This window comes from Trichechus manatus, unplaced genomic scaffold (assembly GCF_000243295.1).
Source record: "Trichechus manatus latirostris isolate Lorelei unplaced genomic scaffold, TriManLat1.0 scaffold00014, whole genome shotgun sequence".
Lineage (NCBI taxonomy): Eukaryota > Metazoa > Chordata > Mammalia > Sirenia > Trichechidae > Trichechus > Trichechus manatus.
The window spans coordinates 19,374,091-19,445,495 of record NW_004443950.1 but is presented as its reverse complement, the minus strand read 5'-3'; the positions used below and the strand labels follow the sequence as shown (position 1 = coordinate 19,445,495).

General features: G+C 50.6%; 1 protein-coding gene across 1 annotated transcript; it reads right to left on the bottom strand.

Moving 5' to 3' along the window:
- Nucleotides 1–37,045: 37,045 nt before the first annotated feature.
- CEBPA (CCAAT enhancer binding protein alpha) lies at nucleotides 37,046–39,614 on the bottom strand. Its single transcript, XM_004371610.2, has one exon. The coding sequence runs from the start codon at nucleotides 39,505–39,507 to the stop codon at nucleotides 38,449–38,451; it is 1,059 nt and encodes a 352-aa protein (XP_004371667.1). The 5' UTR covers nucleotides 39,508–39,614; the 3' UTR covers nucleotides 37,046–38,448.
- Between the last annotated feature and the right edge of the window lie 31,791 nt (nucleotides 39,615–71,405).

The window sequence follows — 71,405 nt, the reverse complement described above, 5'->3', positions numbered from 1 at the left end:
GGGCACTGAGAAGACACTTCTCAGGATGGGCATGGGGCAGTGGTAGGCATCCTGGCTCTCTGGATCCACTGCAGCCTTGCTCTGACCAGGGGCAGCCAGGGCATGGCTGAGCCTATGGACATCCTCTGACAAATGAGCAGTGCATACTTTTGGACCACATACCAGGGGAATGGAACCATCAAACACTCATGTGGGAGGTATAGGTAAGTTTCCACTGTTCCAGAGGTGAACTTCTCAAAGGGAGAGGGAAGGCAGGGGTCCAGATAAAAATAATCTAAGATAAGATATGTCAGTTCATAGAGGAGGGGAAGTCATATCTGACCGGGGTTCAGGGAAAAACACATGAAGGAGGTAGCATCTGAGTAGAGCATAAAGAATGGGTCAGATGGAGATGTAAGGAGGGTGTGGCTGTGCTTAGGAGCCAGAGTGGCACCAGGGTTAAAGAGGTCACTAGTGGCCTTTGAGGAGCCCTGGTGGTGCAATGGTTAAGGACTCGGCTGATAAGCAAAAGGTTGGTGGTTCGAACCCACCCTGTGGCTCAGTGGCGATCTGCTCCGCTAAGATTACAGCCTAGGAAACCCTGTGGGGCAGTTCTGCCCTCTCACATGGGGTCACTGTGAGTTGAGATAGACTTGACACCTAACAACAACAAGTGGGCTTTGACTCTGCCTTTGTGATCTTGTCAGAACCATAGAATTGGCCTACTGGAGTTCTCTTGCCATTTTAATTTGTCCTTCTTTGGACTATGCCTCTGTTTCTGACTTGGCTTTCATTGCTTTCCTGTCTAAAGTGTCCATCCAGAGTGAAGACACTCTCCAAAAGGCCAGACTGGCTGACCTTCCCACCCTGCCCCACCAGCCGCAACTTCCTTTGAAGACCTTCGATCCTACTCCTAACCTAGTGCGTGCTGTTTTCTCAACACAGACCATGACTTGAGCCCGTTTCTCTGCAACCCAATTCTTTATTTCACTGTAATTTAGTTGGATATAGGATTGTTGTTGAAAAATTATTTCCCTCAGTGCCTGGAGGATAATATTCTCTAGTCTTCTGGCATCTGTTGCTGATGATAAGAAGCCTGTTGTCATTCTTCGGTGGTAATCTCTCATTTCTTTCTGGTACTTTTATGATTGTCTTTTTGTCTTTAGTGTTCTGCACTTTTATTTTTGTGTGGGTTTGTTTTTATTTATCCTTCTTAGGATTCAGTATGCATTTTCAATATGAGAAGTAGACATTCTTTAGTTCTGGAAATTTCTCAACCATTAGGTATTGACTCTTTTCAATTTTCACCTCCTGAAATTCCTATTATATGAATGTTGGACCTTCCTGGATCTTCTCATTCCATCCTCCGAGAGCTTTATCCTCTCATATTTTCCTTGTTTTTATGCCTCTGTGTTGCATTTCATGACATTTCTTCAGATGTATTCTCATTTTCTAATTCTCACCTCAGCCATACTAATTTGCTTTATAACCCATCCACTAAGATTTTTAAAACACTGCTTTGAATATTTTTAAAGTACTGTTTGATTTCTTTTCAAATCTACCGTTTTCTGTAAATAATATTTTAAATTACTTCTTTCTCTTCCTCTTCTAAGTCCTTAATTTTAAATATGCTTATTGTGCAGTCTTTTAAAAAATTGTCCTATTATCTCTAGATTTAAGATCTCCTGCTGACATACTGGCTTGCTTCCTTTGGATCATTCAAAGCTTTCTTTTATTATGAGCTCATCTTCATCAGCGGTTGTTTTGTTTTGTTTTTTGGTAGTTGTCATCCTGAGCTGTGGAAGTGTCTCTACAGAGAGGTTGGAAGAAAGTTGCTTTCGTAGTCCTGTATCAACGTTTACGCTAATTTCTACATTTGGAGTTCTAGAATCCCTGGATTGTGTAAATTTGAACTCCACAACTATTTATTGTACAGACTAAGGTTTTGGCTTTTCAAAGGTGACTTCTTTTTCCCATCTATTGCCCCAGGAGGATGGAAAATTTGTTGCCACTTCTGTAGGTCACACTTACAAATATTGTTTGCACAGGCAGCCCTTCTAGCCTGTGCAAGCGGGCTATTTCTAGCTCACCACCTCATGGGAGTCCAGTCCGCATATCCTGCCTCTGGTCTTTCTGGCCTATGACCCTAACCGAGTGCCTTTGTGGTTCCTTCGCGACTGTATGCATGCGCCACAGTACATCTCATCGATCCTCCCTCAAATGAAACTTCCCAGCTTCACCATCCCTCTTCCAGTCACAGGGATCCTCCTTCTGGCTCCAGGCTCTGTGACACAGTTATGCCCAGAACTCCAGGTGGGACGCTACAGTACAGATCCCTCAAACAGGCACACCCTCCAACTCTCCAAAACCCCAGACTCTGTCCAGTTACAGCCCTTCAATCTGTGACCTTCTATAATAAAAACATGAAGCAGGCCAATTGAGACCTAGAACTTTCTAGCCACAGAAGTCGGGGACTTTTTGATGCACCTAGATCAGTGGTTCTCAACTGGTTGCCCCCCAGGGTACATTTGGCAATGTCTGGAGACTTTTGTGTGTGTGTGCGCTTTAAGTGGAAGTTTACAGTCCAAGTTAGTCTCTCATGCAAAAATTTATACACACATTGTTAATGTGACCTTAGTTGCTCTCCCTATAATGTGACAGCACACTCCTCCTTTCCATCCCGGATTTTCCATGTCCATTCAACCAGCTCCTGTCCCTTTCTGCCTTCTCATCTCATCTCGGGACAGGAGCTGCTCTGGAGACATTTTGACTGTCACAACTGGTATGTGTGTGGGAGGGGATGCCGCTGGCGTCTATGGATAGAGGCCAGGGATGCTGCTAAACATCCTACAATGCACAGAACAGCCCCCAGCAACTCAGAATTATCCGGCCCAAAATGTCAATAGTGTCACTGTTGAAAAGGGTTGCTGTCATTCCACAGAGGAGCCCTAGGACCTGCCACAGGCTAACAGTGGGTCTGGGGGAACGGTGACGTGTATTGGACTCAAAGGTCACCAGATGCATGTGACCTGCCACAGGGAGAAGCAGAGGGCTTGGAGAAGGGTGCCTCCTCTTTCAGGAAGCCTCTCTGACTACTTCCAGCTTGCACACAAAGCCTTATCGGGCCCATTTTCCAGAGCGCGTCCCCCATTCTGCCCTACCTGCCCACAAGGCCTCTGCTCTGCTCTCTCCCAGTGCAGCCCCACACGTGCCGGCCACACAGGCCCGTGTGATGTGGTGAACAGGCGTGTGGTCGTTGGAGTAGGCCAGGCCCTCCTGGGGGTGGGGAGGTGAGGACATATCTCTGGTGACATCTTTCCTGTTCTGATAAATAACTGATCTGTGGTTGGGGCAAGAAGGTCACCTCTGCCCAAGCAAACTCAGGAACAAACCATTTGTGACTGCTGGGCAGAGCCTGGGGTGGAGGCAGCGGGAAGTCTGCCTTCCCTGGCCACCAGGCTGCCGGGGGCAGATTTCAGAAAAGGGAAGTGCTGAGCTGGGGCAGCACTTCCTGTGGTCGCGCTGGCAGTCGGGGCACCAGGGCGGGCACCGCCAAATCAGAAGGGCGGCTGCCCTACCCCAGGAGGGGTGAGGTGCACCTTCCTTGGTCAGCAGGCCTGGGGCAGGGGGCCTGGTTAGACACAATGGGGCAGGCTCCTGTCACCCTTCATGGGTTGGGGCTGGGGCCCCAGGAGCTGGAGGGTCTTTATAAAACGTCAGTGGGATTGTGGGTCCTCTGCTCGGGAGCCTCCCAGGGCACCTGCCTGTCTTCAGAGTGAAGTCCATGAGGGCTTTGGGACTGGCTCCTTGGCCCCTGCCTCTCCTCACCCTCAGGAAATACCTTTCTGCACCTGTTCATGCAGTTTCCCCTGCAAAATATCTGCTACTCCTGTCCAGCTTTGAGGAACAGAAGGAGTGCCTCCCCAGAGGACCACTACCCCTGCCTCTCTGGAAAGCCCTGAGCTCCTGGCCTGGGATGCTCTGAGAAGCCCCCTTCTTTCCCAGAGGAAGCCTGAGCCCAGTAGCCTTGCAAGCCTGCCCAGCTCCTGATGCCCTGGCAGCTGTCTGCCTCTCTGCCCATTGTTAGAGAAAGGACAGGGGCCTAGGAGTGAGGGAGGTGGCCAAGGCTTACAACTCCTGGAGCCCCCCTTCCCTCATCCTCCAATGAACTCTGAGCATCACAGAGCAGACCCCGGACTCTACCCTGGTCTGGGAGAGGCACAGAGAGGAGACTACCCAGTCCTGGGGTTCTGGTTCAACTGGCAGCCAGTTAGGTTCCCTGCTCCTCTCCAGGAGCTCCCAGCTACCTCCCCGAGTACAGCACAGACCAGCTGGCACACAGAGCCTCGGGGTTCAGCCTGCCACCCAGCCCTGGCTGTCCAGCCTCCGTTTCCTCTGCAACCCTCCACCTTGGGCTGCAGCCCCACCAGGCCTCCTCCAGATACAAATACACTCTGAAGTGCTACTGCCCCTTTGCCTGAGCTCAGTCCATCCTGCTGAGTCTCCTCCAGCGTAGCTCAGTCAGCCAGAGCTGCTGCAGCTCAGCCTGTGCCTCCTGAGGGTCGGAGCGCCCTGGGCCACTGAGTGTGTGTGGGGCTGACACTGCGGCCCTTGCCTCCCCAGGCCCAGCCCTGACCCACCATTCTCATTCACGTGAACAGCGCCCGGGGTGGGGGTGGGGGGGCGGGGGCGTCTGCCAGCCAGGCCTGACCTTTCTCACATCCTCTGCATCTACCTGTGCCCCCTTCTTTTCACTCTGCCGTCGCTCGTGACTGTGAGTCACCCCTCTCTCTCTACCTGTCACTCAGTCTGTCTCCGTCTCTCTCTCTATACATATCTGTCACTCCATCTCTCTGTCACTCTCTGCTTTTTTTCTCTCTTCCCCTCGCCCTACCCTGACCCCAGCTCCGCTCTGTCCATGTGTCCGTGTGTGTCTCCCCGCCCCTCTCTGTTGGTTTGTATCTCTCTCGGTTTTTGGTTCTCCCTGTCCTTCTCTGTCTCTCTGTTTCTCTAGGTCTCACTGATGTCTCCATCCCTCGCTCCACGTCCACCCCAGTCCCTGGCCTCCCCTGGTCTCTGCCACCCGGGGCCCCTGCAGGCCACTCTCTGCAGCATGGGCCTACCTGCTGGAGATTTCTTGGTCTCCCCGGGCCCTCATCCCACTATCAGTTGGAAATGAATCAGAGATTAGGAAACGGGGGGTGGGGGTGTTATCACCGGTGCCATACGGGGCTCTCAGCTAATCTCTGGCAGCCCCGGGTGCGAGAGGAAATGCAGTTGCAACACCGAGCCCTTCTTACCGTCACTGTCACGTCCGCGGCGAGGCGGTGGGGAATGCCAGGCGAGAGGCTGGAGGCCGGGGGGGGGGGGGGGGGTGGGCAGAGGGCCACGGCTAAGCTTCTTTCAGGTGTGTGCACAGCCATGTGTGCACCCTCATCCTCATGCACACGTGTGCACATCTGCACGCACACATTCTCGCATACACACACACGCAGACACACACACAGGCTTCCCTGGGCCCCAGAGCCTCCTCAACTCTACGAAGACCTCATCCATCACCAAGCTTTGCCTCTCACCCTTCTCGTGCCTTCACATCCCTGTACCCGCCCCCGTCTCTCCATGCCCACCCGCATGCCCTCAGTGGCTTTGCTCCTTGCTGGTCTGCTGCTCTGGCCTCATCCAAGGCCCCCTGCAATCCACTGTCCTCTTAGCAGTGTAAACGGCTGCACGGTCAGACCGCTTTCCTGATAAAAACCTCCAGAGTTCTGGGGATCAGCCCGGCGTCGTCACTTCGGCTCCCGGCCTGCGTGTCCAGCCCCTGCCCTTGCCTCCCACCACCCCTCAGCTCTCTCTGCCCCTGCCACACTGGCCCCCCACCATTCCTCAGTGCCCCAGTTTCTGCCTGTAACTTTCCTCCACCGTCTGCCGGCCGGCCCCACCATCCCAGCTCACTGGGCCTTCATGTCCCTCCCCAGGGCACCCACGTTCCCCGAGTAGCGTCCACGTCAGTGGCTTGTCTCGGCCCTCACGGCGCGTGCTGCTGGTCGCCGTCAGAAGTACTGCTGTTTCGGGAATCATCTCTCTTGCTGTCCACCTCCCGCCAGACTGTGGGTGTGATGAGGGCAGGGACCGTGTCCTCCGCCATCTGTCCGGGACCTAACCCAGGGCCTCGCCCACATTAGACACTCAGTGGTTAAAATGAGCAGATGTATAAACACACACCCAGAGACAGGGATGCACCCAGGCGCCCACACACAAACACACAAACGCATCCACAGACTATGCACAACACTCCCACATAGACGGGCACTCAGAAAGACTCACAGACGTGAGCATGCAAGCCTAAATATGCACAGAGGCACAGAAAGACTGAGACACACACGTGTGCCACCGTCTCTGTGCATACGTGGGTTCGTTGCATCTCGTCTGCCGGTGTGTGCCCGTGTGGCGTGGCTGACGTGTGACGTGGCTGATGTGTGCCCCCAGCCCTGCCCTCGGGTGGGATCCTTCATCTGTGGTAGCCTCCTGGACCTTGGCTTTACGGTCTATTCCCAGCACACACGCACCCCCCCCACCCTGGCAGTATTCTCAGGGCCCTGGCAGTGATCTCACAGGATTACTACTTACAAGTGACTTTTCACATCAAAAGCATGATATTACAGCCATATTAACACGACCACGGTTAACATAAGGGCCGCAGTACTAATCAGCTCTTCCATGGCATTTTATAGAGAAATTACACTTCAGGAAAAGGCTTGGAAGGGCCAACAGGCTGTACTTGGAATTTTTCTCGTCAACATCTTGCTTTGGAATCACTGCTTAGCTTGTCCAAGTCAGGGGTTCTCTCTCAGGCTCGAGCAGGCAGCTGTGCTCACAGAGGGGTGAAAAGGCAGCCAGGTGGCGGGCGGCAGCCCTGGCGTGGGCAGGCCATTGAGGTACTGTGGGGGTGAGGCAGAATGCAGGGGGCAGCAGGCAGGGCCCAGGCTGAGTCTGAGAACTGGGCGCAGAGGTCCTCCCCTGGCTTCATGTAGGGCGTGGCTGGGCGGGGCATCTGGCCCGAGGAAGCAAGAAGGGTGGGGTGCAGAGACAGGCCCCATTAGCCGGGGTGGGGGCTTTGAGGCTTCGAGGCGCCCCTTATCCAAAGTCCCGATGGGGCAGCTGCTCCCTTTCGAGGATGGCTTTCTCCGTCACCCACAGCTCAGCCCCTCCGTGGGGCCCTCAGCCATCTCTCGGGGGTCCTCAGGTGAGTCTTGCTCAAGAGGAGCCTGCTTGTCTGCTATAGCCAGCCCTGGACGAGAGAACCAGAGAGCCCTGCCCGTCGAGCATGGAACGTGCCGGCAAGATGGAGGTGCCACCTCCACCACCTTCCTTTTTCTCAAATAGAAGGACACTTCCCTGGTAGCCTGCCTTCTGTCCCTGCATCAGCAGACACCGTGTACCCCAGGAAGGGTGCTCTCTGCTTCTCCAAAGCAGCCTTAGCAGCTTCTAGGCCCCTCTGACCCCGATTTCCAGTTTTCTTTATAACATCCAGGCCTCAGCCTTCTCCAGACCCCACATTGGCAAATGAACTGCAGGCGACCCCAAAGGGCTTCAGCAGCACCTGTGTCTCCAGGCACGGTTTTCTTGCCGCCACGGGCTGGAGGCAGGCCTGGATTCTCTCGGATGGAGGAGAGACCTCGGCCACGCTGAGAGACGTGAGAACAGGCCTGGGAAAAGCGGCCGTTTTTGTGGTTTTGGGGGTTTGGAGCGAGTTTCACAACTGATCTCCCAAGAACATGGTCCGCTCAGATGTGCTCCCCGGCCGGGGGCCATTTCCCTGCTGATTCTGGTGCTGACCATCCTCCTGGCCAGCCTGGGAGGGAGGGCCGGGCTGAGGCGGGGGGCTTCATTACCGGCACCCTGCTTTCCTTCTTTGCGGGAAAAGCACAGAGCTGAGAAAATGGAGCCGTTTGGGGGCTCCTGTGGTTTCTGCTTCATCCCTCAGCACAGCAAAAGTCATTCACCTGGCTGCCCTCACACCGTCCTGGAGATCTTTCCCAGAAGCCTCTGGGGCAGGTGTACCCTTAAAGCCTTCATTTTGGGGGACAAAGAGGCCAAGGAATTCTTTGGTTGCCGTAATCCTGGGCCAGGGTTGAGTAGTGAGGGGCCCTGGAAGGACCTGCCCTGGGGGTTCAGAGAGGGGAGGGACCCTCGGGAGGCATACATCATCCACACCCAGCCCACTGTGGATCCCCAGAGCTTCCCCGCTGTGACAAGGAGGGGGGTCCTCAAGGCCCAGACCTGCCCCCGAGTGGCCCTGATCCCCCGGCCTGTCCTTCCGCCCTGGGAAGTCCCAAGCTGCCTCAGGCCAGCCGTGGCAGAACTGAAATTGGTGACATCTGTCTCTCTGGCCCCTTGGCTCCCGCCCGCACCCACTTGCCCCCAGAGTCCTCCTGCTGTAGCCTTCCAAACCCGGGAGCAGCATCAAGCAAATGGCAAATGCTCATCTAGTGAGGGCTGTTCTCCTGGCTCACATGCCCCCCTCCTCAGCCAGGCCCTGGGGGAGCAGGGAGACGCCCTCTTCCAGGCTGGTGTGTGATTCTGGACTCTGACATTGCTCTCTTCAGGGGCACAGCAGGTTGGGGTTCCCTTGTGTTTCTCAGACACTCACTCCTTCTGTCACCCCACATAATAGAGAGGCTGAGCAGGCAAGGACACTGTTGTCTCCAGGCAGTGTAGGGCACTGGTGTGCCTGGGACACAGCTCAGGCTTCCTGCTTCTACTGAGGGCACCTGGGACAGTCCTGTGCGCAGTCACCAAGTGAGGGCAGGAACTGGGGACCTGCCGTGGCCCACAGACAGCTGGGGAAACAGAGCTGGGAGTCAGCAGCCAACACCAGAATCAGACACACGGCCAGATAGACTCACGGCCATAAAACGGAGTAGTCGAGGGCTTGCTCAGGTGGTCACACAGACATGGCCGCCGAGGAGAGTCAGGCCAGCCCTGTGGAAAATCCCACATGGCAACTTAGTGGCCAGGAGGGATTGTGGCCAGGCACAAGCACTCGGGTGGACAGGAAGATCTGAGCAGATCTGTGGGAGCCCTGGCGATGAGAAAGAGACCAGCCTGGACGCCAGGCAGACGTTAGTCAGCATCTGAGAGCTCCTCAGCGCGTCCACCCGTCATATGGGCAGAGCCGAGCACAGGCAGGGCAGAGGCGTGGGGGTCAGGCAGAGATGCCCAGGCTCACCCCCAGACAGAGAGCACTGACACCCAATGGGGGGCCTATGCCTGGGTGCCTGGGTCCCCCTTCCCGTTCCCTATCCGTATGCCCCCTCCCAGCTTCCTGTTTCTGTTTTGGGGCTGCAGGAACTTCCTCTTCTCATCATGATTCAAAATGGCTTCCTGGTCTCAGCCGGAGGCCCAGTGGGGGGCTGGTCACCCCAGACCAAGGGACATCCCACAGAGGCAGGGAGAAGGGGGCTGTTCACCTCTGGGGGACGGCGGGGGTCTGCTGAGGTGTGAACTGAGGTCCTCCCCACAATGGTCTAGCAGAAGCCCCTGCCAAGGCCTCTGGGCTCCTCTATGAGGCCTCTGGTGTGAGCACCTGCTGAGGAAGGGTGTGGCTGGTCCTGCTGGAGGGACCTTAGCAATCACAGAGCCCCCTTCCTGCCCCAGACAGAGGACCTGGTAGATTCCTGGCCCTGCGCTTCCTCATGCTCCCTTTAGGCCTACTGACCCCGTGGCCCAGGCGCTCACAGGCAGGGTGAGGGCAAACCCAGACCGTGTGGCCCATGTGCACACACACACACACACACACACACACACACACACACACGGAGCCTGTGTGTGGCCCCACAGGGAACAGAGCTGCAGCTTCCTAGACACCAAGGCCAGAGGAGGCCCTGGCTCGGCCTGGGGAGCTCCCAGGTGAGTGTGTGTGTGAAGGGGTAGGTGCGTGTGAGCATGTGTGTCTCTGTGTGAGTGTGTATCTGTGTACCTGGGGTGACAATTCTCTATCCCCCCAAACCCATCCTGCCCCCCACCCTGAGCAGAGCTTCTCCCCCCAAATGAAGCTGAGCCGTGCCTAGTCCCCGGGCCCACCTCAGGGGTCACAGGGTGCAGGGCATGGGAGCCAGCCACGAGGTGAGCGGTGGGGTGGTATGTGCGGGGAGTGTCCACGGGGCTGCTCTCAAGTGGTCACCTCCGTGGTGACTTGATCCACTGGGGACACAGCACCACAGGAAGGCAGCCCCAGCCAGGCCTGAGCACCGTGTGAGCAACAGGGACCTCAGGACGGGGCGTGGGGTGAGTGCCGGCCGACCGGCTGCTGCAAGGTAGAACCCCTCACCCACCTCTCTGATCATCCAGCCTGCCCGGGATGGGGCTGAGGTGCCAGATGCTTCCTCCCAGGGGCTGGGGCCGGGGCTTGAGGTCAGGACAGCAACTGGGAAACTCCTGTCACCCCCACCATGCTGCTGTCCAGTGTTGACTGAGCCCAAGTGACGGCCAGACACTGTCCTCTTTAATGCCCAATGGCCATCATCGTCACTTATGGCTGAGTGCACTGAGGCCCCCAGGTCAGGAGGCTCTGGAGCTGGGACCCAAAGCCTAGTGGCCACACTACAGGGGACACTCTGGGCCTCGCTGCCTTTCTCCACCCGGCCCAGGGGACCTCTCCCCAGGAGACAGCGTGGGAAGCCACAGAGCCTGGGGTCACCCAGTCCCACCACCTGGCCCTGGCTGTGCTCCCCATTAGCACAGAGAGGAGGTGGTAAAACAAATACTCAGTTGATTATTCACACTGAGGTCTCGGGGCCATAATTAAGTCTCCTCCCATCGGGTCCTTATCGGCCTGGTATCTCCAGCAGCCTCCAAAGGGGAAACATCCCGGAGCATCTAAGGAAGGAAAGTTGGACAGGTTTTAAGAATCTTTTTTAAAGCCTGAAGAATAGGTCTTTGTTGCCAGCTCCCTGCCTGTGGCAGCCTGCCCTGTCCCTGGACTCCGGGCGGCCGCCTGGGGCCAGGGGGCAGGGCCAGATGGCCCCAGCCCCAGCAACCCCCCCAGCCTGCTAAGCTGAGCCCCCAGGCCCCCACCCACCACCTGGCTCCTCCAGTTCCAGTGGCACTGCTGGCTGTGGGCAGGGCCTAAGTGTGCCCCCTCTCCTGCTCTCAATGTCCTACCTCTTCTGCCAGGTCTTCTCTGACGTCTGCCCTTGGCGGGCTCCACTGCCAATCTGGAGCCAAACCTGGGTGGGGTAGGGGTGATAGGGGGGACCTCTGATTGCCCAAGGTCCCCCATTATCTGGCTCCATCCTGCCCCCACCAGGTCTAGGCCTGCTGCTCTTCCGTACATGGCTGCACCTTTCTAGAGCTACTCGCTTTGCTTAGAATATTCTTCCCTGCTCCTTCCCCTGGTGAACTTCTATTTCCATTTTAAGACTTAGCATGGGCAACACTCCCTCTGGGAGCTTCTGTGAACTCCGGGCCGGGTCCCCTGTGCCCCTCCAGTTTAATGACCTCTCTGCTCCTGGGTGTGCGTCCCTTGCGGGCACCTGGCATAGAATAAGAAAGTGCTCGCTTCATACTTACTGGAGGAACAGATGAAATAATGTATTTCGAGTGCCTTAGCATATGCAGTGGCTGCAACAGTGGACGCGAGCATACCAACAATGGTGAAGACGGCACAGGAGCGGGCAACATTTCGTTCTGTCGTCCACGGGGTTGCCATGAGTCAGAGCAGACTTGACGACAACGAACAACAGAGAATGAAATAATGCAAGGAGGAGGAAAGAAAGAGTGAGGAGGGGACAGCTCCGCCCCCCAGGACGGACAGTGAACCCTGAACCCTCACTCCCATGCTCAGAGGGAGATGCTGGTCACTCCGCTTGACAAACGGGGACCGTGAGCTCTGGGAGCAGAGATGACTTGTCCACGGCCATGTTGGCTGGTGCATGGAGCGTCTAGGGCAGGGGATGGCAAACTGTTTCTGTAAAGGACCACATGGCGAATATTTTAGATTCTTCAGGCCATACAGTCTCTGCAGCAGGTCCTCAACCCTGCCATTGTAGTGTGAAAACAGCCCCAGAAAGCCCATTAAAAAACAGTCCTGGCTGTGTTCCAATAAAACTTTATTTGTGGACATTGAAATTGAATTTTCACACCTCATGAAATATTCTTCTTGTGATTTTTTTCCAGCCGTTTAAAAATGTAAAGATCATTCTGAGCTCACCACCCACTCACCCACCAGTTGCCATTTCCAGTGGTCAATTCTGGCTCATGGTGACCCCACGTGTGTCAGAGTAGAACAGGCCTTTCTTCCAAGACGCCTCCAACCTCCGACCTTTCAGTTAGCAGCCAACACTTAACCGTTTGCACCACCCAGGACTCCCTCAGCTCACAGGCTGTACAAAAACAGCTGGCAGGCCAGGTGTGGGCTGTGGCTCTAGCTGGCTCACCCCTGATGCAAGGCCACAGTCAAGGATGTCTTTTCCTACCCAGTCCCCAGGTAGGAAACCAGGGTCCCCCAGCAACTGCACGGAGTAGCGGGGAGCAGAGACCCATCCCACCTCAAACATGGCACATGCTCAAGAAATAAGAGAAAGCAAACAAGTGGGCTAACTAATCTACTAACCAACTAACCAGCTAACTAAGCCCTTATCTGCTGGGTTCAGAGTTACTCCCTACCCATCGCTGGGCTTCTTTAGACCAGCCTGACCCTTTGTCCTTGGACCTATCTCATCGACCCTCACCTAACACCCGTCTTTCTGACCTCTAGCCAGGCCTCTCATCAACCTCCAATCTGCCCAAGATAAGAGAGGACCCAAGAGAAGCCTAGCTGCTGCTGCTGGCGACTCATTACTGATGGGCCCTGGGTGCAGACTGGCCTACACCCTAGTGCAGGCTGAAGAGGAGCTGGGGGTGGTAAGGAGGGGGCTTGGGGGCTGGGAGGGGCTCTGGCTTGGCCCTAGGGGTCAGGAAGGATTGGCCGGCCAGCAGAGGAGGCAGCCAGGCAGCAGAAGGTCCTGGGCCTCCATAGTCCCAGGAGACTAGTTGTCAGGGGCTGCTCAGAGCCAGGTAAGTGCCTGACCCCAGCAGGAACGAAGGCCCAAAACTTGGCCCCAGCCCTGAACCACTCAGCTGGGCCTGCCTGTACGGTGTGAGCCAGGAGGCCTCAGGAGGTTCCGACAGCCCCTCTTGCCTGCCCCACACCTGGCATGTGACCATTCCTGTTTTACACTCACACCTTTTGGTCTAGCATTGCACTTTCTCCATCCTTCATTTGCTCAACAAACATTGGTGGAACACCAATGACCCTTGCAGGCCGCCGGTAAGACGGACATGGTCCTGGCCCTCACGGAGCGGGCCATCTAGCAGGGAAGACAGGCGAGACAGTGAGCGAGGCAAGAAGCTCTGGGCAATGGGGCTGCTTTGGGGAGTGAGGAAAAGGCCTGGAGGTAGGAGAGAGCTGCTGGAAGAACAGAACGAGGTCACTGTAGCTGGAGGGAGGGCTGGAGTGACAAGCACGGCGGCGGGGAGGGGGGCCAGGCCACACGGGCCTTACTGGATACAATCAGGGCCTGAGGAGCCTTTGAGGGGCCGAGTCAGGGCAGGGGCTTGTGATCTGACTGAGGTTGGCAGAGGTCCTTGGCCGCTGCCGCTGCTGTTGAAAGGTGGGTGAGATGCCTGCCTGTGCCAGAAGGTGGGTGTCCTGCCGGGAGCTGAGGGTCGGGTCTCATGTCCTGCTGGAGCAGGAGCAAAAGGCTGGGCAGGACGTGGGCGGTGGGCAGGTCTCGAGACTGCTGCTCTTGGCTTGGCTCTGGCGTTGCCTTGGTGTGTGGCTCACGGGGAGCCATGTGCGGGCATGTCCCCGAGCCGCCCGTCTGCCCGTGGACAGGCCACCTCTCCTGGGTCCTGCTCCCAGCAAGTGGTGGAGGTGATTGAGGCAGGGAAGACGAGAAGAGAAGGCAGGGAACTCCCAGAGCTCTAAAGCCAGCCCAGAGGATCAAGTGTCCCCCTCTTTCCCCAGGCCTTTGTCCACTCATCCACGCCCTCTGTGTCTACCATGCACTGGACACAGCCGCTGCCCCAGGGGCCCACCCAGTAAGGCAGACCAGCAGGAAACGAGCGTGTCTGGTCTGGGGCCAGCCCTGAGATAGGTGTCCCCCGCCACAGCAGGGCTCGGAGAGCTAACCTCAGGCCACCTCTCACCCTGCCAATGGCCTGAGACGTCCTGGGCAGTGTTTGGCCCTAAAGACAGAACCTGGTGGAGGTTTGAGTGCTCAGTCCTGGTCTCAGACCTCCTGGGGGTGCCAGAGGGCAGGCTCTTGGGCCCTGTGTGGCCAGTGTCCTCAGGGCAGGGCACCAAGCAACGTGAGGGCCACTAGGAGGGACCCCAGAGCAGAGTGCGTGTGGGGAGTCTGTGTGGAGGGTCAGGGTGCAGGCCGGGCTGTGTGGTAGCTCCTGGGGACAGGAAGGCCTTGGTATGTCTGTATGTGTGTGCACACATGTGCATCTATGTGACTGCATGTGTGTGCGTGTGTGAGCATGTATGTATGGCCGTGAGTATGTGTGTGCCTGTGTGTCTATGTGTATGTGTGACTATGAGCATGTGGTGTTTGAGTGTGCATGTGTGTCTGAGTGTGTGCACACGTGTGTAGATCTGTGTGTGTGTGTGCATGAGCGCGTGAGGACACAGCCCTCTCTGGCCTGGACTCCTGGGGCTGGTGTGACTTGAGCTGTGTCCTGTGACCTGTTTTCCTGCTCCCCCGCCCTCCTCCTTCTCAGGGAGTGTTGACTCAGGGAGGGACCGGCAGCCTTGGTTCAGGATTTCCTGGTTGGGACAGAAGCGGTATGTTGAAAAAGGAACAATTGTGCCTGAAGTGGACGCCGAAGGGTCTGGACTGTGCTGTGCTCCACGGGGCCCAAGGCCATGAGGCCTCTCCTGCCCTCCTAGGCTCTCCCCTGAGCGGCCCTTAGCACATGACCTAAAGCCCTTCCTGAATACCCCCTCCAACCCAGGTTGCACAGACTTGGGGGCTGGGCTTGGACCCCCTTTGCTGCTGTGGAGGTGGGCAGGCACTCTCTGCCATGGCACGGTGAATGCCCCAGGCACATGCTGCCCCAGACTCCCCACTGGGCTGGGCCAGGGTCCCCCAAGATGGCTTTACCTCTCCACCGGAGCCATTCCCCAAAGCCTCAACAAATAAAAATGAGAATCTTTGAGGCTGAGGGTCTCTTAATCTAAGGGGGAGCGAAGTCTCGAGAGAGCTCTGCCGGGTGGGCGGACCGTCTAGAAGCGCTGCCTCTCTCAGGGGGTCCGGGAGCTAGAAATGCAGAGTCCCAGGCTGCCGCACCCGCTGAGTCGGCAGCCATGCTCTAACCAGATCCCCCAGGAAGGCACCACTGTCACTGGCCGAGAGGCTGGCTTAGCTCTGGCCCTCGGAAAGCAGTCACTTGCTGTACAAATGCCAAGCCTGGCCTGGTCCCAGTCTTGGGTCAGGCTGGGCTGGGGGCTGAACCAGGGGAGGGTGGGCAGGCTGCCTTGCCGCCACGCCACGTCCTCCCCCCACCTCACCCCCCACCTCACCGCCACCAGCGCTCCCTTCTCTGACTGACTCAGGGCGGTGGGGAGGCCTAATCTGCAGGACAAAGCAGGGATTTGCAGCCCAAAAGCTGCTAATGCGCCTGCAGCTTCTCCGTCATCACCACTCCCAGGAGAAGGAAGAAGGCCTCCCTAGGGCATGGGGAGCCATGAGTCCCAGGCACTTTCTGGGAGGTGGTGGGGACACGGCTGGATGATACCGGGCTCAGCTGTCCCTGAGCAGGGTCAGCACAAGCAAAGCCCCCAGGGGGGTCCCTGGCGAACCTCCAGCCCAGCCAGACTGCTGGGAGCTCGGGCCCAGCACTGTCTGCCCGTCACAGATACCCACCCTCCCCATATACCTGTACGTCCTGCCATCACACCTGGCCCCTGCCAGAAAAGCAGGCATCACGCTGGCCCCTCACTCCCACTATACCCTTTTGCCTTCTGAACAAGGTCTCCTGCCCCCACTGCCACCTCTGCCCTGTCCCTACCCTGCCGACTGTGACACCCCAGAAGATGGGCTGTGGGGAACAAACACAACTTCCTCCAAAAGTCTCAGCCCCCCTTTTGCCTGCCTTGTTGACCCCAGGACCCTGGCAGAAGCCTGTCCCCAGTTAGGAAGGAGAATATCAGAGTCCTTGGGGGCTTCAGAGAGCCAGCGCCTTCTGAAGCTGGGAACGTGGGGAGCACTCCAGGGTGCCCCTTGTGCAGGGTGGCTGTGGGGGACGGTGCCCGGGGCCCTGGTCTCTGGCCCGCACCACACCAGGCCGTTAATAATTAACCCCCAGACCAGGCCTTGACCTCAATGGCCTCTGAGCAAACAGGCCTCTCTGGCCAAGCGTCCGCTGCCTGCTGGAGCCCTCTGGGCCTCTTTGCCCCTTGACCTCTGCTACCTCTGTGGTCCAGGCCTCCCTCCCCCTTGTCAGATACCGAGCTGAAGGAGCTGAAGCTGTGGGCAGTGGTCTGGACCCGTGCCCTGATCGGCCTGTCAGCTGCTCCCGCACCCTGGCCCCAACCCCTGTTCTCCTGACAGCCTTCTCCCCCTCTCTGGCCTTTGAGGCCGCTCCACCTCCTCAGACTGGGTTTTGCTGATGGGGAGTCTCAAGCCCCCTGAGTCAGAGCTGCTGGGGCTCATCGAGCGTGGAGCTGCAGCACAGCCCCAAGCCCATCAGTGCTGAACCTCCTCGGCCAGAGCCGAAGCAGCACCGAGTCCATGCGAGACTGACCAGTCAGATTCTCCGGGGCGGGCAGGCAGGCGATTCCAATGCCCAGCTCCAAGTCAGAACCACTGTCAAAGACCTGGGTTTTAGCTCTGGCTCTGACCAAATGGAGTGTGTGACCCTGGGCTAGGGCTCTGGCTCTCTGGGCCTCAGTTTCCCCATGTGCATAGTAAGAGATGGGGCAGGAATCCAAAGGTCTTCCAGCTCCATGATTCTAGACTTCATTCTGGCTTGGGATGAGACCACGGACAGCACCCCGCAGACCCCTACCCAGCCCCATGCAATCACTCATGCAGAGTCACCTGGTGGACCCCTGGGCTTGCCCGCTTAGCAACCAATCCCTGTTCCTGGGGAGCCCCTGGCATGCCTTTGGGGAACCAGCCATCTCTCTCTCTCAGGCCACAAGGCTCAGGCCAGGCTGCCCCAGCCCCAGCCCCAGCCCCAGGTCTCAGAGGTGGACCATGTGCCCTGGGCCTGGCCCATGAGTGTCAGCCCTGAGACTTTTGCAGGAAATTCTGAAAAATATGAGTTTTCTTTTCCAGAGGTGGCCAGGTGGGAGCATGTGAACCTTGTGGTGATCTTGCTGGGAGCCAGCCTGGAGGCGAACCACAGAGGAAAGCAGAGTCAGAAATGGAGACCCCAGACTTTGCATTACCTATTCGGGGACTTCCTTTCCTGCCCTAGCCGCTGAGAGTTGTGTTTCCTCCCTGATCCCCACATCCTAACACCCCAACTCACCCCATGCACAAGCAGGTGCCACAAATACACGATAGCCACAGGTACATGTACTGCTGAGCAGTCGCACAGAAAATGTGGATGAAGAACAGGTGGGAGAGGAAGCCAGCCCGGCTGCAGTGAAGGGGGTTGAGGGAGGAATTTGTGACAATGGCGGAAGGGTTCGGCCAGACCAGGCAGTGACCAGCAGAGAACTTGGGTGGGTACCCTAGTTGTTGGGAGCCAGTGGGGGCTCTGGACAAGATAATAGACAAATAGGGGTTGAGGCTGTCAGCTGAAGTTCACTAACAAGGGCACAGATGGGATGTGTGTACTTGAATGCACGCACGCACTCACACACACACGGAGAGGCCTGGAGCTGGCTTGGCCTGTGAGCTGGTCAGAGGCCTCTGGTCAGTCAAGCCCTCCTTCCCTCTTTCCCTCCTGGGACTGCATAGTTAATGGAAGCTCAAGTACCAGCCAGGTGGGAGTACCCGAAGGAGAAGGTGTTACCTCCTCTCTGCTCCACCACGGAGCGGGGTGGGTCACGTGGGCCCTCTGTGGCGGTCAGAATCAGCCCCACTGGGACGATCCAGGGCCCCCATAGAGGACAGGCATCAGGGGCTGGGCTCAGGGAGGAGCCTCGTTCTGGCGCTCAGGCTGCCTTGACAACCGTGGGGAGTCGTGGGTCCTAGATGTAGGTGGACTCAGACACATCACACACAGACATGCACACACATGCATAGACACACCACACAGAGAGCAAACCCACAGACACAGCCATCGCGTGGGGGCCCCGGGCTGGGGAGTGGGGCCGACGTGTGGGCAGGGAGTGGGGGCAAGAAACAGGGAGGGACCAGGGGCAGCCATGGGTCCTCCTGGGAATCCCCCACCCCCACAGCTCCAGCTCAGCTCCTGCCTGACTCCGGGGTTCTGCCTGGGGAAAGCTCTTGGCCAGCGGCCCCTTCCTTCCAACTCTGCCAGCGGTGAGAGCAGTTGGGCCTGTGTCTTGAGGCCACCGCGCTCCCTCTGCGCTCACTCCGTCCTCCCCGGGCAGCCGCTCTGCTGCGGTCTTTCTCTGCTCCTCTCCCGTTCCTGGTCTTGGTCTGTTCCCGCCCTGTCTCCATTTCTGAGTCTCGGCGCCTGCCTCTCTCTATTGCCTCATTGTCTGTCTCCTGGAGGGGAAGCCCAGGAGAGGGGCAAAGCCCAGAACTCAGGGAGCAGGCCCCTCAGCTGCTTGCCCCAGCTCTCCTCTCCACACTGCCCCCTGCCCTGCTTTCTCGTCTGGCCAGAGCCAACCTGCTCTTTGCCCTGGAGCTGCCAGCACCCCAGGGGCCACAGGCCTCGCCTCCTCCCTCTGGCCTCCTTAGCCCCTGCCCCTCCCCCAGGAGTCTGGCCAGAGTTCTGGGCTGTGAGGAGGCCACAAAGCCAAGACACTCGTCCCGGCTCCAGGCAGAACTCTTGTTCTGGCTGCAGAACCGCACTGCCCAGTCCACTGAGCGCAGCCTCTGGAGACGGGCTCCCTTCCAGTCCCAGCTCTGTCCCCTGAAGTCCCTGGAGAGCTGAGCAAGGCCTCCTGCACTGGGCAGCTCCGGATTCCACCCACCTCTATGCTGGGAAAACACCTGACCCAGAGCAGGACCCAGGGTGGAGCAGGATGTGGAGGGGCCCCCCGCAGGCTGGGGTCCAGCCAGTGGGGCCTCGGGGCTGTATTCTGCGGTGAAATGGGAGAAGCACCTGCCTCCCGCCACCCCGCCGGCAGGGTGCGGCCTCAAGGAGAGCCGGCCCTAGAAAGGGGAGGAGGGACAGGGACCGTCTTCACAGGGGTGGACCTTGCCCAGGTGGGGAGCAGACACACGGCCTCCATCAGGAGTCACCTTCCCACCTAGGCAGTCACTGTCCCAGAGGCAAACGCCCGTGGCCTTCATTGTGCGCACTGCTTTCATCCAGGCCAGAGCCTGCTGGTGTCCACCTTCAGGGAGACTGCCTGGGTTGGACCAGAAAAGGGAGGAGACCAGAGTACGCAGCCTTCTTCCACATCAAGCATCTGAGTCAGGGCTTGTCCTTGCTACACTCTCAGGGAATGAGCAGGCCTCCTACTCTTGGAAGACCCCAGCCCCATCTGCCACCCAGCATGCCTGGGGCTCAGGGCTGGACTGGATGGTGGGAGCCAGGGCTGCACTGGAGATGCCTCGACTTTACCTCCCAGAATCCAGGGCGAGGCTCAGCTTCTGATCACTGATGGGGTGGTGTTTGAGCCTGCCCGAAGGTGCTCCAGAAAAAAAGCCCTCACCTGGGCCCAGGGCTGCTGGTGACGATGGCGAATGACGCTGGCAGTGCCAGGAGACCCCAGGAGCAGGAGGATGGGCAGGGGGTGCAGCAGTCAAGAGGTCTGACAGTGGAGTCAAACTGCCTGGGTCTGCGTTCTGGCCGACTGGCCGACTGGCCGACTGGTGCTTTAACCTCTTGGAGTCTCGGCTGAAGTCTGGGAAGTGAACCCGCCACTGAGGGTTGTGAGGATTGGAACGAGGTAATTTGGATGAGCGCTCAGTCTGCTCCCTGCTGTACACGGAGCCCTAAGTCAGGAGCTGTCAGACCTGTGCAGGCCAGCAGGGAGAATCAGGTCATTTCTGCAGAGCTGGGCAAGGCTGCCACTGGACCAAGGGCAATGCTTGAGGTTGAATGGCCTCTTCCCCAGCCCCTAGCATCCTCGAGTCACAAATGTGCACTTACACACGTACACACACTCACACCTGGCTTGGCTCCCCGGGACCCAGCCACCTGCTGGAAAACCAAGAGCTGCCTTTTCAAAGTAATGATTAAGAATCGCCATGGACGATTCAAACCGAAACTCCCCGAGCCCTTCTTTGGGGACCCAGGTCCTCTGGAGCCTGTGGGTGGAAAGCTCTTACCATAGCAGAAAAAACATTCTGCCGAAACGGAAATCTTCCTCAGTTTAGCTGAGTCATGCTCTTGCGATTAAGGAAGTCCAGGTGGCCTCTGGCCCTTCCCCAATGCCCACGGCCCAGCTGGCCTCGGGGACCCCCATCCACACTGACACCAGCTCTTCCCAGAAGAGCCCTTGACACTAAGACAGCCCCATCCCTCTGGCTTCTTCTCACAGCCAGTCAGCTGCTCCCCGGTGGGACTCTAGAGCCCTGGAGAACCCGGAACCTGGCTTATGTTCCAGAGCTGGGCTAGGGAAGTGGAGAAGTGGGACAGACCCAGCAGCCCGAAGCTCCCAAGGGCTGTGCTGGGGGCCCTCCGGCCCATTGCCTGTCTGTGCCCCTGTCCCGACAGAGGCCCCTTGAGGACGGGGACCTGCTTGGATTGACACTGTGTTTCTGTCTCCACAGCCTGGGCAACTCTTAGCACAAGGCAGGTGCAAGGAAGCCAGTCCCTCAGCTGATCAGTGGCTCAGAGATCCCACAGGGCCAGGCAGCTCCGGGTGAGGCCCTGGAGGATTGATCGGTGAAGGGGGTAGTAGCTTGGCCTTGCTCTGCTCTTGGGCCCCAGTGGGGCTTGCTGCAGCTGGGGAAGGGAGCTTAGTCTCACCCTGAATTCCAGGAGCCAGAGCCCACAGCCTGAGGCGCCTGGCCCAGACATGGCTGGCTCCTGCCCGGTAGGACCTCCTGGTTTGATGGGGCTGGCAGTGGGTGGTGGCCCTACATCCCCTGAGCAGCCACAGGGAAGCCCTCAGGAAGCTGCCACTTCTGGAAAGAGCGTGAGATGACGTGGGCTGGCTGCCGAGCACAGTGTGAGCCCCTGATGGTGGTCCAGGTGTGACTGTGCTCAGGAACCAGGGACCTCCCGGGACAGGCCCTTCCACTTCAGCTCTCTGTCCGAACGCTGGCCTCCTGACCTGGGCTCTCTCCCTGGGCTGTCTGGGCGCCACAGGCACCGTGAGGCTGCCTACTCATCTGAGCTCAGGCTTCCCTCAGCAGACACGTGTCACGTGCTGTCTGGGAGCTCCATTTCCTGCCTGAGAAATGGGATGATGACACCCACAGCCCGGGATTGTCGCGGAAATTAAAGGAATGAAAGTGTCAGAGGGAAGCAGGTGGCCAAGTCCTAGGGTGTGTGTGTGGCGGGGGGGGGGGGGGGGGTCACTGAACACCCAGACATATTTGGGAGATAGAAGGACCCCATGCTTCCCTTGTGGGGCCCTGGGGGTGGCAAGGTTCGGAGCTGCTCCCAGTTGTCCTGGGGAGGAGCAGCCAGGGCATGTCCGGGCTGAGCGTCTGAGGCCACCTTGCAGAACTCCCTCAGCTGGAGCGGCAGGTGGAGCACAAACAGCCGACATTACCTGCGCCCTGAAAGCTGTGGAGAGAGGCCCGGGCCTGGACGTGGCTTGGGGCTGGAACCAAAAGGACTGACACCACAGTGGTGAGGTTCCAGCACCCAGCAGGCTGCCTGCCCACTCCCCAGGGCTCCTCCAGCCCACCTCGACACCCAGCAGGCTTCTGCCGCCTGCCCTGGGGGCTGTGTGGCCGAGAGACTCCCCAGCCATCCCACACCCACTTGGAATGGGTTCCCCCGAGGCTCTGGCAGCCAATGTTTGAGAAATTAGGTGAGGGGGGCCTGGGACGAGGGTGAGGAAGGCAGTGATTTATGTCTAAAAGTCATCTTGAAATTTTCAACATATTTTTTATGTTTTTCAAAACAAAAGCTCTAAACTTGGGAGTTGGGGAACGTAGCTTTGTGGGAAATGAGTCAGACGGCCATAAAATGTGTTTTTCTGCGCCGAGGGGATTATTTTACATCTTGTGGCATGAAGACACTGAGAGGAAGCTCTCCTCCCGGTCCCGGGCGGACTCCCTGCTCTATCAGGCTGGCCCACTGTGTCCCTCCCTTCCCGAGCTGGGGACTTTTCTCCTCCCAGGACAGCTGAGTTCTGTAGCTGCTTCCGAAGGCCTTGCTTCTCACCTCCCCAGGCCTCACTCTTCTCCCTCCCTGACCTTGCCACCCCCACTGTTTTAGGCAAGAGTGAGGCCATGAGGGTTGGTGGCACCATGGTGGGGCCTGGGGTTGGAGGCAGAGATCTGGGTTCAAGTCGTGGCTACACCCTTTACAGTCTGAGAGCCTAGTGGGCCTTGGGGAGCCTCAGATGGGCAGGCTGATGGTGGGACCACCTCTTGGAGCGGCTGACAAGGGCAATGAGAGGTACCTGCGTGCCATGGGGGTCAGTAAATGAGGGTAGTGAGTGGGGGCACAAAAGTCAAGCTGTGCCTTTGGAACCCATCCCTCCGTCCAGAAGGGACCTCCCATGTAGTCAGATCTCCTCCCTGTGAACTGCCCCCTTCGCTACCTCTGGTCCCAGGGAACTGGAGGCAGAATCCACCCCACCAGAACTGAAGACCTCAAGAAAGGCTAAGGTTGAGGAATTCCTGGTACCCGCAGGGACGGGATCCAGCCGCTTCAGAGCCAATCCCTCACCTACTTTAAAGGTGGGAGCATGTCTGAGCCCCTCTGAAGTCTCTCATGCCCATCAGCCTCTTTGGGGCTACTGTTTATTGCCTTGGGTCTCCCCTGAAGCCCTACCCCCTCACAGACCCCAAGTTCAGCCTAGGGCCAAGGGGTCCATGTTGCCTTTGGGGAGAGACCCCCGGCAGCCTGAGACAGGAACAAATCTGGGGCCAACATCACCTTAACTGAGTCCCAGAAACCCACCTCCCTCCTCCACCAAGGTCAGGAGCTTGCTTTTCCTTTTGAAGCCATGGTGAAGGAGCCCCCTGCGTCGTCTGCACTTTGCACAGGCTCCATTTCTCCCCAGGACAAAGGGCAGGCGTAGTGCATACCAAGGGTTCTGCCTGCCTCGGGATCCGTTTTCCCTCCTTGCAGCCACAGCTCTGGGATTTTCCTCAGAGGAATCCTCCATTCCCCACTCTCGTTCCACACAGAGTGGGTGGGGCTGACCCTCCAAACTGAGAGAGTGAGGAAGAGAGCATGTGACTCAGGATTGGCCAACCATTGCCTTCCATCCCTGGAGATACAGTGGTTGTATCAGTGATGACCGTACGGTCCAATGGAACCCAATCCTGGGACTTTTGATGGAACTATCCAGATATGGAAGCTGTGTTTCTGGGTTGCTGGGTGTGCGTTTGGAGGCCTTGAGTTACTGGGAATCCCCTACAGGAGGATGGAGCCAGTGCAGAGGACAGCAAAACCAGGAGATAGAGTGACAGAGGGCACCTGATGACATCTCTGAAGACACACATCCCTGGGATTTTTAGTGACTTCTGCCAGTCCAGCCCCCTTTCTGCTTAGGCCACTCAAGTTGTGATTCTGCAAGCATTCGTAAGCCAGTTACCTAGAGCTGAGAACCAGCGCACAGGTGGGCTCTCCAATCATGGATGCCTGGATCTATAAGTGAGAATGGGAGTTGGGGGCAACCCGCACAGCACATAGCTCCCAGCAAGACCTCCCCTGGGGAGTGAATTTTGAAGGCAGACTTAGGGGGAGTGGTTTCTGGTTTTGCTGATGATTAAATTTAGGAAAAGAAATAGAGATTGCTCTTTGTCTTTCTGTCTGTCCACTGGGCACCTTGATTTGCCCAGAGCCTTAGAGCTGTGGCAAGCATTTTGTTAGACATCAGCATTTCTGGCACTGGGGTGTAAGCTCCATGAGGGCAGGCATTTTGCCACGTGTGGCTTATCGCTGCGTCCCAGCATCTAGGAACCCCTGGCACTCAGTCAATATTTGGTGAATGAAGAGGCTCAGATCCTGTCACTCTCCCGCTCCAAATCCTCCAGTAACTTCCCACTGCAGTTAAAATAAAGTCTAGACTTCTTGCTCTGCCCTAGAAGTAGGGTGACTATGTAATTTATTGAACAAACAGACACCTTTTGGAGTGAGAGGGGATGCTATTAACCATTACCCTGAAACAATGGGAGTAAACCAGGACAGTCCCAGGTAAACCGGGAGGTATGGTCACCCTGTATATAAGGCCTCTGTGATCTGGTCACTGCTCTCTTCTCCAACCTCATTTCCTGTCCCTCTTCTTCATCCAGCCACGATGACCAGGAGATGGAGTGAGAGAGGACAATTGATGACATAATCTGGGCTGCTGGATCCAGCCATGCCTGAAGACAGCTATCAGTTTGGTCACTGTCTGTTTCTTTGCCTGGGGTAGGGGGTGGGGGACTCTTCCCTAGAGTAGACCTTTAAATGGCTTGGTCTGTCTTGTCACTTTGGTCTCCTTTGAACACCACCTCCTCAAAGAGGACTTTGCTGACCACCCAGCCCCACCCAGGGAACCTCTACCAGGAAGTCATGTTTTGTTTTTCTCCTTGTACTCGGCATTGTGCCTGCACCCTTAGCACAGAGGTTGGCAGGGAGTGAGTATTGAATGAACCCACGAGGTTTGGGAACATGATTTCCATGCATCTGTTAACCTCCAAGGAGAGGCTGTGTCGCTAGCACACATCTCCAAAATGAAAGCGAAGTGAAGCAAGCTTCAGCTCAGGAGGCAGGGGAAGCAGCGAAGGCAAAGGGAAGGGGACAGATGGAGTCTGTGGACGGCAAGCAAAGCGGAGTTCTTTCTAGAACTGTGCACAGCACCCGATTGGCCAAGTCCACCCCGGAAATCAGATGCACTTTGATCTCATTAGGACACCTTTTAAAAAAAGTGTTGGTAACCCTGTTTTGAATGCAGGCTGTAAAGTAAACCCTGCAGGCTGGAACTGCCAGCAGACACACACACACACACACACACACACACACACACACACAAATTGCACAGCCAGACGGAAGACACCAGATACGTTTATCATTTCCCTAATTACCTCTGTCCCTCTCTGATCCTGTGGCTCCATAATAATGTCACAGACGTGTCTGTCGTTTGGCTCCAGCTCACTGTGCAGGCACTCGGTGTTTATCTACGGAGGGCAGACGGCAGCAGGGGCCTTCATGTGGGCCTGACACCACCCCTTTGGCTGTCATAAGGGACTGGCCCTCCTCCAGGATTCTCAGACAGATTTACTCCTCGCCAAAAAAAAAAAAAAAAGTGCCATGGAGTCGATTCCGACTGATGATGACCCCACGTGTCGCAGAATAGAGCTGTGCTCCACAGGGTTTTCAAGGCCAAAAAAAAAAAAAAAAAAAAAAAACCTATTGGTGATCACTCAGGGTCCTGGCGGAAAGCCAAATTCACCTCTGATGGTTCCAATGAAGGGATATGAACAAAGGGATCGTCTACGGAGGTGTGACCAGGGTGAAGGGAATCAAACAGGGCTGCTGAGGTCCCGGAGACCCGTCATAGCAGCAGTTGTCCCCACCTGTAGGGCTGATGGAATAAGGGGAAGAATTAGTGTCATTGGTGTCCAGGGAGGTCTGGAGCCACGAAGAATGGACCACAAGCCACCCAACAGGGGCTGTAGTAAAGATGGGGCACCAAAGCAAGGAGAGAGCGGAGAAAAAATGCCCAACTTCTCTCCTCTTTCTCCCTCTGATCTCCTGCTGGAGCCTCCCATTGGCTGAAACCAACTGGCAGCCAGAAGGCAGGGGAGGCTCTCAACACGGTCTACACAAACCAGACTCCCAGGGCAGAGAGTAAGGTGCAGAGTGGATCCGGGGGGCAAATGGAGAATAATCAGCATGATCAGGCATTCTGGGACATTCTTGGCAATTCTATGGCCGGTTTTGTTGGATATCCTTATCTTATCCCCTAAATATCTCTTGAACCCATCTGCCCTTCACCTCTGTGTCACGGAGCCTCACTAATGCAAACTTGACCACCATGGTCCATCCTCCACACAGCAGCCAGAGTGGTCTTTGGAATAAGCAAATCTGGGCCGGATGCCCTCCACAGCTCCTGTTGCTCTAGGGATAGTGACCTAAGTCTGAACCGTTGCTTCGTAGAGCCTGCGCAGTCTGACCCAGCTGACCCCCGCCCAGCCCCTTGTCCTCCACCCCCAGTCCACTCTGTACACCTTGGCCACACTGACATTTTTTTGTACCTGGAATGTTGTCATGCCCCTTCCCACTTTGGGGTTTTATGCATGTTTTTCCCCTTGACAGAATTCTCCAATCCAACCCCAGGGATATAAATGCCACTGATCCTTGAGTTCTCAGCTTAAAAGTCACATCCTAAGAATGACTTCTCTGAACCCACAAAGCAGGGGAGGGTTCCCAGTCAGACACTCCCCATCGCTGAATTGCCTTACTTCACAACCCGTGTCATAAACTGTAATTAACTAATCAATTATCTAACTCTCTGTTTATTGTCTGTCTCTCCATAAAGACTGTGAGCCACATGAGAGTCAGTTCTGCCTGTCTGGTTTACTTCTGTGTCCCAAGCATAGTGCCTGGCACATAGTAGGCACTCCACAAATACTTGTTGAATAAATAAAGGGAGACTTGCAGTTTCTACTAATGGCAGGCTAGGTTATTTGGGTAGGCCAATCTTCTTACTGAAAACTAAAAATGCTGGACTTAAAATTTTTCTTAAAATATATTAGAGGCACTGAAGAGTTGGCAGTACAAAAGGGACTTACCTGACCAAAATGGAAGGAAAAAGGAATCCAGACAGGTAAGCAAGAGGAGAAGTCTCCTTTGCCCTGAGGCATTTTCTGATCCCCACAAATTTGAGTTTTATTTTGACAGCCTTGTGGAATGAGGGGGACAGAAATAAAATCCCAAGACTTACACAAGATGGAGTATATAGTAGGGCACCCATCCCACACTGATGTGGAACCCCAAAGGACTACACCCTCAGTATAAAGGTGGAGCAGAAATTAACCAGCCCTCACATGATCTTACAATCTAAGTTCTCATCTTTTGGGTGGTCCAGGAAATCTCAAGCCTTAAAGTTTGATCAAGGTAGTCCTGAACAAGCAGTTTTCCTAGATGCTTGATAGGAGCAAATAAAAATGCTATCAAGTGGGAGGTATCTGTATCCTAAATCCCAAATTTTTCTTACAAACAATTTTTCTAAAACAATGATTAACACATTTGCAAAGATACCAGATACATAAAGAAAATAAAACACTGTAAGTGAAAACTAGAAGAATCAACAAAAAACAGAAAAAGGCCCTCAAAGACTTCAGATTATCAGTTAAGACAATAAAATAACTGTATATTGTGTTTAAAGAAATAAAAGACACACTTGAAAATAACTGTAGCAATCTATACAAAGTGACATAACAGATCTGAGAAAGAATCAAACAGAACCTCTAGAGATAAAAGCTATAAAAACCAAAAATCAAGAACTCAGTAGATAGGGTTAACAGCAGGTTAAACACAGCTGAGGAGAGAATTAGTAAACTAGAAAAGAGGTCAGAAGAAGTCATCACAAATATTGCACACAGAGAGAAAAAGAAAATACAGAAGACAGGATATGAGATGAAGAAGAGAAGGTCTAAAATATGTTTAATCATTGTCCTTGACAGAAAGGAGTGAGGAAATGGAGCAGAGACAGTATTTTAAAGATTAACAGGTAAAAATTTGCTGGAACTGTTGAATAAATGCATGAAGGGAAGCACAGAACCCCTTAATGGTTAGTTGTACTTTGGTGACATTCTGTCCAGCTCCGTGTTTCAAACAATCCAGAGCTCAAAAATACTGATGGGAGATTTTGGACCCAGTCCACTCTTGGCCAAGGGCCATGATATTGTACAATACCAAGTAAAATGTAGCAAAGGACACATGAAAACAAATCTGGGAGTGAAAAGTCACTCTCGCCTATCACTTGCCTTTGTGATTCATTCTTGCCTTCTTAAGAGCTGTTTGGACAGCCCTTAGCTGACCACAGCTCTATCCTCCCTGTTCCTTCTTCCCTCTAGCAGCCCTTGCTGACCAGTCACTGGAGATAGCTGAAAACCATTCCTCAGAGTCCCTCCATAGCCATTTGGGGTCTAGTGGCATGGGTAGGTGGGGGGAGGAGGGCCGCTTCCCCACCCTGATGTACTGCTGATTATGACCTCCTCCTCCCAGACATGGTTCCCTTCTCTCCTCTAACCTCTGTCTTCCTGTTCTGTGCCTGGGCTCCGGTCTAGGTCCTCAGGGGTGCTTGGTGGAGACTTACTGATGAACTGATTTGCTGATTGATATGGACTAATCCGGGCTGGGGTGGGAGGATCTGGAAGAGGGGGTGGGCTGAGGTGATACTTGAGTGTCCCTTTGCCATAGCTGGAGAAGTCCCGATGATGCCAGCATCACCTTAGGGTCATTCAACCCCGACTCTAACATGGTGAGGTTAAGGAGCACTAATGTCCCTCATTGCCCAGCCCACCAACTCACCTATGACCTGGCTGGCAAGGATCTAGAAGCTGGACCCTAGAAGCAGGCAGGAATTACCAGGAATTACTCAACACTGGGTCCTGCAGCTCTCTGGCTCCTAACCCTGAGCTCTCTTGGAAGAGTGAGCGACCTGACTGGCCGGTGGGTAGTTTGTTTCTGATTCACTCTCCCATCTTGACAGCCAGGTGGCCTAGTCCCCATCCTCCTCAGTGTGACTCGTCCTGGGACCAGGTTCTCTCAACTGCTCTGTTCTGGAGGGACACCCATTCATCATCTTGCCTCTGGGAGTCTCGGCACACCTCTCAGACATGCTCAAACAGAGAGGCTGCCAGACCTGTGCCTGGCCACACAGCAGGTGTGTGGCGAGGCCAGGGCACACAGAGTCTCACGTCCCCAGTGGGTGGGAATGCGAGCCCAGCCCTTGTGTAACCAGCATCAGGGCCTGGGCCCTGTGAGCGGCTCCGTGGTCTGCCTCATCGCGGCCCGGGCCCCGCCCTGGTCCTTGGGCTTGTGCCAGATTCCCTCACCCCCAGCAGCAGGTGGCTCTCTCATAACCGGCTGGCAAGGATTTCCCAGCCCCTGATGAGTAGAGATGGGGGCATCATTTGGGCCCCAAAACCTGGCTTCGCATTGTCTCTGGCATGCTATTCCAATTTCTGAATTTCTCAAAGATGTTCCAAACAGCATGTAGTTGATTTAATTTAAAAAATTAAAAACTAAAGTAAATTAAGTTCAGGAATGTTGAGTAGAGGCGGGGTGGGGGGAGGCTTCATGAAATAAAGCCAATGATGAGAGTGTTTGGAAAACATGAGCTTTTTTTCCCTTCCCTTGGGTGGATTTGGGGGTTAAAAAACAAAACAAACAAACCAAAAAACCATTGCCATAGAGTCGAATTCCAGAGCAGAACTGCCCCTGAGGTTCCCAAGGCCATAAATCTTTACAGAAGCAGACTGCCACATCTTTCTCCCGCGGAGCAGCTGGTGGGTTTGAACCGCTGCCCTTTTGGTCAGCAGCCCAGTGCTTAACCACTGCACCACCCAGCTTCTCCAGTCTTGGGGGTGGAGGGAGTTGAACTATCCCATGGGACACAGGGTAGAGGAGCGTGCGTTCTGATCCTGCCCTGACCCAGCCCTGGTGAGACAGGGCCTCTGGTGGCCCCTAGTTCTCTGACTCTGAGCTCCTGGCGGGGGGCCCCTCTCAGGACGCCTGGTTGCCAGCCCGCAGCTGAGCCTTGAGGCCTGATGTCTCTGATGAGGCTGAGGCGCAGCCCAGTAAGTAGAGGACCCTAGAGCAGGCTGCTCCCCTTTCTGATTTGGCGCACACATACGCCGGGCAGTGCTGCCCCACATAATTACATAAACCCCGCGTCATTCAAGATGCTCATCTTGCCTCTGACACATTTTGGGCTTGAAGCCACCGTCCCGCCTCCCTCGGCTCAGCAGGCCCGGCCTGTGACTCACAAGCCTCTCCCAGATGAGAGTGCTCCTCAAACAGAGGGGGCCTCGATGAACCTGGGGAGTGCTCAGGGAGGGAGGGACTCTCCACGCACCCTGGGCCTGGCAGCTCCTCCAGCCCAGCCTCAGAGTCAGCCCCAAACTCACAGCTCACAGCACACTCCTGCGTGCCCACGCCCACACAGCACCGCTCTCCCCTGGTTGCCCAGGAAGTCACTCACAGCCCCCTGTCCTCTCCTGCTGTCCTGTGCCAAGCCCTGCTGACCTGGCTGTGGAGAAGCCGGGGCTTTAAGGCCTCTGGCCCCACTCACTACCTGCTGCCCCCTCTTGGTTCAGCGAGAAGAATCCAACTGCTTCCTGTGCTTGAGTGGTGAGGCGGGTGCCTGAGAGCGCCTCCCTTCCTTGCCTGAGGAGTTTGCTCATTAACTCGAATGACTCTTGTGGAGGCATTCCTGGCAGACAAGGCCAGAGCGGAGCAGGTTTCCGTGGCTCTTGCCTGTTGGTGGCCCACGCTCTGGAGAAGCTTGGCCAAGGCCTCCTACCTGCATTTGTGCCCCTCCTCCCATCACCTTCTCACCCCAGGAGCTCCCGCGGGGCAGAGCACACCTCCCTCCTCACTCCCTGGGCCTGAGCTAGCTGGCCGAATGGGAGCCAGCCATCCAGTTGGGGACTGAGATGCACCGTGGGGAGCTGAGGGGGGGCTGCGGGGAGGAGGAGTCCCCCGAACCGACTCAGCATACACCTGCTCTCCTCCCACCAGCAAGGGAACAGCAAGGCTTCCCTGACCACTGAGGCCACAACTTTCCAAATGGAAGGAAGTTGATGGGTAGGCCTGTGGAATGGGGGCTCTCTCAGGACTTGGAGAGGCTGGCACCCCAATGAGAACGCTTGTCCACACCAACCAGGAGCCACCATCTAGGACTCAGCACTTGTGTGCTAGTTGGCTTCAGCCAAGTGTCTCAGAAGCTTTGCCTCATTTACCTTTCACAACTGAATGGCGTGGGTCTGAGTTTTGCATACGTTTTGCCTAAAAGGAAACTGAAGCTCAGAGAAATCAAGAGACTTGGTGAGGGCCACACTGTCAGTAAGAGGCAAACCAGGATTGGGCCTGATGCCAGGGCTGCCTGACCCTTCTCCCGTGGGCCGTCCCCACCGTGGTTTGGGAGAAATAGGAAACTGCCACCTGTTAACCACGAACATACTGCTTTCCTCCAGAACCCAACTCAGAGCACCAGTAAGCACGTACTGTGCCAGGGCAGGTAGGCATGATTCTTCTGCTCTACAAGAGACTGAAGACCTACTACGTGCCAGGCCTCTGCCTGTAGAGCAGCAGGACCCTTCAACTCCACACTGCTACCGGCCCCAAGCGAGGGTGCTTGCGACACTGAATTTAGATGGATATTTAAGCACGATAGACATCAGTGCTTTCAAATTGTTCTGGGATAAATCCTTTGTCCTGTGGACTCCGGGGTGAAGGCCAATTAAGCTTCTGCCAGGTAGGGCATATTCCCTATAAATCAGTGGGAATGTGGTCAGATGAATTTTAAATATCAGATTAAAATCAAATTAGTGGGAAAATTTGGAACAAATTGCCTTCCAGTACAGTGAATGAGTCTATTTTTAAAATGTTGCTTGCACCAGGCAAAATAGTGAAGCAAACACATTTCCTAACAGCAAGCAGACACTGTGTTAGGAGTGATTTGTCATGCTTAGTCACTGTAATTACTCTAGCAAAACTCAGGAACCAAATAAAACGTGTTTGCAAATCGTAAATCATTCAAAGAGGCTACTTCAGACGGGTCCTAACCTGATGCCGAAGGTCACAGGGGCTCCCTCTGGAGGGGCCCACACAGGCACCTCCTCCCGACACCCGCTTGCCCCAGTTCTTGGGCAGGGCTGTGTCTGCCACGTCCAGTGGAAGCCATTGTCCAACGTGCACTCGCGAAAGGCTGCCATAAATCAGCCGAGTTTCCTCATCAGCGAGAGGGTAATGGTGTTCCTGGGGGCGTAAGGGGGCTCTCAGAGGTCCAGGGCTGGAGCAGGGAAGGGCCAGGGGCTGCTCAGGGAGAAGAAGCTTTCCTTCAGGTGATAGGTTGGGCTTTCACTTGCCAAGTAGTGGAAGTATCTTCAGATCTGAGAGGGTCCTGTCTGGGTCATGGGTGTCATGCCCTGGCCCTAGCCCATCACACTTGGCCACTGGTGTGCCCAGCCTCAGGCTAGCTTCCCTCAGTAAGGACCTTGACAGGCCTCCTAGAGTGGGGGTAGGAGAGGAGCGTGAAGACTGGCGGGCCTTTGAAGCAGGAAGCCCATGATCCCAACTGTCCCCGCCTCAGTGCAGCCCCAGCAGCTACGGGATGTCCATGCTGCCTGTCTCCTCTTTCCCTAGCCGTCTCCCAGCTCCCAGCAATCCCACTTCTCCCTGTGTGCTCGCCCATGGAGCTTAACCTTCTTTTCGGGGCCTGGCTTGGTCTCTGGTTCTGGTGGTAAACTAGTTACATGAAGGTGTTGAGGGTTATCTAGGACTGACTGGGTTACCTTTCTGAAGATCTGTGCATGTTAAGGGTAACTTTGTGGAAAAAACGACTCATCCGCAGTGGGTCTCCAAGGTGGAGACTTACTTCTAGCGCCCTTGTGTTGCCTCCCACAGCGGTGAGCCCTGGGCCCTCAAGCTCCTGCTTGGCAGGCCTCAGGCCAACCCAAGGGACTCATGAATGGGGAGAAGCAGGCAAGGGTGTTTTTAGAGGAGGTAGATGGGTTATAGAGAGATCCACGCATCTCTCTTCAAAACTATGTGTTGACGACCTGCCATGGGCCAGATGCTGGGTGTCCATTGGTCCCAAGTTCAGCAGGAGGCCAAGAAATGCAAGACCCGAGGTGTGTTCATTTAATTTGGTTCCAGGAGCTTGTGGGGACCTTGGGATGTTAAGGGTGGAAGAGGGGATGAGGAGACAGTAAAGATGAAGTTCAGAAAACAGACTCTTGGTTGGGAATATGAGAATCACAAAGGATGTTTTCTCAACATACCAATTCCCAGCCCTGACTCAACGGCTCTAAGGAAAGGCTGTAAGTACATCTTTAGACCGTCTCTGGTGGGCTTCCAGACTATGGTTGAGAAATGCGCAGATAAGAGTCCAGCCTCTGGGCTCTACCTAGAAAAGGCTTCAGAAAGGCAGAGGATTTTTCTTTCTGTGGCCCTTGTTCGACTTCTTCAGGGTCCCTCCAGGTAGCCAGGCAGCAAGGACACCTGTGTCCCGCTCTGCCACCAATCATGACAGCTTCTGAGACCTCAGCTGTTCTTGTCATAAGTGTCCACCACTCTTCACTCTCCTGGGGTTCAGGCCCCATCAGGATCCCCCAACATTATTTTCTGTTGTTGTCTGGCAGGGGCGGTGAACTTGGGTACCGAGAATGAAAAGAATGGGCATCTTTGGAAGTCATAGACCCAGGGGGGACCTGTTCCAAATGGGTTCGAAAAATAATAAATAAAAACAAAAGCGAAGGGAAAAAAGCTCTTGGGTGCCAGGGTGGGGATGGCCAAGGCTTCGGCTGTCTGAATAACGGGTTCCACATTGGTCTGGCTCTGTCTGCAGCAGCTGGGATCCGGGGTACATGCACTGTGGGGCTTGCAGGGGCTGGAGGGGACAGCTGGGCTGAGGTCAGGCCTAAGCATACCCTTGCAACAGCCCCATCCCCAGCCACAACGTGGCTGAGGCATTCCCGTGAAGCACACTCCAGCATCCCAGCCTCCCCACACCCTCGCCAGAGGCTCCTGGGTCCTTGCCGGCCTTCACAGATTGTTCGAGTTATTAATGCTGTTTCCCAAAGATTCCATCTGGCTTTTTAATTGCTCTAGGATGGGGCTAGGAGGCTTTGATAGTGAACTCGTATCTTTCCTACGTCTCTGCTTACGTCAAATGCTCTGTCCATGCAGAGGGGCATGGAGAAGGGGAAAGGTGGGGGCGGCAGGATCGGGAGAAGGGGAGATAGCACGAGTCTTTTCATGAAGTCAAGAAATATTTTCCAAAGGTGCTGGTGGTTTAGTTTTATTTAAAGAAAAGAAAAGAAAAAAACTCCCTCCCTGCCGCCCACCAGCATAGGAAAGGAACAGAATGGGACCTTATCACTGTCCAGGCAAGGACCCCTGCCCCACGTCTGTGGAAGGTCTGGGGGTGCTCTGGAAGGAGAGGCCCCTGGGCTGAGCAAGCTCAGGGTTTCTGTTCTCCTTGACCTTCACCTGAGCGGCCGCCAACTGCTTCCTCTGCTCCCCACTGAGGAGGTCTGGCAGGTTCCTGCCTGGGAAGGAGGGGGCGAGAGACGTGGGAGGGGCAGACACTCCTCTCCAGTCCCAGTGGCTTATCACAGGTGTCTGGGCCAAACCCCATGCTCATAGATTCCCAGGAGGCCCAGAAGATGAGGGTGGCATCTGTGACAGTGCTGAAGCATCAGGAGGTATCTGGCTGCAAAGGGGCCACCTCCCGTGCTCCCTCCTGCCCTTGCTCCTTCCTGGAAGGCTGGCTCCCCGGAACAGCGACCCGAGATGCCTGGGCTCAGGTGGCCCAGGAGGGGAGTGAGGTCCCTGCTCTCAAGTGCTACCTCTCATGCAAGGCAGGAGCATCCAAGCATCCTGGGACTGGATTCAAGTGGGGCCGCCATCACCGGGTCTGGGTCAAAGCTGCTGCCTCCAGGAAGCTCCCTGTTCACACTTGCAGCTTCTCCTTATCACACGTCACGCTTAAACCACATCTTTGGGCCACAAGGCTGTGAACTCAGGGGCCGAGTCTGCTGAGTGCACAGGCCTGGGCATACAATCCAAACCAAATCCACTGCTGTCGAGTCAATACCAATTCATAGTGGCCCCATAGGGTTTCCAAGGCTGTCAGTCTCTACGGAAGCAGACTGCCACATCTGTCTCCTGCGGAGCCGCTGGTAGATTTGAACTGCCGACCTTTCGGTTAGCAGTTGATGGCCTTAACCACTATGCCACCAGGGCTCCATGGGCACAGAATAATGCGCTGCCGTCGAGTCCATTACGACTCATAGCAACCCTATAGGACAGGGTAGAACTGCCCTGTAGAGTTTCCAAGGAGCAGCTTGTAGATTCGAACTGCCGACCTTTTGGTTAGCAGCCGTAGCTCTTAACCACTGCGCCACCAGGGCTCCAAGAGGCATCCAATAAATAAATACTCGGGGTGCTCTTGGAGTGGTTCTTCTCAAAGGCTGCAGTCAGGACGGGACCCGTGAGGGCCTGAAGGAAGCAGCGGTGATGAAGCAAGGCCCTCCCTGGGAGGCCTCTCATGCTGGGCAGTGTGCAGCGGGGCAGGTTCACCCCACAGCGGCCTGAACCGCCCCTACCCCCCGCAGGCTGCTCTGCCTCCTCTGGGCCCCACTGCCCCCATCCCTTTCCTGGGGCTAGATGTGGTTGGATTCATCTCGTCCTCCCCGAAGTCCCGCCCCGGACCTCAGGATCTGAGGTCTGAGGGAAACCCCGGGAGATGGTAAGGTGGGGCGGGGAAGGGAGGGCCGGAGGGCGCCCCTCCCCCGCTCATCCTGGGACTTGTTCTGGGGGCAAAGGGGGAAGCCCAGGATTGGCCCCCTCAAACAAGAAAAACTGGAATTAGTGCTGAACTCAGAGAGGGTTTGCTGGGTGCCTAGCAAGCTGTGGCCTGTCCCAGGCCTCTAGGCAGGCAGTTCCCAGGGCGGGAGGGCAGGCCGCCTCCTCACTGGGCTCCTGGCCTCTCCTCCCCAAGGGCTGCCATGGGGTAGGAGGTGGTGAGGAGGAAGGAGAGAGAGGGGAGGAGGAGCAGGGGCAGGGGACAAGTTGCCCTCTATAACCGCACAGGCAGGTCAATTTAAAGCTTTCCGAATTGATAAAGAATTTGCCATTTCTCAAAAATGCTCTGTCCACACTGGCATGTATTACAAGCTGCACAATGAAAACAAAAGGTGAAATGTGCTTTGCCTTTTAGCCTCAGAGAGGGTAACAACTGAAAAAGCGCTGTCAGCCTCCTAGGCTACTTCCTGTCAAGACTGAGGGAGCGCCCTCCCTTGAGTGGGTGCCTCTGCCGCTAACGGGGTGCTCGGGTGCCTGTCCTCACGGGACAGCCATGGGAGGGGGGTGTCAGCAGGAGTCAGCCTCCTGCTTGGTCTCCGCCGGGGACAGGGGCGAGGGCTGCGGTTGGGGGCCTGGTTCGGGTGGCGTGTGGGCAAAGGTGGACATCCAGGTGGAGGCAGCTCCAGCCCATGGCAGGACTGTGGTGGCACTCCTCCTGTGGGGGGCTGGGGCCCAGCAGGTCTGGGGGTGGGGGTGGAGAGGTGCACAGCTTCAGGGCATCGCTGGGGTGGCTGTAGCCACATGGCCCAGGGAAAGCAGGGAGGGCTGGAGGGCCCCACCGCTCAGGCTTCTTCTTGCCTGCCCTGGTCCTGTTGGCGGGGAGAGCCAGGCTGCTCAGAGCTGGAGCTGTGAGTGACTTGGAAGCACGTGTGGTCAAGGGGTCCCCTGAGTGCTGGGCTGGGTCTGCGAAAGTTCCGAAGAGGCGCTGGAAGCCTCAGGCCGAAGACTCCCTCTCGAGCCCCACTTTCCCCAGGGGAAGATGAGAGGCCACACCAAGGGCCCGTGCCCCCACCCCAAAAAGAGACACTCTCTTGGGGCTCTGGGCGTTCTCGGCTTGGCGCCTTGTCCTGCCCCTGCCGTTCATCTGCCTTGTTTGGGAAAAGTCAATCCCTAAGGTAAAGGGGGGCTCAAGATGGGTGGAGAGCTAATGAAAGTCAGGCCCACAGCCAGAAAATACGCTGTGATTATTTACAAATGTGACCGGGCCCACAACAAACCTTGGAAGTAGCTTCTTTCTGGTTTTAAAAAGACACCAAAATTCACTTTGATACGTTTATATTATAGATATAATACATAAAACCCCTAGCATGAAACTCTATGATCTCCCAAAAACACGAGACTCAAACTGTCCTTTCCTGCCCTGGCCCCCAGCAACTGTGTTCCCGGCTGCATGTTGGCTAGGAGCCGCCTCCTTTCCAGACCTGGAGCCAGGGCCTCTGGGGGGCCAATCCTGTGGGCAGCTTGGGCTGGAGGGGACCGAGGCCCACAACCACCCCCAGAGAAAGCTGAGGGGGAGGGGGAAGCCCACCTCACCTCCTTGGTCCCACTGGAGCAAAAGCAATTCCAAAACCAAAAGGAAAGAGAGCCTCGGACCCTCCCCCACACTGCGGACCAAGAGTCTCATTTTGGCAAGTATCTGAGCAAAACCAAAACAAAACAAAAACCAAATAAAATGGTGGTTTAGCAGAGACTTGCACATTCACATTGCACAAGGCACCTCTGGGACACAGAGAGGCCAGACACATGCGTTGATATCGGCTGATGAAGCAAAATATCTGGAAACCTTCTTGTAACTCCGGTCCCTCTGGGATGGACTGATTGTCCTTCATGTTTCTATAGCAAGCTGGTGACACACAGAAGGGACAAGGCGATGCTCCCAGTGTCCCTTCACCACCACCACCCGCCCCCCCAGCCCCAGACAAGAACTCTAGTTCCTCTCTTCCACCAGGCCACCACTCCCATGGACACATGTCCTTATGGCTAACCTATGGCCTAGCTTTCTGGTCTGGCTTGGGGAGGGGGTACTCCCAGCGTTCACCTGGTGACCCCCATCTCAGTGAGTCGGCCAGGGGAAGCCCAGCCTGTTGCAGGCTTGGAGGGGAGAGGCGAGGGACTAGGGACCCTCTCCTTCCTGCAGACCTAGGGGAGCAACCTCGGGTTCAAAGCTCCCAGTCCCTGTGTTTCTTCCCCTGCAAGGAGAGGTGCAGAGAACTCGCCTGGTAGGATCAGCTACCTGAACTTTCCTCCTGCGTGGGTCTCCACCCTTTCTTCTCTCATGGGGGCTTGCTGCAGCCTCAGGAAGGAGGCAGGAACCCTCCAAATAAAATGGCAAGGCACATATTTGCTCCCCCTACTCGGTAGGAATTGGAGCGGTGAGTTTGCGTTTCCAAGGCACAAGGTTATTCCTTAATACTAGAGTTGCCGGGCTCCCGGCTCAGCCCCAGTGCGCTTCTCCCCTCTCCCAGGGAGAAGCCACTGCCTGGCCCCTCATCTCAGAGGCGCCGAGTCCAGCGCAGAGGAAGGGCGGGGACACGCGGGACAGGCCAGGCATTCAGGGATCTCCTAGTCCTGGCTTGCGAGGCTTGGGCAGCCTCGAGATCCGGCGACCCGAAACCACTCCCCAGGTCCCCGCCAGGGGCCGGCCCAGGGCGGTCCCGCCGCGGCGCCTCACGCGCAGTTGCCCATGGCCTTGACCAGGGAGCTTTCAGGCAGCTGGCGGAAGATGCCCCGCAGCGTGTCCAGTTCGCGACTCAGCTGTTCCACCCGCTTGCGCAGGCGGTCATTGTCACTGGTCAGCTCCAGCACCTTCTGCTGCGTCTCCACGTTGCGCTGCTTGGCCTTGTCGCGGCTCTTGCGCACCGCGATGTTGTTGCGCTCGCGCCGAACCCTGTATTCGTTGCTGTTCTTGTCTACCGACTTCTTCGCCTTGCCCGCGCCGCCGCCGCTCCCGCGAAGGTCTGGGTGCGCGGCCGCCAGCCCCTTGAGCGTGCCGCCTGGGCCTGGCAGGCCGGCGGCGCCAAGCGCAGGCGCTGGGTGCGGGCTGGGCACGGGTGTAGGTGGCGGCGTGGGGTGGCCAGGCTGCAGGTGCATGGTGGTCTGGCCGCAGTGCGCGATCTGGAACTGCAGGTGCGGGGCGGCCAGGTGCGCGGACGGCGGGTGCGGGTGCGGCGGCGGCGGCGGCGGCGGCTGGTAGGGGAAGAGGCCGGCCAGCGCCAGCTGCTTCGCCTCGTCCTCCTCGCGCGGCTCCTGCTTGATCACCAGCGGCCGCAGCGCCGGCGCCCCGACGCGCTCGTACAGAGGTTCCAGCCTGCCGTCCAGGTAGCCGGCCGCCGCGCAGCCGTAGCCAGGAAGGGGGCCGTGCGCCCCGCCGGGCATGACAGAGCCGCCGGAGCCCGCCGGGGCGCCGGGGTAGTCGAAGTCGCTGCCGCCGCCCGCGGGGGCCGCGGCTGCCTTGGCCTTCTCCTGCTGCCGGCTGTGCTGGAACAGGTCGGCCAGGAACTCGTCGTTGAAGGCGGCCGGGTCGATGTAGGCACTGATGTCGATAGACGTCTCGTGTTCGCAGATGCCGCCCAGCGGCTCCGGGGCGGCAGGTGGGGGGAGAGGCTGCGCGGGGCCCGCGCCTTGGGGAAAGCCGAAGGCGGCGCTGCTGGGCGCGTGCGGGGGGCTCTGGAGGTGGCTGCTCATCGGGGGCCGCGGCTCCGCCTCGTAGAAGTCGGCTGACTCCATAGGGGAGCTAGAGTCCTGCCGGCATGGCGAGCCTCGGCGGCCCCAGCCTGCGCGGGACGCCGCTGCCGCCGCCGCCAACCCGAAGCCCCGGTAGCTCGCGCCCGCGCAGATCCCGGTCGCGAATGGCCAGGCCCGTGCGGGCCCCGCATTTATACCGGGGCGGCCGTCGCCCTCTAGTGTCCACTACGTCTACCACCAGCGGCGGGAGCGGCGCCTCCTGGGTCTTAGTGCCGGCCCTCAGTGGGCGGTGAGTGGGGCCCGAGCGCAGCGCTGGCGGGGGAGAGGCTGCGGCGCAACGCCCACTGCCCCCCGCGCCATAAGCCAAACCGTTGCAGGCGCGCCGTGCCGGACCTTGGACCGAGCCGTCGCCCCGCTCACACGTGGTGGGTAGAGGGCTCCCCTCCGTTGGCCTCCCCAAGGCACCCACTTCCAGCCAACGGCCGGGGAGCCTGGGTGCACCCAGAGGCCACGCAGGGGGTGGTCGAGGGTGACTCTCGGTCTCCGGGCTAGTGTGACGCAGACCTGCTTTAAAAGTGCGAAATCAGCTCCGTCCGGGACCAGGGTCCCCTGGAAGGCGGTGGCGCAGAGCGTGGTGGGGGTACTGTTTTGGACGCGCCGCCCAGCTCACACCGCGGCGCCGAGGCCGAAGGGAGTGGGTCGGCGCGCGGTGACTGCGTCTTCTCCGTCCGATCTCCAGGCCCCACCGATTCCGCAAAGAAGCACCTCTGCTCCGCTCCGCCTCTCGGGGGACTCCAGGGTCCCACGAGCCTTGCAGCGAAGGGCGCTAGGACCTCGCGGGGCGAGCGGAGGGGAGGGAAGCGGAGGCGGCCGCGGCTCCGAGCCGGGACGACTCGGCCGGTCGATCCGCCAGGGCTGGAAAAGTTTTCGTCTTTAATCTCTTCTCGGGGCCCAGCGCTATGGTTGGCTAGCTGAGCCGCCAATTATTTCTTGTGGGACGGGCGGGCAGGGTCCCGGGCGGGCCGAGCCGGACTCCCCGGCTGGGGTCTAGGGCGGGGGGTTTGAACTGGACTCGGAGATGGAGACCCCGAGGTGGGGCGAGCGAAGGTGGACTAGAGCCGAGCGGAGTTGGCGGTCGGCGGGGTCCGAAGCCACTGCTTTCTCCCCCAACATCCCCATACAGGTGGGCTCCGACGGCGGGGGCGTCGAGGGAGCCGGGGTCTTGTAGTGCCTGGCCGCGGAGTCCCCGGGCTTGTGGCCCCAGATCTGAGCACCCTCTGGGAGAACCACGCCGGGTGGACTCCGCGGTCCAGGCGCTGGGGCCTCTGGATCCTGGGGGGCCGGGCGGCTAGGCCCGGGGTCCTCTGGACGCCGCACCGCTTATGCGCTCACCGCTGCCAGGGAAAGGGTTTGCGGCTGCGCGTCTCCCCAGCCACGTGGCGCCCCGCGAGTTCTCTCCCGGGAATGCCGGGCGGCCGGGGGCGTGGGGGCCGAGTGGGCCCGCCAAGTCGCTCCTGCCCGTCCTCAGCCGTGCCTTACTACTTCTTGGGCTGAGACCCGCCGCCGCCTGGGTGCAGGCTTGAGTGCGCCTGCTCCTGGTCACCGTACCGCGCAGGTCAAGGCCCCCTTCCACACAACGGCCTTCCAAGGTTTTCGAAGGCGCCACAACCCGCCCAGGAGCCCTCGCATAGGTGCAGCGCAGAAAGCAGTTGGGGAGTCCCGATCTTCCACTGTGGTTCCAGTAAAGAAGCCACTTCGTCTGGGGAACGCAGATTGCGCTTTAATCAAATTTCTATTCAACATATTCCCGATGATTAATGGCCCAACTGCTTCGTTTTCGGTCCAGAGCTCATAAACAAGATATTTTTAGCTTGATGCTCTTGGATTGAGGGAATAAAAAGCAGATACATTAAATAAATAACCTGCTGGGAGCTGAGGCGCTGCTCTCTGGGCCAGATGCGAGACCATTTACACACCAGGCGCTGTAGAGACCTGGAGGGAATCCGAAAACCTCGGGTCGGATTTTCCTTTTTTTTTCCTGCTGTGCTAAAAACAATGGCTTCTCGCAGTGTGGGAATAACGAAAACACTATTGAAGGTGCCCTCCTCCTGGCACGGACAGATGTGGAAGGGAGGCGACACCTCAGCCTATCCACTGAGTTGCCGATTCCTGTGCAGGCCGTGGGAATTTCTCCGACTGGAAGTAACCGCTGTGCCCCAGGACTGGGAGAACAGCGGGGAAAGGCCTTGTCCAGGCTACAGTGTGGGAGCGAGAGAGGCGCTAAGTGGGGCTCCCACATCCAGGGCCCGCAGGGCCTCCTCCGGGGGGACCAGCATTCTCCCCGAGGCCTGCTCTGGGCAGGGTGGGAGTGCCCAGAGCTGAGTGAGAAGCGGCCCCTGCCCTCCCCCAGCGCAGAGCACAGTCGGACAGCCGGACAGGTCACCACACAAAGGCTTCTGGAAGAGAAGGGCGCTTCTCAGAGGAGGCGTGCTGAAAGAGCAGGGGACAGAAACGGGCAGAGGCACTCCCTCCATTTATTCCATTTATTCATCTAGTGTCTGTAGGAGACAGGTACGAGGACAGAGGGTACGCCATGTTAAGGACGTCCTGCCCTGGGGAACTCTGGAGGAGGTAGGAGCCGGGAGGTCAGAGAGAGGATCCTGCAGGAGCGGACCTTTGAGCTGCGCCTTGAAGAATGAGCAGGCATTTGCCAGAGTGATAAGAAAGAAAGGCCTGTCTAGGAGGAGGGAATGGCAGGTGCAAAGGGGGAGATGCTGCGGGTGCATGGCGTGTTCTGGTGACAAAGGACAAGAGGTTTGACTGGCGGGAATGTAGGAGAGTTGGAAGAGGGGCCAGGATAAGGCTGCGTCCACAGAGGGTCTGGGTTGATGTGAACGCAGCTCCAGGAGAAGCAGTGTGGACCTTACATCACAGGCATTTGCCCTCCAGGTTTCAGCAGGAGAGTGCTGTGGCCCAGTTTGGGTTCCTGAAAGAAAGGCCACTCTGGCCGGGGGTGGTGAGGAAGAGTGGACCAGATGAAAAACGGTGGAGACTTGAGCTGAGGTCCCAGGGCGGGGAGATAGAGGGCAGGGGTGGGTTTGAGCGATACTAGGGAAGAGGAGAGAAGTCGGGACTTGGCTTCTGGCTGGGGTTACCATCCCCTACATCCGTAATTCAGGGAAAAGGGAGGGCCTCCCCTCCAAGCCCCAGGTGGCCACAGGGGATTCACCACCCTCAGGACACCCGCCTGTCCTTGTTGTGGTTCTGGAGAAGAGGACCATGGCCCAGGAATAGCTGCCAATGCCCACCTGCCTTATTCTGGCTTTTTCTTTGAGGCCTAAGAGACTACCTGGGATGAGGAGGAATCGGGTTAGAGGGCAAGTAGTGGTCTCTGGGTGGGCTGGCTGATGCTCACAGCTGAGGGAGCACCCAGGGGCCTGAGGAGCGTCCTGGAGCTGCCTATGCCGTGAGGCAGGAATTGACTAGAGAAACTGGCTGAGCCTCCAGGGGTGGTGAAGCTATTTTCTTCCATGGGAGGCACCCAAGGGTGCAGGGTGGGGGAGCGGGGGAGAGGTAGCTTGCTGAGACTCGTGAGCCGTCAGCACTTGGCTGGAGAAACAGGAGTAACTGGGAATCACCTGGGAGGGAGATGGCTCTGTGGCTCACTTGAGACAGAACCAGTAATAGGAGAAGCTTGTAAATCCTGTCTCTGACCACCTTTAAGATCCTTTTTCTCTTGTCTTACTTGATGATAAATTGGCGGTCGTGCAGAGAGATCCGAGGGAGGGCACTCCAATACAGTTTTACCTAAGTGTGCTGAGCAGGCTGTGGAGCTGTGGATGGGGACCCCTCTCTGACAGGGCTGCCAGCTCAGCAGGGGCAGGGGGAGATGACAGCCACTGGCACATACCCAACAAACTCTGACTGTGGCTTTTCTTTTTCCAAAGGAGAAAATCGGCAACTGAAGTGACAATGCACTTAATAGGTGTGCTGTGTGCCCCTGACAGCTCAGGGGAGGAGGCTGCTGAGCTGGGGAAGGCAGGCCAGGTGTGGGCAGGCCAGGTGGGGAGAGGGTGGGCGGGAACCCTCCATAAGATGTGGTCCTGAGTTTTCTGTGCTCCAGGATGAAGTCTGGTTCCAGAGTCATTGACAACGCTAACCATTTTGACAAGACAAACAGGACCCTAGGAAATTTGTATTTTACTTTGATTCAACCTTCCTAATGCAATGCGCACCAGAGGATTAGTACATAAATTTGAAAATCGATCAAATTCTGAAGAGCAAAAACGGAACTAACCCTTCGACCTAGTTTTCTAACTTTATCTAAAGGCACAGTGTGGGTGTAAGATGGGTCACTCAGAAGCAGGACTCATTTAGATAAGAGCCAAGAACTACGATCTTCAGGCACAGTTGTGCTTTGACTGGACGAGTGTGCCTATCTTATATCTAATACAATTTCAGTGAAAGTCCTCTCCAAACCCAAACCCACTGCCGTGGAGTCGATTCCGACTCATAATTGGACAGAGTAGAACTGCTGCATAGGATTAAAGGCTGTAAATCTTTACGGAAGCCAACTGTCACATCTTACTCCCGAGGAGCGGCTCATAGGTTCGAACCGGTCTTAACCACTGCGCCATAGGTATACCGTATAAAATCACAACCATGAATGCTCAGGTTCATGAACAGTCTACACTGTCAAATGCATAAAAATCAGCTGGTTCCAATTTTATTTTAATATTCATCTATTATGGTGTGTGCGGAGACCAGGTGGTGCAATGGTTAAGACCTTGGCTGCTAACCAAAAAGTCAGCATTTTGAATCCACCAGCCACTCCTTGGAAACCCTAGGGGGCAGTTCTACTCTGTCGTATAGGGTCACTATGAGTCAAAATCGACTCGATGGCAATGGGTGTGGGTTTGTTTTTGGTATGGTGTGCGTGTGCGATTTGTTGGTGTTCTCGCTTGTCTGTTCTATTTGCTTGCACCTGCTAGCAGATAAACAGTAGCAGGCACTAAAGATTCTAGAAAAAGAAAGTTGAGTCACATTTTAAACTTTAGAAAATTCTATCCATTATCTTAATTTTGTTTAGCAAATTTGGAAAAGTCCTTTATTCTGTTTTGGGAGAAAAGTCTTTTGTTCGGTGATGGGCCTCAGAAGTCCCATCTAGCACTTGAGAAACACTGTTGAATGCAAGCAGTGGATATGGGCAAGCCTGCCTGCACATTTGTGGGGCTGGAACAAGAGTACAAATGGCGGCCCACATACCATCTGTTTCATATTAAAAGTTACCAATCAAACTAAGAAACTGTTTAATAAAATATGTTCTAGCCTCCTGCCTTGACAAATATATCTTCATAATGTCCTAGAAGGCTAGATTTAAATTTAGAGTTTGGCTCTGGAACATGGTGGTCTGGCAAGAGCCAACCATCCCCTTTTTTCCCTACTCCCTGCTCTGTCCCCCACTAGAAGGGTCCTTAGTCAAGCTAGTATAGAATCCTAGCCCAAGGGCTCAAACTGTCCACACCTCCTGAAAATTGTCACCCCCTGACTACCGTTCGGGCGTAAGGGCATGCATGCTAGCAAACACCCTGGTGAAGAGGCCCAGGCAGCTGGCTCTGGGGACCCCTGGCAGGGACCCTCATGCCAGAGTCCAGGGGTGGTACTGGGGCTCCCCAGGCTGGTTCCCAGCGCCCTGGGTGGGGCCAGTGCTCACCCAGTGCAAGCGGAAGGGAAGGGCAGCCACACTCAGCCTTGCCTGGAGGCCCCTGGCCCTGCTTCTGCTGGAAGGTATGTCAGTCACCAAGACTTCCAAAGCATGTATCCCCAGTTCGTTCCCTTCATTCCCATCTCACTCAGCCACCCGGGTCCCAACCACCCTGCCCTGTCTCCTGGCCACCACAACAGCCTCTACCTGGTCTCCCTGCTCCCTCCTTAGTGCCCCCTCCCCAGAAATCTTTCCTGAAAGCAGCCCGAGTACACTCAGATCACGTCACTCCCCAACTTAAAACCCTCCAGTGACCTCCCACTGTGTGTGGAATAAAGTCCAAATGTTTCAACCTGGCCACAGAGCCCTTTGAAATTTGGCCTTCACCCCTCCTCACTCATGGAGCCCTGGTGGCGCAGTGGTTAAGAGCTCAGCTGCTAACCAGAAGATCGGCAATTCGCATCCACCAGCTGCTCCTTGGAAACCTTATGGGGCAGTTCTGCTCTGTCCTACAGGGTCGCGGTGAGTCAACATCGACTCCCCGGCAACGGGTTTGGGTTTGTTTGTTGGTTTTGTTTTGTTTTTTGTCTCCTCATTCACACCTCACCCCCTCTTGGGCTCCCCACACCCCAGCACTGTGCTCTCCGTGGTTCCTCCTACAAGCCAAGAGCCAACCCGCCTCAGGGTGTTGCACTTTGCTATTCTCTGTCTCTGGAAAGTTCTTCCCAGATGTTGGCACTGCTCCTTCTTTCCTGTCATTTGAGTCTCGCCTTCTCAGAGCGAGGTTCCTCTCAAGGACCCACAGCAATGAGCCACCCCTCCCCCTCCCCCTCTAGGCACTGGGGCCGTTTTATTTGCTTCATAGCACTCAGAGATGACCTTGTTTACTTATTTCATTTGTTCTTTATCTGGCTCCCCCGCTAGAATGTCAGTGCCACAAAGGCAGGAACCTTGTCTGTCCTGTTCTGTGTATTTCCAGACCTAGAACAGGCCTTGGCACATGGGGGAGGCGCAGATATTTGTTGAATGAACACAGAATGGATCTTGTTGCAGAAAGCTACTGTCGAGCCACCCTCCTAGCACTCAGTTTGTTCCCAAGACGAAGAGGGCTGCTCAAGGGCGGCCCTAAAGGATGCTGAGAAGATCACGGCCCGCTGGGCCAGAGGTCCCCAGGGCAGCCCGAATCCGGAGCTTCCTGAAGCTGTTCCAGGCAAGACTTCCAGGGCCCAGAGTGTCTGTACAGTGCATTTGGGCTAACTAGAAAGAGCCTCCCCTCTCCCCCGGCAGATGTAGCCCCCCCAGGCACTTGGCTCAGCTGCCCCGCAGAAGCTGCCTTAGTAGGAAGGGAAAAGCACCCCTTTCTCTGGGAAACGGGCCTGCCTCAGAGCAGGCTTGCGTGGGAGGCAGGGGCTGCCCCTGCAGCTGACAATCCCACTGCTGCAGAGATTGGATGGGGCTCCTGGGGCACCCTCCATCTGACCCCATTCCTTCTCGTGGCCTCTAAGGTCTGACGCTTCAAAATGCATCTTAAAAAACAAAACAAGCAAACAAAAAAAACCACCTAAATAAGATGGGAAGCCGAATCATCTTTTAAAAAAATTAAAGCGAGAATTTTTAGGTGCTGACTACACAAAGGCTCCAATTCTAGCCTTTTTTTTTCCCCCTGTGATTATACTCACCTCTCCCAAATCTAAGCCCCTCGACACTCTGTGCAAAACATCCCCAAAATGCAGACATCAAAGCCATCGGAGAACCCGGCTGCACGCGGTGGACGGCTTTATACGTTTCTAACGGCCGTATTTGTTCAGTCAGCCTCCTCTCTTCCTGGAGGCGCCTGGTCGGGCCCTGCCAGGGTCTGGTGATGTACTGTCATCACCTTTAGGGCTAGAAAACCAAGTCACAGAGGTTACCGCTCTTAACATCCCTGAGAGACGCTTAACTGCAAAAAGCAAGTTGTAAAACAGCAATGTAGTTCCCACCTTTCTGAAAAAATTTTCTTTAAATGTGTATTTGTCGGTGTATAGAATGCAGTTAGGAGGAATACACACCAAACTCTTCACGGTAGGCAGGGGAACAACGTGTACTTTTTACTTTATACGCTTCAGTATATGAGGCTTTTTAAATGAGTATGTATTTATTACTTTTATAGTTTTATAAACTATAAAATATTTGTCACCTTAGTTTTATAGTTTTTATGGTTTTATAATTTTATCATAAAAAAGTATAAATATCAGTTTTTATAATTTTTGTAGTTTTATAGCTTTATTCATTTTTATAGTTTTATAAACTATAAAATGTTTTAAGTCACCTTAATTTACAAATACATAATAGCATAATGGATTGCACGGTTTTGTAAATCACTTCAAAATGCTTTCCAATGCCCATATTTTGCAAATAAAAAATCTGGAAATGTGTTCTAAGAATGGATTGTTTTCTGATTTGTGAATTTCCTCCTATGGAGAGCCACACAAAGTTATAGATACTAAATCACATTTAGTTCTACAATTAAGTCATTTTTTTAAAAAAGAAAAAGGCTCATTTATTTATCTATAAAGAACTTCTACAAATCAATATGAAAAGAAATCACAGTTCAAAAGAAAATGGATGTATACAGAGAGTTTATTAAATTTTAAGAGTACTAATACTTTGAATAAGAGATGTACAATTAAAACTACACCAGTCGGACAGGTAAAGATAAAAACATTTGATGACATGCTATATTGATGGGTAGGGCAAACAGGTAGGATTATATATTGATACCAGCTCTCTGGAGAACCACTTAGCAATATTGATCTAATTTTAAAGTATCAGTTGCTTTTCACTGAGGAATTCCACTTCTAGAAATTTATCCCATAAACTCACAGATGATACTCAAGGATATTGACTGAAACATAATTTTTAATTACACACGACTTGAAACAACCAAATGTTTGTCTGGTAATAGAAGACTGGTTAAATGCCCATAGGTTAAAAAAAACAAAAAAACAAAAACCAAACCTGTTGCTGTTGAGCCAATTCCAAATCATAGCCACCTTATAGGACAGAGCAGAACTGCCCCATAGGGTTTCCAAGGAGCGGCTGGTGGACTTGAACTGCCCACCTTTTGGTTAGCAGCCGGACTCTCGACCACTGTGCCACCAGGGCTAGCTGGGTAGTAGTCCTCTGTGTGTCTGTTAAAAAGGAGGAGGAAAATCTGTAGGACACACATGGAAAGAGCTCTGATCTATTCATATGCGCACACACACACACACACACACACACTCATATTTATCAGAAAATGTATGTACTATGCTTCCGTTTATGTAAAAAGAAGGGGTAGAGGCTACATATATGTTTATACCTAGAATATCTCAGGAAGGACACACACAGCATGTGAAAAATTTTTATTATACATTACCAAACCAAACCCGTTGCTGTCGAGTGGATTCCAACTCATAGTGACCACATAGGACAGAGTAGAACTGCCCCATAGGGTTTCCAAGGAGCGGCTGGTGGATTTGAACGGCTGACCTTTTGGTTAACAGCTGTAGCTCTTAACCACTGTGCCACCAGGGCTCCTATTATAGATTAAGATATATGAAATAATTAAGCAATATTAAATAATATAAAATAGAGATTGCTTCAAAAAATCCAAAACATATGATTGCTGTATATACCCTAAAAACACTAGCCTTAGGATAATGAAAAGGGGGATTAGCTTAGTTTTCATGTAACTGCACAGAACTAAATAGACCATACAAGCCTAACCAGTACTTTATCTTCATTAGAGGTCAGAAAGTCTACAAACCAGTCGGTTGCAGTAATGCTGTTTTACACAACAAGAGAGTCATTTCTCCCAAATACGGAATTGAGTTCCCTGAACATATTGATTTGTCAGTTCAAGGGACTGCAGGCGAGGCAGAGTTGTCCCTTCCCACCTCTCCAATTGGTCCCATCTCTACCATTTTCAGTCAAAATTCCAAAGGTCGCTTGGAAAGCACATAGCCCTCTAAATTGTCCAGACACTCCCTTCTGCCGAACAACCCCCACTTCCCCGCCAGCCGAAATCAGGGGACAATGTTATAAGTCCTTGTCTACTTAGCCAAACTAAGAGGTGACACAGAACAGACTGAGACTTTCAACAAACACATCTTTAGAGTCAAAATTGTATTATAACCGATGGGGAAATCTAGCTTTGTTCCAAATGTAGTGTTCACCTTCGTCAAGAGGTAATAACAGTTAAACGAAAACAAGCGTGAGTCTTGCTCCTGTAAAACCGCCTCCTCACAGAGTCTGGCTTTTCCCAAAATGACGGGAACTCGCAGTCTATCAGCATAGAAAGGGATTGTCTGGCCTCTTGCTTTTCTGGGGAAAATTGTTATCAGAAAAGCAGATCACATGGAATCGCCCAGCGGCTCGCTGACAGGAATGTGCACTCTGGGTGGACATTGGACCCTCGTGTTGCCTAGCACCATTTGAACAGCTTTCCAAACAAATTCATGCCATCTCTTCAGACGTTCAGGCATCGGAAGGCAGTAAACGGTCACTGTTTACTGAGAGTGACTGGTGGAGAGGTTGCCCCTTTGCGTTGATTATCAGGGACAGCCTCTCTGGGGAGGAGTCAGTCACACTGAGAACTGAGGGAAGAGAGTTCTAAGAAAAGGGAACAGAAAGTGCAGAAGCTCTGAGGCATCTGGACCCCCTCCCAGCAATAGGCACAGGTTCAAAACACTTTGTGGATTTTCTCAGGTGATTTAGGAACTCTGTTCTTGCCAAGTATTCAATTCTTGGAGCGGAGAGCGCCCAGCACCAGGGTGCGTCCAAGCAGGTCTTAAACAGCCACATGACTGGGATGCCGTGGAAGAAATGTCTGCTCCAGGGCATGTGATCAGAATACCTTTACTGTTTTAAAATTCACAGGTGGATCACTGCCTGTTGTTCCAGCTAAGAAGTCCTACACTGGCCTCTTCCTATATCCCACAACCATGGCCCCACCTTGCACAAGACAGGCACGCAGACATTTGTAGAACTGAACTGGATATAAGGAAAGCCTTCCTAAGATTGTCCTGCTGTCCATTTCCTCTTCAGCAGCACATTCCTTATAACCTTTTCTAAACTTGAAAAGCAAAGCTAACCATTCTCCCAGGCAACCCTTTTGCTAAAGTGGCTTAGAAGGTAAAGGGTCGTTTATTGTATTAGTATAAAAACTCTATTATTGCTTTTAGATGTGTACAGGTAAACAACTTCTACACTCTGTTAATTAGCCCTGGTGGCACAGTGGTTGAGAGCTACGGCTGCTGACCAAAAGGTCAGCAGTTTGAATCCACCAGCTGTTCCTCGGAAGCCCTACGGGGCAGTTCTACCCTGTCCTATACAGTCGCTATGAGTAGGACTTGACTTGACAGCAAAGGGTTTGGTATTTTTTAGCTTAATATATTAATTATTTCTGGATTTTTCCTTTATTATTGGTAAAGAAAAGGAATAAAAAGTCCCAGAAGCTTTTCACAGTTTGAGTTCTCTAAGTGTGTAAGTTAATGTACTCAAGCAAATTAATAGTCAGTGTATTTCCAGGGCTTATAGAGCAACACATTTCACTACACAATAGCCAAATGAAGCAGCGTTTTCCTTTTAATAAACAACTAGAGGGTTTTGCTTCAGAATCTGTATAAAGGTTTCACTCTGCTGTCAGAATTTTTTTGCATACTAGCAAGGTCCAAAATTCCTATTTCACTGTAGGAACCACCCTCCCCCTATTCCATGATAGCCAGTACAGCTGTCAGTCATGGTGTACCACCTTCCTGGTCATGGTACCCCAGGCTCCGTATCTACAACAATTGGTCCTAGGGTGGGCATGTGACCAAGGCAAGGCTAATCAGAGACCAATGTTGGGAGAGAGCCGTCTCCTTTTCCATGGGGGTTGATAAGGGGAAGGACATGAGTCTGGGTTGAAGGGAGCCATCTTCCGTGCCATGGGGAAAGCCTGTATGCTGGAATATAGCTAGCATTTGGAGGCAGCAGAGCTGAGAGTTGGAAAGAGTGATACCATCCTCTGAGTCTGGATCCATGGATGCCTGACTCTTGATCCAGTTTTGGCCTTCTCAGTTGGTAAGCCAATGAATCTCCTTTTTGCTTTAGCTTTTGAGGGAATGGGTTTCTGTCACTTGCACCAAGGAATGCTAACTAATTCACAGACCAAGTACAAAATCATCAACTACATCATCCTCTCTGAGAGGGCATTATCTCATTAAATGAGAGATCATAAGTGAAGCTCACAAAAAGACAAGAGTTCTCTGGGCCCAAAACTTGGTGTCCATAGCCATATTAGTAAGACTGGATTCAAAGAGAAAAAAAGAGGTTCTGCTTCTGCTCATGGCCAAGTAAACTCCTAATGCACCACCCTCCCACAGATAAAACCCAACCAAACCCATTGCCGTTGAGTTGATTCTGACCCATAGTGACCCTAGAGAACAGAGTAGAACTGCGCCATAGGGTTTCCAAGGAGTAACTGGTGGATTTGAACTATTGACCTTTTGGTTAGCAGCTGTATCACTTCAGCACTGTGCCACCCTATAAACTCTGGAAAGAATCTAACACTCAACTATCTAAAGACACCGGAGAGTGAACAAAAGTAGGCATATGCTGGAGGGGAGTTCACACTTGGGAGGAGTGGACATCACAGAGTGAGTTTCTTTTTTTAAAGTAGCTTTTAGCCTGAGGGTAGGCCCCAGCCTGTGCCATGTGGAACAGCTAACATCCTGATAGAAAAATCTGCAGTCTTACGGGCTTAATGAAGTAGAGAACATGGTTCAAGGCAACCAAGTCACTGGAAGGTGAAGAAGAGGATCCAAGAAAGGAGAGAGGGAGGCCAAATGCTGTGCATAAACTCCGCCCAAATCTCTAGTTGACCCTGGAATCACATATGCATGGGGCAGATGCCAAGCAGTCAGCTTAGGCTAAAAGAACTGAACTTGAATTTGAGCTGCCGTAACTCAAGGGAGACACAGTTGACAGTTCAGCCAAGTTAACTGTAAGCTAAAAACTAAGTCAATACTCATGACTCTTAGGATGTGCTATGTTTTCTTGTTTCTTGTTCAATATCAGAAATCAAGGATTCACTGGATAGTCTTAAGAGCAGAAGAGAGATGACAAAAGAAAGAGTCAGTGAAATTGAAGATAGATCAACAGGAATTTTCCATTCTAAAGAAGATAACTATTCTTTTTAAAAAAGACTGAAAGAACAGAGCAGTGCTTCAGAGACCTGTTGGACAATATAAAAAGGTCTAACATACATGCAATTGGAGTCCCAGAAGATGAGGAGAGATAAAATGGGATAGAACATGCTTTAAGAAATAATGACCAAATTTGGTAAAGGCATAAATTTACAGATTCAGAAAGCTCAGGAAATCCCCAAGTAGGATTTGAAAGACAACAACAGCAACAACAGCATACCTAGGGACATCATGGTCAAACTGCTGAAGACTGAATAAAAAGCAAACCCTAAAAGAAACCAGAGAAAACAGCATATTGCATGCAAGGGTGCAAAGGGTTGAATGACATGTGATTTCTGTTAGAAACAAAGGAGAACAGAAGACAGGGGAACAACATCTTTAATGTACTAGGAAAGAAAACCAAAACAAAACTATCAACCCAGGGAATATATCCTTCAAGAATAAAGGTGAAATAAAGATATTTTTAGATTGTAAAAAAACCTAAGCGAATTTGTAAACAAGCAGACCTGTACTATAAGAAATGCTGAAGGAAGTTCTTCAGGTAGAAGGGAAATAAAACCGGATAGAAACTCAAGTCTATAGGATGGAATGAAGATCTTTGAAAATGATAAATATATAGATAAATATAAAAGACTATTTTTGTCCTCATAATTTCTTTAAAATACAAATAACTGTTTAAAGCAAATATTATATACCATTGTACTGTGGTGTTTATAGCACGTATAGATGTAATAATTATGATGACTATAGCAGAAGGGATGGGGATGTAAATGAACCTATACGGTTGCAAGGTTTCTACATTTTATGAAGTGGTGCAATATCAATTCTAAGCAGGCTGTGAAAAGTTAAGGATGCGTATTGTAATCCTAGAGCAATAATTAAAAAAAAAATGCAAAGAGGTATACCTACAAAACCAATAGATAAGTTAAAATGAAATTCTGAAAAAATATTCAGTTAATCTGAAGGAAAGGAGAAACAGAAGAACAAAAAAACCGAAGGTACAATCAGAAAACCAATAGTACAATGAAGTCTAAATCTAACCATGGCCAAGAAATTTGAACTTCATCTTCAGGGCCATGGATAATCATTGAAGTGCTTTTCAAAGGGAGGAGGCAGGATCCTGTTTGGGCTTTAGAGACATGATTCTGACTTCTGCTTGCATGATGGTTTAGAGGAAACCAGAGTGAAGGCAGAGTGACTTCTAGAAAAAGCTTCAGTAATACAGGTTAGAAATGCTGGGGACCTGGACCAGGAGAGTAGAGCAGTAATGGAGAAGGTAGTATGATTTTGAAAGATACGTAGGAAGCAGAATAGTGGAAACTTGGTGATTCTGGATCTAGATGATGTTAGAAAATGCCATCTATTAACTTCCAAATGCTGAGTCCATGAAACCACATGGTGATATGCTATTCTATTCCCATTTCCCATAAAATAATATTAACAGCAATAATATCTACCATTTAAAAAGTTCATTTTATTCAATGCAATTCCTATCAGAATCCCAGGTGGCTTCTTTGTAGAAATTGACAAGCTGATCCTAAAATTAATGAGAATTCAAGGGGCCCCAAATAGCCAAAACAACCTTGAAAAAGAAGAACAACATTGGAGAACTTGCACTTCCTGATTTCAAAACTTACTACAAAGCAAAAGTAATCAAGACAGTATGATACTGGAATAAGGATAAACATATAGCTCAAATGTATAGACTTGAGAGTCCGGAAATAAATCCATATATCTATAGTCAATTGATTTTTGAAAGGTACCAAACCATTCAGCTGGAAAAGAACAGTCTCTTCAACAAATGGTGCTAGGTATCTACATGCAAAAGAATGAAATTGGGTTCCTATTTCACACCATATATAGAAATTAACTCAAAATTGATTAAAGACTTAACTGTACCAGCAAAAACTATAAAACTCTTAGAAAAAAAATAGGGATAAATCTTCGTGGCTTTGGATTAGGCCATGGTTTCTTAGATATGCCACCAAAAACACACTCACCAAAAGAAAAAATAGATAAATCAGAGTTCATCAAAACTAAAAACTTTTGTTTTTCAAATGACACTATCAAGAAAGTGAAAAGACAACCTACAGAATGGGAGAAAATATTTGCAAATTATATATCTGATGAGGGACTTGTATCTAGAATATATAAAGAACATTTACAACTCAATAATAAAAAGACAACCCAATTCCAAAAATAGCACTTCCTCACTTACTGGTGAAACTATTCCTCATTTTGTATACTTTTGTATGAATACATGAAGTTTTTCTTTTTAAAATATCTTTGCAATATTCTAGTATATTTTTCCTACTTAAAATCACCCTTAGGTTTATAAAAAGTGACACATCGACTTTTCGAGTTCGCAATGACCCAAACTACCCCTTGGAACTTTAGTCTCTTGCTATGGACCAGTTCATCCATTCTTTTAATAACTTTGGTTCCTCTTTGCACTCCACCAGCCTTTTCTCTACATACTTGTGGTAGAAAGCAGCCCCTAGCTAAGCACAGTTTTTTTTGGGTGTGGCTCCCCTGTACTTCCTTTATCTGGGCAGCGATGGCTCTCTGTGACTCCTTGGGTTCTCTGACACTAGCTGGTTGGTGATCTTCTCCTACACAACCTCTTCAATTGTCTCTGTATAGCTGTGTTACCGTCAACTAAGGCTACTTTCAGTACCCTCTGTTACAGGTTATAGATTTACAGTTTGCAAATCAAATGTGAGCATGAATGCATTCACACTCACCCACTAAGATGGCTATGATAAAAATAACAACAAAAGAAAAATATCAAGTGTTGGCGGGGATGTGGAGAAATTGGAAACCTTATACTTTGCTGGTGGAAATGTAAAATGGTGCAGCCCATGTGGAAAACAGTTTGACAGTTCCTCAAAAAGTTAAACAGAATTACCTTTTTACCCAGCAATTCCACCCCTACATATATACCCAAAAGAATTGCAAGGTGTTTAAACAAAAACTTGTTTGTGAACGTTCATAGCAGCACTGTTCCCAATAGCCAAATGTTGGAAACAACCCGAATGTTTATCAACACATGGCTGGAGAAACAAAATGTGTATCTCTACAATGGAATATTATTCAGCCACAAAAAGGAATGAAGTAATAATGCATGCTACAACACAGATGAATCTAGAAAACATTATGCTAACCAAAGAAGCCGGACACAAAATGGCGACTATTGTATGATTCCACTTATATGAAATGTCTATTGTTGTTATTAGCTGCTGTCCAGTCAGCCCCCCTCTCCCGGCTCATGGAACATAACACTGCCCAGTCCTGCTCCATCCACATGATCAGACTGTGTGATCCGTAGGGTTCCCCTCCAAACTGGTATGAGTTAAATAATTGCTCAGCATTTATGTGGAACAGTGATGGAAGAGAAGAAGTGTCCCTGGTATAGCCTCTCTTCTTTTTTCCTGATTTTATTGCAAAGCTACCATGTCTCAGGCACAGCTTTAGGAGCCTCAAACATATCTCATTTAATCCTCATGTCATGTAGGGTTGCTATGAGTCGGAATTGACTTGATGGCACACAATGACAATGACAATCCTCATGTCAGCCTTGTGCGGTGGGCATTTTACAGATGAAGAAGCTTTGGCGCCATCAGTTAGGAATGTGCCCCGTGTTAAACATATAAAATAGTGGAGCCAGGATCCAAATCCACGTCTCCTGATGGCAATGCCTGCTCTTAACACAAGTCTATACTGCCTCCCTGTAGGGTAGCCCTGCATGTAACAGGACCAGGCTTCTTATGAGGTAGTTTACTTGTCACCCACTGTTGCCAGCACATGTCCCTTGGAAGTTTCACTTCCCAACCCAAGCAGCTTATCAATGGATTCCTTTATATGTGCACTCAGAGGTGCCTCTACCCCCATCCATAGGTATTCTGGTAAGCCCATTTGTCTATCTCCATTTGTCTCCTTTGTCCACTTATAGTCTGGGCCACCTTCAGTCAGATTTAAGTAAGTGGCATATCCTCTCTACCAGCCAGCTATTAGTTTGTCATGCTGTGGTGGCTTGCATGTCACTATGATGCTGGAAGCTGTGTCACTGGTATTTCAAATATCAGCAAGGTCACCCATGGTAGACAGGTTTCAACGGTGCTTCCAGACTAAGACAGACTAGGAAGAAAGGACTGGTGACCCACTTTAGAAAATTAGCCAGTGAAAACCTCATGGATCACAACAGAACGTTTGCTTGCTTTGGACACGTCATCAGGAGGGATCAATCACTGGAGGAGGACATCGTGTTTGGTGAAGGAGAGGGCCAGTAAGGGCGAGGGAGACTCTAGGTGAGATGGATTGGCACAAGAGCCTCAGCGATGGACTCAAGCATGCTGGCAATCATGAGTATGACGCAGGACTGGGCAACGTTCGGTTCTGTTGTTCATAAGGTCGCCATAAGTTGGTGTGGACTCGGTGGAAGCCAGTAACACCAGCAACAGCACATCCCACGTCTATTAAAGTGGGAGAAACGCAAGTGGCCAACACGAAGCGCTGGAACCCACCCACTGCATTCCCACATTTGTATTATTTGTGTGCTTGTCTGGCTCCTTCATGTCAGTCTAAGTTCCTCAGGGTCTTCATCTGTGTCTCAGGGAACTTCGCTCCATGGCTGCACTCACAAGACCAAGAGCTCTGTATTTTCATTCTTTTACCATATACACTCCTTGAAGGTAGGACCTTGCCTTGTACTTCCTGCAATATTGCCACCATGTTAGACACATGAGAGGCATTTAAAAAGCTATTTATCATGGAAATTTTCAAATCTCTACAAAAGTAGAGAAAATAGTATAATGAATCCCCAGGTACCACCATCTTGTTATCAACCATTATCCAAATTTTGCCATTCTTCTTGCATAATAAACATTTTATAAATACGCTATGAAAGAATTGCATAAAATGGATATAGTCTGAAAATTGAGAAGGAAGAAATTCTTACCAGGTATAGTCCATTCAGTTTTTTAATAGGTGGCATTCGGGCAGACCCTTTGTCTACACATTAGCCACATTCTGCCTTTCTGAGGTAATTTAAATCTAATTCTGCCTAACGACAATTTAAGGATAGGCTAAATTACCTCTTTTTTCTTTCTTTCTTTATTTAATTGCAGTAAAAATATACGTAACAAAACATATGCCATTTCAATAATGTCTACCCGTACAATTCAATGACATTGATTACACCCTTCAAGTTGTGCGCAGTTCTCGCTATACTTTTTCCAAATCATGTCACCGCCATTAGCATAAATACGGTATCCCTAAGTACAAACTTCCTCCTTCTTCCTCCCTCCCATCCCTGCTAACCCCTAATAATCTTCGGTGTCTATATATTTGCTTATTTCATGTAAGTGAGATTATACAGTATTTGTCCTTCTTTTCCTCTTTTTTTATTTAAATTTATTTTTGGTGAAAATATATACAGCAAAACCGACTCTCATTCCCGTTTCCAGACATAATGGGCTGTGACATTGGTTACGTTCATTGTGTCAACACTGTCTTTATTTCTGCTCTAGCTGTTTCACTTCCATTTACTTCGTCTCCCTGCCCCTCACCCACGCCCCCACCCCAACCTTCTAATCTATGCTTTAAAATTTCTGTTGACACTTTGGTCTTATATAGATTTTTTTTTTTTTTAAAGAAATGCAATACTTAAGGGTGACAGTCTTTACTAAACTGTTACTTAGTTTAAAGGTGACTTCAGGGAGTAGTTTCAGTTCAAGATTTGAAGAGCAACTCAGGGCCATAGATCCCAGGATTCCTCCAGTCTCAATAGGACCAGTAAGTCTAGATTCTTTAAGAATTTGAAGTTCTATTCCCCATTTTTCTCCCTTTTTATCAGGATTCATCTATTTGTGTTCCTGATTAGAATGTTTAGTAGTGGTACCTGGGCACCATCTAGTTCTTCTGGTCTCAAGGTGGAGGAAGCAGTGGTTCATGTAGACAATTAGTCCTTGTCTTAGTTATCTAGTACTGTTGTAACAGAAATACCGCAAACAAAGAGAAGTTTATTCTCTCACAGTCCAGTAGGCTACAAGTCCAAACTCAGAGCATCAGTTCCAGGGGAACGCTTTCTGTGTTGACTCTGGAGGAAGGTCCATGTCATCAGTCTTCCCTTGGTCTGGGAGTGTCTCTGCACAGGAACCTCAGGTCCAAAGGACGCGCTCTGCTCCCCGCACTGCTTTCTTAGTGGTATGAGGTTCCCATGTGTCTTTGCTCGCTTCTCTCTTTTATATCTCAAAAGAGATTGGCTTAAGACATTATCTAATCTTGTAGACCTCATCAGTACAACTGCCGCTAATCCATTTTATTACATCATAGTGATAGAGTTTACAACACTTAAGGAAATCACATCAGATTATAAAATGGTACACAATCATACAGTACTGGGAATTATGACCCAGCCAAGTTGACAGATATTTTTTGGGGACACAATTCAATCCATGACAGTCCTGTAGTCTAATTCCTTCTCTGATTCTTGGGTCTCGTTCTTTTTCTTTTGTTCCAGATGAATAAAAACCAATAGTTGTATCTTACATGCTACTCATAAGCTTTTAAGACCCCAGACGCTACTCACCAAACTGTGCAGTAGAACGTAAACTTAAAGAAGCAAATTGTGCCAACTGATTGGATTATCCCACAAGACCGCAGCCCTAAGCCCCCAAACTGAGAGAACTAATCTCATGAGGTGATTGGTTATGCCTAATTAGTATCAGCTTCTGCAGCACCCACCCACCTTTGGTTGTTGTTTAAATTACTTCTTAACAGAACTGCAATATTTTTTTGCAAGCTACAGAAACTGAATATGGTTGACTTAGACCACATAACCCATTGAAAAGATATGGAGAAGTTCACAGAATCCAAGAAAAAGCAGAACCACTTAGTGAAGGAAAGCAACCAGAGTAACTCTAGGGGTCTAGAGAGCAAGAACTAATGGACAATTCATTCAGGGTACTGCTGCTGTTGAGAAGAATCAGCTCTAACCATACTCTGGCCCTTATCACTCCTGTCATCATTTGAATTCCCAAGAGAGACTGTCTGATTGGTCTAGGTTGGTCATGTGATCATTGCTCATGCACATAGTCAGCCAATGACTGTGACTCTGATTTGGCCAGGCCAGGTTGGTTCCTCAGAGAAGTCTTCACTCTGGTACTACAATCGAAAGAATAAAAAATATTGTTCTGAAATCATCTTTAAACCTTAAACCAAAGCTTTTCATGGAAGTCTGCTTTGAACCAAACAACGTTTAACTTGTTTAGTAGAGTATATCTTTCTTGAGCATTGTGCTCTCTCAAAGATTTACCTATGTAGGATCAAACTGACAACAGCATCTCGAAAGTTTGGATGAGAAGCTTTAGGGTCAGTGACTTTACGTTAATGGTGGTGAAATAGTTTGGAAAAGGATAGTGAGCAGGGTTACACAACTTAAAGAATGTAAACAATGTCACTGAGTTGTACATGTAGAATTTGTTGAGAAACAGTGTATCCTTCAGTTTAAGAAAGGTAAAAAACCAAACCAAAACAAAACAAAAAAACCCTAGCAGAATCCACCCCAAAGACCCATTAACCCTTCTCGTTGACAGCACCTTCCAACTTAGTGTCTTGTAAACTAAACTTGGTTTATGTAGCTTCAGGTACGGCTTTAGTTTAAAAGAATGCTAAGTAATTTTTAACTAACCTCCAAAATACTGTCCCTTCTTTCATATTCTCTCTCTGCCCACCCAGACTGTTTGGAGAATTGACAGTGTTCAGAAGAGTAACCCCCCTTCTGTTTTTACCCTAATTACAGGTTACTTTACTTAATTGTTAAATGTCTGGACTCTCTATGCAAGTAACTTTTTCTTTGGTAAGTCAAGTTATAGCTTCCTATTAACTTACTTATGATATCCAAGTTTGGTCATCTTCATTTTTGACTGTTCATTAGTAAGCAGTGATCACGACAATGGTCTTTCATGAGTTACATCGGGCTGTGTTCAAAAACTTCTCCACGTGGAGTTTTAATATGATTACTTAGTAAAGAACCATTCCACTGTAAAGCAAAGCATTCTCCTCACTTTTTTATATAAAAAAGTATTTGTGCTTCATTGCTTTTCTTTATTGAGGTGAAACTGACATAAAATTAACCATTTTAAAATGAACAATTCTGTGCCACTTAGTACATTTACAATGTTGTACAACCACCACCTCTATTTAGTTCCCAAACATTTTCATCACCCCAAAAGAAAACCCGTACCCACTCGTCATTCCCTCCTCCCTCCAGTCCTTGGCCACCACCAGTCTGAGTTCTGTCTGTATGGATTTACCTATTCCGTATATTTTTTGTAAATGGAATCATAGACTATGTGACCTTTTATGTCTGGTTTCTTTCACTAAGCAGAATGTTTGAAAGGTTCACCAGTATTGTACTATGCATCTGTACTTCCTTCTTTTTTATTGCCTAGTCATATTCTTCTGTATGGAGGTACCACCTTCTGTTTATCCATTCATTAGCTGATGAACATTAAGGTTGTTGCCAATTTGAAGAATGCTGCTACAAACATGTATTTACGTACATTTGTTGGAGTACCTGCTTCTAGTTCTTTGGGGCATATACCTAGGAGTGGAATTGCTGAATCACATGGTAACTCTATGCTTTACTTTTTCAGGAACTGCCAAACTGTTTTTCACACTGACTGCACCATTTTACATTCCCACCAGCAACGTTTGAGGGTTCCAATGTCTCCACCTACTCACCAATACTTGTTATCCTTCCTTCCTTTCTTTTTTTTATTATAGCCTTCTTAATGGGTGTAAAGTGGTACTTCACTGTGGTTTTGATTTGCATTTCCCTAGTGACTAATGATGTTGATCATTTTTTCATGTATTTGTTGGCCACTTGTCTATCTTCTTTGGAGACATGTCTAAATTCAAGTCCTTTGTCTATTTTTTAACTGAGTTGTTCAGCTTCAACATAAAAAAAACATAAATAGATATTTCAGGGAAAGTAGATAAAAGATACTGAATTATTAGAATAATTACAAAATTTTTCAATTTTCCTTTTTCTGTGTTGTTACTACATTTGATTTTAGTCATTCAGGTTTCAGAACTTAGATGGTCTTTAAATCAAACATCTATGGCCTGGATTAATACACACCTCCAATTATGAGAAGCATGCTTTTTATTATCAATTAAAACTATGATTGTCCCAAGACAGATACCAAGTTGTTAGTAGAATCTGTTGTTCAAAATCCCCCTGTTGTTTCTTTCTTTTTTTTTTTTTTTTGTCCTATGCTTACAGATATTCACTTTCAAAGTTTCTTTGAATCTTATGTTGGAGGCATTCTTAGGGACGATCTGCTGTGTTCTCGTAGCTTCAGATAGGATATCTAAGCATGCTCCAATCCTTCATTACTTTAGTCAACACTCTGTAAGTGGTATTTCCAAGACGGTCTAGATTCCTCCCATCATACAAAGGAAAATACACAGAAATCAGGGGAAGGGCAATAAGCAAAAAATGTACAACATTATAGTGTTAATTCCTATGAAGGGTAAAAATACTATGCCACTGACGGGGGTTAGGAGCCCTGGTGGTGCGGTGGTTAAGCATTTGGCTGCTAACCAAAGGTGGACAGCTGGAATCTACCAGCTGCTCCTTGGAAATCCTATAGGGCAGGTCTACTCTGTCCTATAGCGTCGCTGTGAATTGACAATGGGTTTAGTTTTTTTGTTCTGTTTGTTTGTTTTGTTTTATTGAAGGGGGAGGAGAGATGGATTCTAGGGGCATGGAGGATGGATTGCCTTATCCACTTGAAAATTCCTATATAATGGAGTTATTCTTTACAACATTTCCCGTGAGCTACCTTCTCCCATTGGGCCAGCTGCACCTTGGCTGATAGAACTTGACACCACTGGCAGTTGAATGCTTTCAGGAACACAGGCCCTGTGCCACTTGGGCCAGCACTGCCCAATGGAAACAGAAATGAGCCACATACAGAATTAAACATTTTCTGATAGGCACATTAAAAAAGTAAAATAAAAGCATTTGAAATTAATTAATTTTTAATTTAACCCAATATATCAAAAATATTTTCATTTCAACATGTAATCAATATAAAAAATTATTACTGAGACATTTTACAGTTTTTTTTGTGCAAAGTATTCCAAATCTGGCATGCATTTTACACTTACCAAACCCAAAAACCAATTACCGTCGAGTCGATGCCGACTCATAGTGACCCTGTAGGACAGAGTAGAACTTCCTCATAGGGTTTCCAAGGCTGTAATCTTTACGGGAGCAGACTGCCACATCTTTCTCCAGCGGAGCAGCTGGTAGGTTCAAACCACCGACCCTTCGGGTAGCAGCCGAGCGCTTAACCACTTAGCCACCACGGCTCCACTGTTACATTTACAGTATATCTCAATTCAGACAGTAAATGTATTTATTTTTATTAGGAATGCTTGATCTATAGTTAAATTTCATAAAATTTATGTTTGAAGAAGTAGATTCACACACAAACTTGTTCTAAATATCTTAAAAAGTTTTCCAATCACTGAATCAGATATCAGTTTTTAAATTTAAATATAAATGAAGTAAAATGAAATAACATAAAAATGTCAGTTCCTCAGTTGCACTCGCTGCATTTCAAGCACTGCTGCGGTACTGGGCACTGCAGTTCTACACTCTTGTTCTTCTTGCTCAGACGTAGAATCCGTTCTCAAAATCCTTCCTGTTTATTTCTATTTATTTATGGTTATTTGCTCATAAATATTTACTTCCAAAGTTTTTTTTTTTTAGTGTTCTTGTTGGAGGTATTCTTAGGGACCGTTTGCTATATTCCAGGGATCAGTAATAATGACATCACTTGGAACCTTGTTGGAGATGAAGACTCTCAATCCCTCTCTAGATCTGACTCTAGATTCCCAGGATTCAAATGCACATTAGTGTTAAAGAAGGATGCTCTAGGCCAGTGGTCAGCAAAAGTTTTCTGTGAGGGGACAGCTAATAAATACTTAGGCCTTGTGGGCCACAGGTAGTCTCTACTGCATATTCTTTGCTTTAAAAAAATTTTTCTAACAGTCCTGTAAAAATGTAAAAACCATTCTTACCTTATGGGCCATACAAAAACAGGCTACAGGTACATTTGGCCCACAGGTCATAGTTTGCTGACCTCTGTCTACTAGACCACGGCTTCTAAAAGAGCAAAAGAATCTGCAGCCCTTGTGGTAGCCCAGGAATCTGGTATACTTTCATTACAACGAACAAATAAACGTACTTTAAAAATACTATGCATTTTACCAGGCGTATTTGCCATTTCCTGTCGAAATTTAAAATATGTACTCTCGGACCCATGCATTCCACTTCTAGGCATCTATTTTACAGAAATATGGAAGTGAGCAATTGCATATGTTCAAGGATATCCATTGCAGTATTGTTTGTAAAAGAAAAATATTGGAAATAACAAATTTCCATCCATAAGTGTCCTAAGCAAGTTATGATACCTCCTTTACCACAAACCCTGTGTTAAGTTGTGAAAAGGAATGAGGTAGATTTCTATCTGGTGACATGAAAGTATGACTTGGATGTATTGCTAATTAAAAAAAGAAAAAGAAAGTTGCAAAACTACATGTTCTTATTTTCAAAATTGAAAACACATGTGCAAACACACACATACACATACACACAACCAAAATTAGTTCGGTGGTTACCCTCGTGGAGTAGACGTTGGGATAAAGAGGTAGCAGGGACACTGAACTTTCACTTTTTGCTTTACACGCGTGTCTGTATTGTATTGCTCTTTCAATTACACATACCATTTTCATAATAAAATGCGTATGAATATTCACTAAAACACTTGTACTAAAATATTCCTAACAGCACTCTTGTAATAACACCAAACTAGAAACACCAAATGCCTATCAGCAATGGACTGGATAAATAAACTGTGGTAAATTCCACACAATAAAATATTATACAGCAATAAGAATGAGCTACAACTAGACCAACAATATGGAGGAATTTTACAAAAATTATATTGTGCAAAAGAGGACATAATGTATGTAGTAGGCGAAGTCTAAGATGGCCCTCAATCATCCCTGCTTCCAGGTATTCATGCCCTTGCATAATCCCCTCCTCTTGAGTATGGGTTGGACCTAGTGACTCGCTTCTATGAATAAAGTATGACAAAAAGTGGTGGAATGTCACTTCTGAGATTAGGGTACAAAAAGACTCCAGTTTCTACCTTGGGTATTCTCTCCACTCTCTCACTCACTTATTCGCTCCAAGGGAAGCCGGTTACCACCATAACGTGAGCTGCCTGACAGAGAGTCCCATGTGACATGGCCATGAGGGCGGCTTCAGTCCAAAAACCTGTGAGGATCTGTCAACTGGATGTGAATCTTCCCCCAGATGAATCTTCAGATGAGACTGCAGTCCCAGCTGACAACATGACTGCAAATTCGTAAGAGACCTTGAACTAGAGGCACCCAGCTAAACAATGTGTAGATTTACGACTGTAAAATAACATGGTGGCAGAGGTATCTGACCTCCTCTAACTTCACAAGGGGGAGAGAGAGAATCATTATCAGCATCAACAGTCCAAGGCAGATTCCTGTGAGGTGGAGGTCAGACATATCTCCTCCCTCCAACCATTTTACCATTTCTGACACTAAGTGTGATGGTTATGTTGTGTGTCAGCTTGGCTGGGCCATGATTCTCAGTGGTTTGGCAGTTATGTAATGATGTAGTCATTTTCCATGATGTGATCAGCCATTCAGTTGTAAGAGCAGTTTCCTCAAGGATGTGGCCTGCATCCAGTATGTATATGGATGTTCTGGCAAAGCTCACTCACTTGCTCTGGATCCTGCATCCAGCTTGTCATCATTTGACCTCTGGTTCTTGGGACTTGAACAAGTGGCCTGCTGTATTGCCTGCTGATCTTGGGTTAGTCAGCCCCTGCAGTTACATGAGTCAGGAGAAACCTCCATCCTGACACCTAACCCATGGACTTGGGACTTGCCAGCCTCTACAACCATGGGAGCCATTTCTTTGAGATAGATCTCTCTCTCTCTAGAAATGGCTCACATGGTTGTATTTATGCTTCACTGGTTTCGCTTCTCTAGAGAACCCAGCCTAAGACACCAACCTTCCCTCCCAAGGCACTCTCTACTTCTCTATTGGGTTTGATAATTCTTTGCAATGGCCACACAGAACTCACAGACCATATTCACAGTTACGGGGCTTATTAGGGAGGTAACACGTTATAGTTCATGTTCAGGAACGCTCAGGATACACTTCTTCTATCAGGACAGCCTCTTCTCAGTCGTGCCACAGGCAGGTCTCTCTGTGGCCCTTGACTCCTTGGCAACTCAGCCCCTTGGACCTCATGGGCTGGCCCAGCCTCTGCCCTGGTTGGGCAAGTGTTAAACAGTCTTTTAGCTCTGCTGATAAGTGCCCGGAGGCACCCACTCTGCCAGCAAGCCTCCTGCCCAAAGGTGCTTAGCTCTCACGCTCCGTGGGTCAGCACACCCACTGTAACTGCCTTACTCCATGGGCCAGGAGCCCACTGCACCATCTCCTGCTGGTCTCCTGGTTCTGCTGCCTCTGCTGCCACTGTTTCTCTGCTGCTGCTTCTTGTCGTCTCTTGTTGTCTCCGGTGTTACCGCTCTCTCTCTCTCTTATGTCAAGGAGGTTCTCAGCCCAGGGATACTGGGTCCAAAGGACATGCTCCACTCCCATCTCTTTTTCTTGGTGGTGGTGAGGTCCCCCCCTTCCTGCCTCTGGGATGGCTCATTTTAAACCTAGAAAGATGGCAAAACTGACCAATACCCTTGCTAGGGTTCCATATACCTTATTTGCAGGGTCCCACCTTCACATGGGTGCCAAATACCTTATTTGTATTATTAACAAACTGTCCAATCCCCTTGGTGGGGCCGCAAGCACCTTATTTGCATTGTCCCAGTCAGTCACTTGGTGGGAGTTACAAGACCATGGCAAGAAAGGTCATATAAAAGTGATCCACTGCACCACAATGACCAATAGAAACTGAGATAATAAATGTTTCTTATTTTAAACAAAGTTTTTGCTTAATTGATTATAAGAAATAAATAACACATCATATAGTTCCATTTCCATAAAATACAAAAGCAGGTCTAAAACAAGTCTCAACAAATTTTAAAGGACTGAAATCACACAGAATACTCTAACTGTAATGGAATTAAGCTGGAAATCAATACACCCACTCCACACTTATCAACATGATTAGGTTCCAAAGACCAGGTCATTGTGAGAAAAGCATCATTACTTGAGAATGGAGGATGACCACATGAGATCAAAAAATGGACAATGACTACATCATTACATAATTGCCAAATTAAATCATTACATCACTGCCAAACCATCAAGAATCATGGCCCAGCCAAACTGACACATAACCTTAACCATCACAGCCAATGTTACTCTCGCCTCACACCTCAGCGTTCGTTACTGCCAGATGTACAATGTTAATGGGCAAAATAGTCGGGAAGTAGATTTTTTACTATTGACGTAAGTGTGAAATGTCAGATAACAAGATAGTCAATAAATGAGGAGTAAGTGTAATACAAACATAACCAAAATGTGCCCAAATGCTGGAAACTAAGGATACTTTAAAAAATCTAATGGGTCAAAGAAGAAATCACAATGAAAATTGGAAATATTTTTAACTGAGCAATAATAAAAATATGACATAACAAAATTATGGCATAACAAAAAGCAGATAAAATTGTGCTTTTTATAGCCTTAAATACTCATATTAGAAAAGTAGACCGAAAATCAATGATAGAAGTCTCAAATGTTAGAAAAAGAACAGCAAATTAAACCCAAAGAAAGTAGAAGGAAGGTGTCATGGATTAAATTGTGTCCCTCAAAAACATCTGTCAGCTTGGCTAGGTCATGATTCCCAGTATTGTATGATTGTGTAATCTGATGTGATTTCCTTATGTGTTGTAAACTCTATCACTATGATGAGGTTATATGTGATCTCTTCATGTGTTGTAAACTCTATCACTATGATGAGGTTATATTGATGACGTCTACAAGATTGGATAGTGTCTTAAGCCAATCTCTTTTGAGATATAAAAGAAAGAGGAGAGCAGAGACACATGGGAACCTCTTACCACCAAGAAAGCTGTGCTGGGAGTAGAGCGGGTCCTTTGGACCTGAGGTTCCTGCACTGAGATGCTGCCACACCAAGGGAAGACTGATGCATCATGAGGACCTTCCTCCAGATCTGACAGAGAGAGAAAGCCTTCTCCTGGAGCTGATGCCCTGAATTTGGACTTGGAAACTACTAGTCTGTGAGAAAATAATTTCTCTTTGTTAAAGCCACTTGTGGTATTTCTGTTATAGCAGCACTAGATGCCTAAGAAAGAAGGGAATAAAAAAGATTAGAATAAAAAACAATGAAATTAAGAACGACTTTCTTTGATCATGATCAGTGGGGCATATAGTGCCCACCTACATTTTCCACATCTCAGGTTTATTGGGAAGCTGCTGTCCCACTGACAGTACATGCTGCTGGCAGGCAGGGACCTGTATAACTGTTTGAAACAGAAGAAACAGGCATGTGCCACAAATTACTGTTTTTACAGGGTATTGTATGAGGTGGTGCCTCCTGGAGGTATGATTATGCAAAACTTTTGTCTCTCTTGGCTTTGTACAGCAAGATAAGTCTTGTACGTATGTTTTTGGGTTCCTGTATGTTATTTGGAGCCCTGGTGGTGAAGCCGTTAAGAGCTCAGCTGCCAACCAAAAGGTCAGCAGCTTGAATCCACCAGCCACTCCTTGAAAATCCTATGGGGCAATTCTACTCTGTCCTGTAGGGTTGCTATGAGTAGGAATAAACTCAACAGCAATGGGTTTTGTGTGTTATTTGGAAGTTGTGTTTCTCGGAATGATTCCATGTTCACGGGAATACCTCATTTTAAAGCGCCAGCATGAGTTATAGCATACTTAATGTTATGGATTGAATTGTGTCCCCCTCAAAAATGTGTGTCAACTTCGCTAGTCCATGATTCCCAGTATTGTGTGATTGTCCACCATTTTGTCATCTGAAGTGATTTTCCTATGTGTTGTAAATCATACCTCTATGATGTTACTGAGGTGGGATTAGCAGCAGTTATGTTAATGAGGCAGGACTCAATCTACAAGATTAGGTTGTGTCTTAAATCAATCTCTTTTGAGATATAGAAGAGAGAAACGAGCAGAGACAGGGGGATCTCATACCACCAAGAAAGAAGAGCCAGGAGAACAGCATGTGCTTTGGACTCAGGCGCCTGCGCTTAGAAGCTCCTAGAGCAGGGGAAGATTGATGACAATGACCTTTCCCCAGAGCTGACAGAGAGAGAAAGTCTTCCCCTGGAGCTGGCGCCCTGAATTCAGACTTGTAGCCTCCTAGACTGTGAGAGAATAAGTTTCTCTTTGTTAAAGCCACCCACTTGGGGTAACTCTGTTATAGCAGCCCTAGATGACTAAGACACCAGACATCCCACCAATCCTACCCCGCCAGAGTCCAGAGGGGACATATGCATCCCACCAATCCCCCCTCGAGTCCAGAGGGACATACGTGTCCCACGTAATATGTATCGAAATCCATATTACCTACCAAAAATTGAGACACACTCAATGATTCAGCATGTGTTCCATTAATGAAAAAAGTAAAACATTATATCAACAAAAAATTAAAAGCAAAAAATAAAGAAACAGAAAAAAATGAACTCTTTGAAAAGTCTATTGAATTTGATAAACCCCTGGCAAGATGGATCAAGAAAATGGAGAAACGTCCAAATTACCAACAAGAGATTGAAAAAAGGACACCACAGTAGATCTGACAGAAATTAAAAAGATAAGAAGATATGATAAACAACTTTCTGCCAGTGGATTTGGAAATTTAGGGGGGAAAAACACAACCTACCAAGGGTGACAAAGTGGAAATAAAAAAACTGAATAATCTTTTAATCTATTGAATACATTGAATCCATAATTAGAAACCTTCCCACAAAGAAAACTCTAAGTTCAGGTGGCTTCACTGATGAATTCTACTAAATAGTCAAGGAAGATAAATATTTGTTTCTCAAGGACTTAAAAACGAGGGAATACTGTCCAACTTCTTTTATGAGGAGACCGTGACCTTGATCCCAAAACTGATAAAAATATCATAAGAAAAGAAATTTATAAGCCACTCTCTCCTATGAACACAGATATAAAAATCCTAAACAAAATGTTATTCAACTAAAGCCAGCAATACAGAACAAGGCTAATATATAATGACCAAGGAATACAAGGTTGATTTAATATTTGAAAATCAATTGATAGAATTTGCCACAGTAACAAAATAAAGAATAAAATCATGTGATCATATCAATGGATGCAGAAATACCATATAATAAATTTCAACACCAATTTATGGTAAAAAAATTTTGTTAGAAAACTAAAAATAAATGGAAACTTCCATTTGTAGGATATCTAAAAAAACCTATAGAAAACAGGTGAAATACTAAAATCTTCTCTCAAAAATTGAGAATGAGAAAAATATATATCAGCTATCATCACTTCTTTTTAACACTGCAGTGCAATAAAGCAAAAAAAGAAAAGATATAAGGATCGAAAGGAAGAAGTAAAGCCGCTATTATTTACAAACATGACTGTATACATAAGAAACCCGAAGAATGACAGACAAAGTTTTACGGTTAATAAATAAATTCAGCAAGGTTATAAAATACAAAGTCAACACATAAAAACTAAGTATATTTTTATATGTCAACAAACAATTACAAAATAAAATGTAAAGTGACAGGTATCATTTGTAATAGTATAAAATATCAAATAACTAGATATAAACCTAATGAAAGATACACAATACCTTTCCAGTGACAATTAAAAGCCCTTATTGAGATTAATTAAAGACAAAGATAAATATTTTAAAAAGACAATGTAAAGATTAATCAATGTACCATGTTCATAAACTGAAAAACTAAATTTTGGAAATGTCACTTCTCCCCAAATTCAGTACAATTCCAATAAAAATCCCAGCAATTTTTTAATGAAAATTGATACACTGATTCTAAATTTATAGAATGCAAAGTGACAAAAATAGCAAAGACAGCCTTGATGAAAAGAAATAGATCTCAGGTGCCAAGACTTATTATAATGTTACAACAATCATGACAGTGTGAGATATTAATGAAAAACTCCTTGGTGTTGAATCCACCCCGACTCATACTGACCCGATAGGGCAGAGTAGAACTGCCCCATAGGGTTTCCAAGGAGCAGTTGGTGGATTATGCTGCTGAACTTCTGATTAGCAGCTGAGCTCTTAACCTCTGCTCCACCAGGGCCAGATATTGACACAAGGATAGACAGACAGACCAATGGAACAGAACGGAGAGTCTGAAAACAAATCTACACAAATAATACCCCCAAACCAAACCTGTAGCTGTGGAGTCTATTCCGACTCATAGTGACCCTATAGGACAGGGTAGAACTGCCCCATAGGGTTTCCACGGCTCTAATCCTTACAGAGAGAAGCTCTGGTGGCCCAGTGGCTAAGCACTCAACTGCTAACTAGATCAGTTGTTCAAACCCACCAGCTGCTCCGCGGGAGAAAGATGTGGCAGTCTGTTTCCATAAAATTTACAGCCTTGAAAACCTATGGGGTAGTTCTACTCTGTCCTGTGGAGTTACTACGAGTCAGAATCCACTAGATGGGAATGGGAATCTTTATGGAAGCAGACTGTCACATCTTTCTCCCGCGGAGCAGCTGGTGGGTTTGAATCACCTACACTTTGGTTAGCAGCCAAGCACTTAACCACTGCACCACCAGAACTCCTTACATATATGTAGACGCTTTATTTATGAGAAGTTCACAGCAGTAGAGAAAGAGCAGTTCTTTCAATAAATGGTGCTAGGTCAATGAGCCATCCTTAGGGGGAAAAATGACTCTTGACCACCACCTCAGACCATATACAAACAAAACAACACAGGGAACAATCCACATAGCCTT

Excerpts from the sequence above, each read along its gene's own strand:
- CEBPA (XM_004371610.2), bottom strand. The coding sequence starts at position 39,507 with ATGGAGTCAGCCGACTTCTACGAGGCGGAGCCGCGGCCCCCGATGAGC.